The following is a 72089-nucleotide window of genomic DNA, read 5'->3' as shown; positions in this document are numbered from 1 at the left end:
CTGTGGCAGCATAACTCCACCCTCTGGCCCTCTCCTCAAAGAACCTCCTTTGTATCTCTCTGTGTTCAAATATGCCTCTTCTTCGATCAATAGACATATTGGCTTAAGACTCAACCTGATCCTATTTGGTTTTAGCTTAACTCATTACATATAAAGGCTCTATTTCCAAATAAATTCACAATCACAGGACTGAATATTAAGATTTGAACATATTTTTGGGGGGTATAATTCAAACTACAGCACTATTTTTCAAGCATGTTAGGTGACATTCTGCCTGAGCCTTTTAATGCTGATAAGTTCCTGAAGCCTGGAATACTTTATCACAGGATCCTCCCAATGAACTTACTTCCTTTCTTCTGTCTGATCTTAATTCTAATATAACCTTCTCAGTGAGCTTTCTCATTATTGATATCAAGGAGGAGCCATATTGCAAATACTATGAACAGTATTTTTGCTTTGGTTGGTTTGTTTTAGTTAGCTCCTGGCACTCAATAAATCTCAGTGTAATAGTAGCTGGATACAAATGAAGGAAGAGACAGATCAGGAATCAAATCCAAGTGTTAACATTTTAAAATATTAAAAAGTACATTGTGTAATAAAAGTTTACTAGGCAAACAAATAAACAAGAAATGATGGCCTGTCCACCTTTTTAGAGAATTACATTTTTTAATATAAAAATCCAGAAACCACTAGCAAAGAGGACCAGACTTTGGACTCACTGGACAAAAAAAAAAAAAAAGAACCTCAATATGCTCCAGGAAATAAAGTAAAATATAGAGAGAATTAATTTATCTGAGGATGTAAGTGAACTAATAGTATGGGAATCTCTGAGATCCCTAATAAGTATAAAATAGAGACACTAAAGTTGAAGACCTCAAAAAATGAAATGAAAAAAAATGTCCATAGAGGGTTTCTATGGCAGATAGGAGGTGATTAAAGAATGAACCACCAATCTCAAAAACAAGAAAATTGAAAAAAATCAGGCTGAGGTGCAATAAGAAATAAAAGTGCAAATCAAACCTAAGGGACCTGTGGAACACCGTCAAGCTTACCAAGTATGCATTATGGAAGGTCCAGCAAGAATAGAAAGAGAGAAAGGATGAAAAGGAATAATTCAAGTAATAAGAGTAGAAAACATACCAAATTTAAAAGACATGAACAAGCACATTCAAGAAGGCTAATAATGGTTAAACAGAAGAAACTCCAAGAGAACTATACCCAAACACATAGTAGTCAAAATATCCAATATCAAGTACAATGAGAAATTTCTGAAAGCTTCCAGAGAATAGCAACAGCAGATCCCAATAAGTTTAAGAGCTGATATTGCATCAGAAAGCATGGATTAGAATGTATTTTTTTGAAAATATGGCAGGGGAAAGTCACTGGTACAGGGTGTCAGTGGTGGGTGGATGTGTGGAAAATTGTACACCCGGGGCATGCTTCTGTGGAAAATTGATGGGTTTACCTTAGCATAAGGTTTTATTTCAGTGCATGGAGAATCACAATAAACAAGAAAATATTAAATTCCCATTCTCAGGAGTCATACAACATTCTCAAATAGAGGAGCTCTTGAGTATACAGGTAGCACCTAATCAAAGAAAACAGACTACTATGTAAAACCCTCAATATTAACATATGTGACTGTGAAACTTATTCTTTAAAAATTGAAACTAATGGTTGCCATAGGTTTTCAGGGGAGAGGGAGGGAGGAATGGACGGAACATAGAGCATTGGGGGCATTGTAATTGTTCTGCATGATCTGGCAATGATGGATAGAAGGCATTATATATTTTGCCAGAACCTATAAAAGTATATGGTGCAAAAGGCACACCATAATTTAAACCACTGGCCATGATTAGTAGCAATATTTGAATATTTGTTCATCAACTGGAACAAATGTACCATACTCGTGTAGGGTGTATTTTGTAGGGGAGGAAGTGGGTGGGAGTTGGTGAGGTATATGGGAATATTTTATATATTTTTATGTGACTTTTCTGTAATCTAAAATATTTTAGAAAATAAAGTGAAAAAATAAGATACTGGGGAACATACAGAAGAAATTTTGAAAAAACTCACAATGCAAATATATGTATTTATTTAATTTTTAAATTTTTGATTTTATTATTGTTAATTTTTCTTGACTTTGTTTATGGGAAGGTTTTGGATTGCAGAAGAGTTGCAACTGTGTTAAGGGAAGATCATTGGTGTGGGGTATTGGTTGTGGATGGATGTGTATAAAAGGGGTACCTGAGGCATGACTCAATAGAATATGAGTGTGTTCATAAGGTAATGGGGGAATTTTCTCAGTGGATAGCAAACAAATAATATTGAATTCCCATCCTAGGGAGTCCAGCTACATTCCCTAATAAAGTGGGAAAAATCTCCAGGGTATGTGGGCAATGCCTGGTGAAGGTGGACAGACCAATATGCCAGGTCGTTCATATTGATGCTTTTACTTAAGAACCTTGTTCTTCTGAAATTGAAATTTAGCCTAACAAAATATATTGTCTAGAGCAACCTTCTGAAAACCTCCCTGCTGCCCAAATATGGCATATCTCTCTAAGGCAAACTCAGAATATAAATTCACTTCCTTCCCCACAGTTTGGTTATGAGTCCCAGAGATGAAACTCCGTGGCACTGAGGGACTATTACCAAGCACCAACTAGTGATTCATTTGGAAAAAGTCCTAGACCAAAAGGGGGAGATATTAAATTCAAATGAAGTTTTATGCCTAAGAGATTTAAAAGTGATTTAGTTACTTGCAACAATCAGGGTTTAACACTAGTTTGCTCTCCTCTAATTAGCATTGTTCATGCTCTCAAGAAACTCCTGCACCTCTATTTGAGAACATAGTGGGCCTCCCCAGGATGGGAGTCCACCACCTTCCCATTCATTATGTGGGTCTCCACCTATTGATATAACACACTATGGCAAGATGAACATTCACACACGTCTTAGAAGCCTGCCTCACTTGTGGGTTCCCTACACATGACTCTTCTGTCCTTGTATTTGAACATATAATTTGTACTAGGGTTGGTAGGTGTATGTCCAAGAGACTTAAATCTTTAAGGTGACCTTATGCCAGCTGAGCTCTGAATATCAATGGAGTTGCAACATCTACTCTCCAGTTCATAGATCTCACCCAGGACAAATAACATGGAGATGATGATGGAAAACTACTATACCAAGGAACCAAGAGAATCTACAACTGCAAGCAAGAGAGTCCCATTCATTGGCCCTATGGGATCACAGCCCCCTCTCAATTAGAGGTGGAGTGGACATCATCATACCAGAATCCTCAGGATTAGAGAATGAACTAAAATAGACTTACTGGTAATCTATTATAGACTTATTGTGATTACAACAATGAAAGAAATTATATCATTGATGTGAAGACAATGGCCACTGGAGGTGTTGAGGGCAGGAAAAGGGATAAACAGGCGTGATATGGCAACATTTTCAGAACTTGGGAATTGTCTTAAATGTCATTGCAATGACTGATACAGGTCATTATAAATCTTGCCATAATTTACAGAAAACTGGTCAGAGAAAGTGCAATCTACAATGTTAACTTTAATCTGCACTTATTGGTAATGCTCCAAAATATGTTCATCAATTGTAATGAATATACCTCATTTTTGAAGGATGTTGTTAATATGGGAAAATATGAGAGGTGTGTGGAGTGGGACATATTGAAATTCCTTTTTTTTTAATGTGACATTTGTATAATCTAAGTATCTTTAAAAAATAAAATAAAAATAAAATTTTAAAAAGTGATTTAGCAGTTCACACCAGAGGTTACACTTCTACACATCTCAGAAGGATCTCACTGAGTGAGACAGTAAACAGTGTCTCAAGAGACTTCATGAGGGGGTCTAAAGACAACTAGATCCTGTTAGAAGGGCAGATAAACCCAGGAAATTGACACCTTATCTGCAGGTCTTACCTTGGAATATATGACAATCCATCCCCCAAACATATCAAAGTTAAACTCATTTGTAGTTTTCTGACATGTTGTTCTTCTGCCCCATTTATTTGAACCTGTAATTAGCATTATACCCACTAAATATATATTCTGGAGACTTAAAACCTTCTATCTGTTCCTTTGTTGTTTGAGCCTTGAATCTCAGAAGAGTTGTAGCCAACACATACTCTCCAATTAATCAGACTGACTCAGGACAATTAACAAAAGGATGAGGATGGATAATGAACATAAAAAAGAGAGAGAGAGAGAGTACCTCCAACTGCAAGCAAGACAGTTCTATCCACCTGCGCAATGGAATCTAAACCCCCTCTCAATTGGAAGCAGAGTAAGCATCACCAGCCCACAATTCTCAAGATTGAGGAATGGATAAACATAAGGGTGAATACAAGTATGGACTAAAGTAGACTTATTATTCTAATAATGAAAGAATGTGTATTCATTTCTTCAATATGTGTTCATCAATTTTAATAAGTGTATCACACTAATGAAAGATGATAATGGGGGAATGTGTGGGAGGGTGAAAGAGTGGGGTATATGAGGATCCCCTACATCTGTGATGTAACATTCATTTAATTGATAACTCCTATAAAAATAAAGAAAGAATTCTTTAAAAAGAAAGCATGGAGGCAAAAACATAGGGGTACAAATTACTTAAGGTGTTGAAAGAAAGCAATTGCCAATCAATAATTTTATATCCAGCAATACTTTATTTCAAAAGTTGTTGGCCTCCGCTGCGGCACTGCAGGCGGGTCACTGCAGGCGAGTCGCTGCCGGGGATCGGGCCTACGCCACGGCCTGACCGGGGCGGCAGCGGGCGGCTCAAGGCTTGGTGGGGACGCGCGGTTCAATGGAGGAAAAACCACGGAGACGAGGTCTATGCGCAGGTCTGATTTTATTTGGGAAGTACATGGGGTTTTATAGTGTCATGGAGGCGGGGAGGTTGTGGGAGGGGCATGTCCACGGGGCAGCTGAGGATTGGCTGCAGAGGCAAGGGCGGACCTGCGGTTTATGACGTAAGCCATTGATGGCAGAGGGGGTTGTTTCCGAGGTTGTGCCGGGGCGGATACGGGATGAGGGCGGTTGAAATGAGGCGGGGAGAACAGCGATCGGCTGGGAGGGGGAAGATAACAGTGGCTGGGAGGAGGGGCGGAGGGAGGCAGCAGCACAAACTGCTGCTGAGAAGGGCCATAATACAGGGAGGTTACAAGGAACAGGCGGGCAAAGTATAAGGAAGTGAAAGGCAGGGTGGGAGCAGGGGACAAAAAGTAAAGAAGATAATTAGATATTCCCAGGGTAATCAAAGACTGAAGGAGTTCAAAACAACTAGCCATGTCCTAAAAACAATTTAAAAGAGAATTTTTTTTCATACTGAGTGGAAAGGGTGCCAGATAGCTGACCAAAGCAGAATAAAGTAGCAATGTCCTCCAATAAAGGAATGATATGGGTAATTATAAATGCTAGGGCTATTACAGAGATTATTAATGTAACTTTGCTTTTGCTTCTTACAAGTGCTAAAATACAAAAACATAAAATTAATGATAAATCTATCGTTTTGGAGATAAAATGTATGAAGATATAATTAATAACTAGTATGAAATAAGTGGATAGGGGATGTAGAGTTAAAAGAACGGTGCATGGGAACTCTATTGAAATTAAGTTGATATTGTATCAGATATGATTAATCATTAATGTTGACCACAAATAAAATATATGAAATCTATATTCAGAATTAAATGAGAAAGAACTTAAATGGTAAAATACAAACAAAATAAATATGAATAAATATTAAATGTAGAACTGAGGATCAAAAAAGGTATAAAATGAGGAAAGAATAAAAAAATAGCAGAAGTCCTGCATTATCAGTAGTAATTTTAAATGTGAATGGATTAAAATCTAATCAAGAGGCAGAGACTGGCAAAATGGATGAAAGGCTAGACCCAACCACATGCTGTTTATAAGAAACTCACCTTATATTCAAAGACACAAGTAAATTGAAAGTGAAAGGATAAAAAAAAAATACACCAATAAAATAGGAACCAAAGAGATTTGGAGCAGTTAAACAAATATAAGATAAAATAGACTTTAAGTAAAAAAACAAGAATAAAGAAAACCTGTTATAAGGGACAAAGGTCCCTATATAATGATAAAGTGATCAATTCACTAAGAAGACATAACATTTATAGATGTGTCTTTACCTAATGGTAATTCCACAAAGCATATGGAACAACAATTAACAAATATGATGGCAGAAATAGGCAATTCTATATTAACAGTGGGAGACAACAATTAAGTATACTCAGTAATGGTTAGAAAATCTAGACAGATGATCAATGAGGAAAAAGAAGACTTGAATAATAATCTAAAACAACTAGACCTAAAATGCATGTATAAAACATTTCATTAAACTGCAGCAAAGTACAAGTTCTTCTCCAGTCTAATTTTTATTAGAGAAGTTGTAGGTTTACAGAAAAATCATGGAAAAAGCACAGCATTTTCATATGTTTTCCCCTATTTTCATCACCTTGAATTAGTGTGGTGACTTTTCATTCTGAATATATTTTCTACCAAGTCAAATACTCAATGAGATACCAAATAACAAATGTTGGATGGGGTGTTTAGAAATAGGAACACATTTCCATATGTTTGGTGTGAATGTAAATTGTTTCAGCCACTGTGAAAGACAGTTAAGTATTCCTCAGAAAGTACAGAATTACCAAATTTGCAGCAACCCCAATAGTTCACCTGAAGAGCTAAAAACAAGGATCTCAAAGAGATATTTGCACACCAATGTTCATAGTGGCATTCACAATTGCCAAATGATATACATAGTGAAAGTGTCTATCAACGAATGTATAAACAAAATGTAGTGTGGGCATAGATATGAAGAGTCTTCAGAGTATAGGTCTGATATGTACAAAACATGTTAATTGGAGTAAGCAAGCACTAAGGGACAAATATTTTCTGTTCTTACTGATATGAAATAATTAGATTAAGAAAATCCCTACAATCAGAAACTAGATTTTATGTTACTAGGGGCCTAAGTGGGGTTAGGGAATGGGGAATTAATGCTTAATAGGTTAAGAATATCTGTTTAGTGAGATGGAATTTTGATAATGTGTGGTGGCTATGGTAGCAAAATATTGTGAATATAATTAACAGCACTGAATTATATATTTGAATGATATATTATAAAAGGAGAAATTTTAGAGTGTATATATGTTACTGGAATTGAAAAAAATATTGGACTACTACACAGTTAACCCTAATATAACTGTGGATGATAGTTAGTACAAATATAATAATATTTTTTCATCAATTTCAACAAAATTACCACACTAATGCCAAGTGATAAAAATAGGAGGAATTATATGAGATCTTTGTGTGAATTGACCACCTGGCTTTCCCTAACCTTTGGGGACAGGTCCACCCCTTTTAGACTTGTGGAGTGCTGACCTGAACCACCCTAATCTTGGGGGGATGTTCTCTACCCTCTCTGTACCCTGGGGCAGCAAAACCCTTTCAGAACATTGGACAGGAACATTCACCCTCTTCAACTGCTGGGGCAAAGTTAACCTCTCTTTACAAATGGGTGGGGTTCCTCTCTTGGCCCAAACTGATGTCCTAATTCAAGATATCATCTTCCATTGTATTCCTCTTAAGGCTGTTTCTCCTTTAATCTCCCTTTCCTTGTCCTTTTTATTCCAGGTTGACAGTGGTTTTGTTCATACATCTCTCTAAAAAAGTCTGTTTATTTAGCATGCAGGAAGCAGGGGTCCTGGCCATCAGAGAGTAAGACTTTCCACAAGTCTTTCCTAGATAACTGCATCATCAATCTTGATTTACCAGTTCCATGTTTACTTAAGTCTTCCAATGGGGCATTTTCATCTGGGAGCTTGATTTCCAGAATCAGTTTCTGTTTTCTTTGTGCCTGACAGTTCAGTCCTCAACATATCTCTCTTGTCTAGTATTTTGCTATAAACTGCAAGCAAAAGCCAAGCTGCATTCTCAGGGTTTACTTTGGAAATTTCTTCAGCTAAATGCCTAGGCTCACCATTTTCAAATTCTGCCTTCCATAAAACACCAGGAGTTAATCTTCTAAGTTCTTTGCAACCTTAAAACACAGATCACCTTTCCTCCAGTTTCCAATAATAGTTTCATCATTTAATTCTAGGGCATCACAAAAAAGTCTCTTTAGCATCCATATTTCTATCAACAATCTCTTCAAAGTGTTCTAGGCCTTTTCCATCAAGCATCTCACAATTCCTTCAAAAAATACCCCTTACCCATTAAAAAAAAAATTCTAACATTTTGGTAATTGCAAGAGCACTTCCCCACTTCTGGGCACCAAATTCTGTATTAGTCAGCCAAAGGGGTGCTGATGTAAAGTACCAGAAATTGGTTGGTTTTTATAAAGACTATTTGGGGTAGGAGCTTACAGATACCAGGCCACGAAGCATAAGTTACTTCCCTCAAAAAATTCTATTTTCACATGTTGGAGCAAGATGGCTGCCAACATCTGTGAGGGTTCAAGAATCCTGGGTTCCTCTCTTCCCATGGCTTGCTTCTTTCCAGGCTTAGGACTCTTCTCCTCCCAGAGTTCCAGCTGAAGGCTTCAGCCTCAAAGTTCAACATCAAAACTCCAACATCAAAAACCCTCTAATTCTTTCCTTTACCTTGCTTTTTATCTGTTAGTTCCCACCCATCAATGGTTGGGGACTCAACACCTTACTGGCACAAAAGGTTTACATAATTACATAATCAAATAAACCTATGAATCCAATATAATCTAATATCCCCAGAGAAAAAGGTCAGTTTACAAACATAATCCAATATTTCCTTTTGAAATTCATAAATAATATCAAACTGCTACAAATGGAATATCAAATGAATTAGCCATCATGTGATTTTACTCAATGAAAATGTCTTCTAGGACTTTCCCAATGATACTTCTTGGGAATAAACAGTAAGACAAGAGGAACAACATGGGTTATTGGAAAGAATAATGTTGGGTTTCTTTTCATATTTAAAAATTAGTAAACTATATACATATCCTAGAAAAAACAAGTAGCATACACTTAAATTCCTACTATATTAATGAAAAGCTCTGATTTTTCTTTCAATTAGCAATATTCTATATTTTCTTCAAAAATACTTCCTAATTTGTATTCTTTCTCAGAGACAAAATTAGTCCTTCTCATTGAAAGTTGTATTTCTGCCTAGCAATGATCATTATAATTGCTCAGTTTCAACTTGTTATGGCCACTTTCATTTCATTGATTTTTCTGTAATATGTGCTTCAGTCTTACCCTTTAAAACTCTGGGTTTACAGTGTTTGTGTTTGTGTGTGCACATGCATTTATCAGCAAGAACATGTTTGAGCAGCCTGTGGGTTATAAAAATGAACCTTTTCCCCCATATTCTATTTCAAATCAAAGTCTTGAATTCCAGATCAATGTAACCATTATGTATCCTTGTGGAAACTTTCCAACCCTTTGGAAATAAGACCTCTATAGCTGTAGGATTCCCTGAAGTTATGTGCAGAGCTCAACTATAGCCACATTGCTAGGGAGGATCAATGTGCACAGAGAGGTGAGGGTGTGGTCAACTGTGTCTGCCTCTGCAAGGAAGCAGAAAGGAGCTGATGTCCTGATAAGAAGAAAGTCTAAGAAAACCCTCCTCAAAGAACTTCATGCCTGAAGGCCCCTGCTCTGAGAACAGTAACCTAGTTAACTGCTTTAAATAAAGCTAGTGGTGCCAGCTTCAGGCCTTGGCTTTGCTGTCAGCTAGCTCTGGTCCACCTGGTCCCCTCTAAACTTGTCTTTGTCTCTATGTTTCTTTCTTAAGCTCACATCACCTCTCCTCAGGTTCTCTGTTCATGCAGGTTGCCACAAGTGGCGTCCAAACAGGGACCTGAAAACAGAGGAATGTAATGAGAAGCCAAGGACTCTCCCTGTGAAGAGTGGTAAGTACAGGGAGGAAGCACTGGGAGTAAAAAATGGGGAATCATAGCTCATTGCAGCATAGTTTGTATGTCCAAATGTTGAAAGCTTTGTTAGCTGATAGAGGTTCAAAAGTGACTACCTCACAATTGGAAACATTTTTGAGATTTTGTGCAACAGACTTGCCCTTGGTTTCCCAAAAAAGGCACCATGAATGAAGAGACATGGCAGAAGGCTGGTCAGTGCCTTTGGGACCTTTACACTGCTGAAGGGCCACAGGGCATGCCAGTGTTCACCTTTACTTTGTGGGGTTTAATAAGTGATTCCCTGGATCCTCTGAAGGAGTTGGAACACAAACCTATGGTTGAAGCTTTAGCATCCACAGTTAATAAAGGATTAAAGGACTCCTCTCTGGCAGGACTATGAGGAAGAGGGGAGAGAGTACCATGCCCTTGGGCTCTGGATTAGGGGGACTAAAATGGCCAAATGTCTCGGTTATCTGTGCAGGATCAGAACTTGTTAGCTGCAGCTCTCCCTACTGCCCCTGCAGTAAATGCACAGAAGTGGAGGCTCATTTGGCATCCCCACTGCAGCAAGGGCTGTGTGTGGCATGTCTTGCTGGAGAAGATGGCACAGGGTTCCAATTGTTCCCTGTGATAGTGTCTAGACCCTAATAATCCTGGTCAAGTCTTGTGCTCTCATGGCACCATTTCTTTTAAATTGCTGAAAGAGTTGAAAATGGCTTGTAGTATTTATGGTCCTACTTCACCTTTCACCATGTCCCTTTTGGAATTCATGGATATTGATCCTCTTTGCCCAAAGGCCTGGACAGTTCTTGCTAAAACCTGTCTTTCTGGGAGGGTATTATTTAATATGGAAAAGTAATTGGTTTGAGGAGTCTAGAGCACAGGCTGATTGCAGTCAAGCACATGGTGTGCCTATCTCCATGGAAATGCTTACTGGCACAGGTCAACATGACCCTCTCCAACAGCAGTTGCTGTTTGGGCTTCAGGTCTACCAAAAAAATCAGTCTCTGTGCCTTATGCACCTGGAGACATTTGACCTCACAAGGTAGAGAAATCCTTAGAATTATCCAAAATCATGCAGGGACCAGAAGAACCTTATGCAACTTTGTGGCCCACCTTTTTTAGGTGGTAGGGTGAATGATTGCTCATCCTGAAGCTGGGGGCATCATGGTGAAACAGCTTGCATTTGAAAATGCTAATACAGCTTGCAAAAATGCTATCAGACCTTATCAGAGAACTGCCACAATCACAGACTACATCCGGCTTTGTGCAAATATTGGTCCTTCTGCAGTTTTAACAGCTGCTCTTTAAACCACCTACCAAAATTCTTGGCTGGTTTGTTTTCACTGCTAACTAACAGGACATTTTTATTGCAACTGCCCTTCTATTGTTTGTGTCCTTCTCCCCTTTGCCCCTGCATTCATGAGCACAAGTACCTAGCAATTGCCCTCACTACCAACAAGGCAAGCATTGGGCAAATGAATGCCAGTCTAAGACCACTGCTTTGTGACAACCTGTACAGTCACCAGGAAATGGCTTGTGGGGCCAGCCCCAGCCCTGCCAAATAGTAGGGGCTCTAACTACTCCACTTATTCTGATCCTGAAGTGGCCCAGCCTTCACTTGAAAATAGCCCTGTCTAGTTCACCACCTCCAGTTTCCAATAACAAAGTATCAACAACATAGAATTCAGCCCTGCCACCCAATGGGTATTAACCTCTGAAATGGGATTCCAAATTGTTCCCACTGGCATCTGCAGTCCTACACCCCCAACTACCTATGGGCTAATTTTTGGTCTCTTTCATTTGACTATAAAGGGAATAATTGTTCCTCTGTCATTAATCACCCCTATTTATATATAAGAAATTTGCTTAGTAGTAACTGTTATTCTATTGTTGTGTTAGAATCTCATAATTCTCTTGCTCACCTCCCTTTGCTTCCTGCTGCCTCAATTCATCATCCCTCTGATTGTTCACCAGCCACTTATTGGACTTGGTTAATTCAGGCAGAATGGTCATTGCTAATGCCGCACCTAAATGGCAAGGCTTTTGAGGGACTCATAGACATGCAGGTTGATGTATCTATCATTGCCCAGCAGCATTGGCCTGCAACTTGGCCAGTGGAAACAGCATCAGGTACCTTACAAGGGGTGAGCACCACACATTACCCTTTCTGTAGCACCTAACTCATTCAATGGAAGATGAAGAAGGACATAAAGACTGGTTTCAGGCTTTTGTCCTGCCAGTATTACCTATTAATTTATGGGGATGAGACATTCTTTCTAATCTTGGCCTTTTGCTTGTTAGTCCATCATCTGCTGTTACACAAATGATGTTAGAACTGGTCTATGACCCCAAAAAGGGCCTGGGAAAACAACAACAGTGTTTGTTGGAACCTGTGAAAACTCAGACTCATCCTTCTTGAGGGGGGTTAGGGTACCCAGCTTTTTAGCTGGGGGCACTGATACTTCAACCCAGCCAACTGCAGTACCCATAGTTTGGCTATCCAATGAACCTGTCTGGGTGTATCAGCGGCCCCTAACACAGCAGAAGTGAATTGCTACAGAAATGCTAGTGAATGAACAGAGAGCTGCTGGCCATCTCTGTGAAACTTTTTTTTTCCTGTCTTGATTTTTTTAAAATGTTACCTTAAAAAAAAAATGAGGTCCCCATATACTTCCCACCCCCTCACCCCACTCCTCCCACATCAACAACTTCTTTCATCATCATTGTCCATGGAATACTCCCATTTTTATTATTAAAAAGAAATCAGGAAATTGGTAGTTGTTACAAGATCTGTGTGCAGTAAATAAAACCATGCAAATTATGGGTCTCCTATCATGGCTGTATCACTGACAAACACAGCACAAGCAGGTCATGCCAAGTTACCAGGTACAATAGGGGAGGCCAGGGAAAAAACATCCAATGGGAGTAAGATGCTTGGACACAGGTTAACTGCAGGTAACATGGAAAAAATGGGAGTATCTACAGTTATATGAACCCATTAAACACAGCCAAAAGGGAAAAATAGGTGACATCCTTTTGCCAGAGGTGATTGGGCTACAGAGCGTGGGGATTAATGTCACCATCAATGCCTCTTTGTTCTTTCCCCCGGAAACTGTGAGTTGTCTATGTACTCAGCAGGAAAGTCAGACAGCCTATTGAGGCAGTCCTGTAGCCAATGTTGCTGGCCCTTGGGATCTCTATAAATACATTCAAACTGTAAACAAAAGGGGATTCACTAATGATACTCCAGTGGCCATGCATCATCAGCTCCCATTGCCACTCTGTGCTAAAGGCACTAATTTAGAGTTTAAGGGCTTTCCTCCTTGGGTCTCATGTGCTTATGTCCCAACCTGTGCTCATAACATCTCAGGAGGCTTAGGTACTTTGTATATCTGGGCCAACTGTGCAGACTGCCAGCATCTGAATTTTCATTATATGTCTGCAGTTGTTGCTAATATCATCACTTCTCCAAAGTTTATTTTGCAGAATAAGCTGTGGCAGTTGGTTGCTATGACCCATCATATCAATTTCACAGGTGCTGGAAATGTAGACTGTGGTCTCCAGTTTCAATATGGATTGAGGGCCTGTGTCCTCAGCCCATATGCAGTTTTAGCAGGTCATGTAAATATTTACTTTCAGGTTTCTTACTATGTGGTAGAATGTCCCCTCTGTAACCTTACCAAATGCATTACCACTGCTAACTAGGATGATGATCTACTCATTCTCTAACAACCTAGTTTTGTCATGCTTCCAGTGACCCTAGATGAGACCTGGTATGACGACCCTGGGGAATGAATGTTGCAGCTTATGCAGCACAAACTGGAGTCATGACATTGTAGAGACCTTGGCCTGATCATTGCCAGCACTGTTGCCCTCATTACCACTATGGCCTCCTCTGTAGCCACCAGTGTGGCCTTAGCAAATAGCATTCAGGTAGCTCATTTTGTAAATGATTTGGCTAAAAACACTTTGCTAGCATTAGAAAATCAGAAACATATTGACCAAAAATTGGAAGCAAAATTAAATGCATTAGAAGAAATGGTCTTTTCTTTAGGAGATCAGTTGGAGGCATTGCAGTACCATGTACAGCTACAATGCCATCCACAGTACATGTTTGTTTGCATGACCTCTGTTCAATTCAATGAAACTTCCTGGAATTGAATGGCAGTGAAACTGTACCTACAAGGAGTATGGAATAATGAAGAAATTAGTATGGATCTTAAACATTTGCACCATTAGATCTTAGCTCTCCAAACTGCTCATCTGGCAGTTAGGGATCCCAAACAATTGGTTGAGAACCTCCTACATACTTTAAGCAGTTCCAATCCTTGGAACCTGTTGCAGCATAGCTTTTGGTATTTAGCAGACCTTATTGTCTGTGTTCTTGAGTTGTGGCGCATATTTTCTCTATTTTGCAGCCAAACTCGCCAATTGCTCTGACATTTGCAAACTGAAAACACACACCTTAAACTCACACAAAAGGCTCAGTGTGGTCTCTGATCGCTCTTAAGGCACCCCATGCACAATAGTCTGCAGCTGGCTGGTAATCAGAGATGGGTAAGAGTTTCAGAGGAAACCAACCTAAGGCAGGCACAACTCATGTCCAGACAAAAAAAAAGGGGGACCTGTAGGGGTCCCTGAAGTAATGTGCAGGGCTCAAGCCACATTGCTAGAGAGGATCAATGTGCACAGAGAGGTAAGGGTGTGGTCAACTGTGTCTGTACCTGTGAGTAAGCAGAAAGAGCTGATGTCCTGAAAGAATGAACTCAAAAAACCCTCCTCAAAGAACTTCTGCCTGAAGGCCCCTTCTCTGAGAACAGGAACCTAGTTAACTGCTTTAAATAAAGTGGGTGGTGTCAGCTCCGGGCCTTGGCTTTGCCATCAGCTAGCCCTAGCTTTCTTTGCTGCCTCTCATCTTGTCTTTGTCTCTATGTGTCTTTTTTAAGCTCCCATTCCCTCCCCTCATTTTCTCAGTTCACACGTGCAGGTCATGGCACATGAAGATACAAAATATACAGAATATCAAATGCCAAAGACAAAAAGGAAATTCTGTAATTAGCAGGGATAAACCAAACATCACATACAAGGTCCAGTAAGTCCAATAAGACTTAGTGTGGATTTCTCATCAGAAATCATGGAGGTTAGAAGGCAATGGTATGATGTAATTAAGATACTGAAAGAGAAAAATTGCCAGCCAAGAATTCATTATCTGGCAAAACTGTCCTTCAAATATCATGGTGAGTTTAAATTTTTTACAGATAAACAGAAACTAAGAGATTTGTAAACAAGAACCTGGCCCTACAGGAAACATTAAAGGGAGTTCTACAGCCAGAAGTCATAAGATGAGAGTGAGGCTTAGAGGAGAGTGCAGAAATGAAGACTATACAAAAGGGTAACCAAAAGGGTAAAAAGACAGACAAAAGTAAAATATGATATATGAAAGTCAAAGGATAAAATTATTGAAATAATACCTTCACAGTAATAACATTGAATGTTAGTGGATTAAACTCACCAATCAAGAGACATAGGCTGGCAAAATGGGTAAGAAGTCATGAGATTCCATATCGTATCTGCAGGAGACTCATCTTAGACTAAGGATACAAATAGTCTGAAAGGTTGGAAAAAGATATTTCACACAAACAGTAACAAAAAGAGAACAGGGGTAGCTATAGTTGTGCCAGACAAAACAGATTTTAAATTGAAAAAATTGATAAGAGATGCAAAAGGTCATTATAAATTAATAAAAGGGGCAATCCAACAAGAAGAAGTAACAGCCATAAATATCTATGCACCTAATCAGGGTTCCCCAAAATACAGGAGACAAACTGGCAAAACTGAAAGGAGAAATAGACATTTCTATAATAATACCTAGAGACTTCAATAGGTTACTCAAATCAATAGAACAACTAGACAGAAGATCAGCAAAGAAACAGAGAACTTGAACAATGTGATAAATGAGCTGGACCAGACAGGTATACAGAACTTTCCACCCCAAATGAGCAGGTTAAAAATTCCTTGCAAGTACTCAGATCTTTCTTCAGAGTAGATCACATGTTTGGCACAAAATAGCTCTGAATAAATTTTATAAATTTGAAATTATACAGAGCACCTTCAATGATAATAGTGGAATGAAGGTAGAAATCAGTAATAAGTGGGAAAGGGGAAATTTTGCAGATATATGGAGGCTAATCAACACACTCTGAATAACCAGTGTGTCAAAGAAAAAATTGCAAGATAAATTAGTAGATATCTCAAGATGAATGAAAATAAGAACACAATTTATCAGAACTTATGGGATACAGCCAAGGTAGGGATGAGAGATAAATTTATAGCCCTAAAAGCCTACATTAAAAAAGAAAAATTTAAAATCAAAGACTAGGTGAACACATGGAGAAACTAGAAAATTACAGCAAATCAATCCCAAATCAAACAGAAAGAAAGAAAATACAGGTTAGAGCAAAAATAAATTAAATTGAAAAAAAAAGAATGGAAAAAATCAGCAAAACCAAATCTGGTTCTTTGAGAAGATCAATAAAATTGACAAACATTTATCTATACTAACAAAGAAATAAAGAGAGATGATGTAAATAAATAAAATCAGGAATGAAAAGGGGGGCCTTATGACTGAACCCATAGGAAAAAAAAAAAACCATAAATGGATATTGTGAGAAACTGTATGCCAACAAATTAGACAACCTAGATGAAATGGACAAATTCCTAGAAATGCACAGACAGCATACATTGACTTTACAAGAAACACAGGAACACAACAAACCAATCAAAAATAAAGAGATTGAGTAAAAAGTTATCAAAATTCTCCCATCAAAGAAAAGCCCAAGACCTGATGCTTTACAGATGAATTGAACCATCTATTTTGAGAAGAATTAATTCCAATTCTGCTTAAATTTCACCAAATGTTGAAAAAGAGGGAAATTTACCCAATACATTTTGTGAAGCCAAAATCAGTGTAATACCAAAGTCAGATAAATGTATTACAAGAAAAGAAAATTACAGACTAATCTCTCTAATGAGCATAGAGGCAAAAATTCTCAACAAAATACTTGTAAATAGAATCTAAAAGCATATTAAAAGAATTATACACCACAATCAAGGCATTTTCTTCCCGGTATGCAAGTGTGCTTTAACCCAAGAAAATCAAATACATCACATTAACAAATTGAAGGAGAAACAATGATCACCTCAATTGACACAGAAAAGTCATGTGACAAAATACAGCTTCCTTTCTTAATAAAAACAATTCAAAAGATAGTTATAGAAGGAAAGTTCCTAGCATAAAAAAGGCATATATGAATATACCACAGCCAACATCATACTCAAAGGGGAGAAATTGAAAGCTTTCTCTCTCAGGAACAAGACAAGGATAACTACTCTCACCACTGTTATTCAACGTTGTGATAGAAGTTCTAGCTAGAGCAATTAGGCCAGGAAAAAAGGTCATCAAAATTAGAAAAGAGGGAGTAAAATTCTCACTATTCCCAAATGACAAGATTTTATATTTAGAGAATTCTGAAATATCTACAACAAAGCTATTAGCGCTAATAAATGAATTCAGCAAAGTGGCAGAATACAAGATCAAGATGCAAAAAAAAAAAAAAAAAAAGGTGGTGTTTCTAAATACTATAATGAGCAAGTTGAGGAGGAAATTTAAAAAAAATTGTATTTACAATAACAAAAAGAGATTAAAATATCTAGAAGTTAATTTAGCCAAGAATGTAAAGGATCTTTATTCAGTAATTTGCAAAACACTGCTAAAAGAAATCATAGAAGACCCAAACAAAAACAAATGGAAGGACATTTTATATCCATTCAAGACTAAATATTGTGAAGATGTCAATTCTACCCAAACTAATTTATAGATTCAATGAATTACCAATAAAAATTCCAACAGCTCACTTTACAGATATAGAAAAGTCACTTACAAATTTATTTGCTGGGAAAGGAATTCTGAATAGATTTTAAAAATCCTTAAAAGAAGAGAAAAGTCAGAAGACTCAAGCCTTCTGACCTTGAAGTGCATTATATAACCACAGTGGTCAATACAGCAGGGTCTTGGCATAAAGATAGATATATTGATCAATGGAATGAAATTGAGGGTTCAGAAATAGAACCTTCTTTAAGGTCAAATGATTTTGAAGTTTAATCTTTGCAGAATTGGTAAAAAATTTGTAAATGTTTGGAAATGGATGAAAATGGTGAAAGCACATCATAGGATTTATAGTAAGTAGTGCTAGCATATGGGGAATATATTGGTTTGTTTTTAGTTGAATTTTTTCCTTTTTTTGAGTAATGAAAATGGTCTAATAGTAATTTAAGTGATAAATGCACAGCTCTATGATTATACCAAATACAATTGATGTATACTTTAATAAATTATATGGTTTATGAACAAAAAATTAATATGGTGAGTTGGTGGAAAAATATACCAAATATAAACTATGTACCATAGTTAGTGTAATAGTAATATGCTGATGATGCTCTTTCATAATTTGCTACAAATATTTCACAACAATACAAGGTATTGGTGGTGGGGTGATTTATGGGCACCCTGTATGCATGCTTGCTTTGTAAGTTCACAACTTACACTATATATTTATTGTTTATGTGTGTTCATGTATAACTAATATACTTCAATTAATTTTTAATGAGAAAAAAATCCTGTTAGAGAGAAATATATAATTTAACATGAAGGTTTGAATGGGAAGGTATGGGTTTAAAAAGAAAGGAGTCATTTTAAAGTAATATTAAAGGTTTTATTTTAAACTGTGATTGAATCATAATGTACTTGCTGTTCTCAAAAACCTACTGAGGGGAGAAATGCAAAAAAATCAGAAACTTGTAATACAGGACTGGAGGTGGGGTGCAGCATTACAGATGAACTCAGAGTGTAACAAAGCTTATAGAGGGGAATTCAAGGACTCAACAATCCATAGTTGATAGAACAAGAACAAGATCACTGAAGTTTAGGGTTTATTCTTTCTGTCCTGAGCAACTGACCAAAATACTTTGATCTTTGCAAAAGAAAAATTGTAATAATTTTATAATAATTCAATAATCATTTTTATAAGTCATCTAATGTATGGCTATGACTATTAAGTAGGATAAACTTTATTAAAAAATCAGCTATAAAAATAGTAAATTCTTAGAACAGTGATCTGTTTTAATTGGGTCTGTTCCATTTCAGATCCTAGCACATAGCCCAGTTTAGAGATAATATAATGGTTGTGCAAATTGACCAAGCTCCACAGCTCTTATCTGGTGAAATGGGCACTCAAACTCAGATTGTTCTGACTCTGAAATTCAAGCTCTAATTTAATCTCTTCTATGGAATCCCATTGATAGGGTTATGAACAGAACCAAATTATTTATTGAGTACCACTCATTAAATGATTCATATTTAGTATGACTCTCCTAAACATTTCTTGATAATTATGTCCCACTCAATTATAGTTTTTCAAGAATTTTTCTTAGTACTGCCTTTACTTCCTTGTTTCTTAGGGTGTAAGTGACTGGGCTAAGCATGGAGATCACCGTGGCATAGAAGAGGGAAGCAAACTTTCCCTAGTCCTTGACTCTATCCTTGACTGGCTGCAGATACATGAAGATAAAGGTTCCAAAGAAGATGATGACCACCATTAGGTGAGAAAAGCAGGTTCCAAATGCTTTATGTCTTCCAATGGCTGACCTGATCTTCAAAATTGCTTGAGCATTGTACCCACAGGAGGTTAAAATGAGTGACAAAGGCACCACCAGAAATAATACACTAGCCACAAAGAGTTCAGCCTAGTTGAATGTGGTGTCCACACATACCAACATGGTGAGCACAGGGACTAAACAGAAGAAATGATCCACATGTTGATGACCAGAAAAGGGTAGCTGAAGGGTTAGTGTGGCCTGAATCAATGTGGAAGCCACCCCACTGGACCATGCCATAGAGGTCAAGACCTGGCAGAGCTGACAATGCATGCCAAAGGCATAATGTAGAGAATGGCAAACAATAACACAGCAATCATAGGACATCACAACCAGGAGGATAAACTCAGTGGAGCCCAGTGCAGTGACCAGCTGTGATGGACTTATCTGAACTGTACAGGTTGACTAGAAGCTGGAGAGTGATGCTGCTGGTGAAGCAGAGCTCCAGAATTCTCAGGGTTTTCTATATACAGGAGTATATCATCTGCAAATAGTGAAATTTTGACATCTTCCTTTCCAATCTAGATGCCTTTTATGTCTGTTGCCTCAGTGCTCGAGCAAGTACCTCTAACATAATGTTAAATAGAAGGGGTGTAGTTGGCATCCTTGTCTTGTTCCTGATCTTAGAGGGAAAGATTTTAGGATTTCTGCATTGTAAATGATGTCAGCTGTGTGTTTTTCATATATATCCTTTTTCATGTTCAGAAAGTTTCCTACTATTCCAATATTTTGCAGAGTTTTTATCAAGAAAGTGTGCTGCATTTTGTCATGATGTCAGATATGTCATGAACATATCTGCATCTATAGATATGATCATGTGATTTTTTTCCTTCAATCTGTTTATGTGGTGTATTACATTAATCAATTTTCTTATGTTGAACCATCCTTGCACATGAGGAATGAATCCCACTTGGTCAGGGTATATAATTTGTTTAATGTGTTGTTGAATACGAATGGCAAGTATTTTGTTGAGGATTTTCACAACTGGGTTCATTAGAGAGATTGGTCTGCACTTTTCTTTTCTTGTGGTTTCTTTGTTTGGCTTTGGTATTAGGGTAATGTTAGCATCATAGTTTAGTTAGGTGATGTTCCTTCTGTTTCAATTTTTTGGAAGAGTTTAAGCAAGATTGGTGTTTATTCTTTCTAGAAAGTTTGGTAGAATTCACCTTTGAAGCCTTCTGGCCTGGGGCTCTTTTTAGTTCAGAGGTTTTTTAATGATTGATTCCTTCTCTTTACTTGTAATTGGTTTGTTGAGATTGTCAATTTCTTATTTCATCAATGTAGTTTGCTTATGTGTTTCTAGGAATTTGTCTATTTCCTCTAAATTGTCCTTCTTGTTGGAATATAGTTTTCCAAATTATATTCTCTTATGATAGTCTTTATTTCTGTCGGGTCAGTCATGATATTCACTTTCTCATTTTTATTTTGTGTATTTGCATCTTCTCTCTTTTTTTCTTTGTTACTCTAGCTAAGGGTTTATTGTTCTTTCTTCTTGAAGGCTTATCCCTTTCACTAATACATAGTGTCCATCTTTGTCTCTCACAATTGTTTTGCATTTAAAGTCTATTTTGTCTGAAATTAATAGAGCAACTCCTGCTCTTTTTTGGTTATTATTTGCCTATAAGATTGTATTCCAGCCATTCACTTGACTTCCTTGAATCCCTGAGTCTAAGATGAGTTTCTTGCAGACAGCATATAAATGGATCATACTTCCTTATCCAATTTTCCAGTCTGAGTCTCTTGACAGGTGAGTTTACTCCATCAACATTCAGTGTTATTACTTTCAAGTAATTACTTATATTACCCATATTTTCTTTGAATTTGTGTTTGTCATATTTTGTTTGATTTTTTTCCTTTTTAGTTATTCCTACATGCTCTTCCAACTCTGTCTCTCCTGCTTTTTTTTTTTTTTTTCATCCTATATAACTCCCTTTAGTGTTTCTTGAAGGGCAGGATTCTTGTTGGCATACTCTATTAGTTTCTGTTTATTTGTGAATATTTTCAAATCTCCACCATTTTTGAATGTTAGTTTAGCTGGATAGAGTATTCTTGGTTGGAATTTTTTCTCTTTTAGTACCTTTACTATGTCATACCACTGTCTTCTTGCCTCCATGGTTTCAGATGAGAAATCAGCACTTAATCTTATGGAGCCTTCTTTGTATGTGATGGATCTCTTTTTTCTTGCTGCTTTTAGTATTTTCTCTTTGTCTTGAGCATTGGATAATTTGACAAGTATATACCTTGGGGTAGGCCTGTTGGAATTTATGTATTGTGCTTTCTGGATGTGGACATCCATCTCCCTCAATAGGTTTGGTAAGTTTTCAGCCATTATTTTCTCCAACATCACTTCTGTTTCCTTTCCCTTCTCTTCTCCTTCTGGGATGCCTATAATGTGTATGTTTGCGTGTTTTGCCTTGTTATTCAGATCCCTAAGTCCCTGCTGGATTTTTTCTATCTTTTTATCTATCAATTCTACTATCTGCATGATTTCAGATGTACTGTATTCCACATCACTAATTCTTTCCTCTGCCTCTTCAAATTTGCTGTTATTTGCTGAGAGTGTATTTTTGATTTCTTGGATTGTGCTGTTCATCTCCATTATATCCGTTATCTTTTTGTACATGACTGCAATTTCCTCTGTATTCTCTCCAAGTGTTTTCTTAATATTCTTAATCTCTTCCTTCACTTCATTAAATTGGTCCTTAACATTTTTTTGTTGTTTTTTAAAAATTTCTCTCCCCTCTCCCCCAGTTGTTTGCTCTCTGTGTCCATTCACTGTGTGTTCTTCTGTGTCCACTTGTATTCTTGTCTGTGGCACCCAGAATCTGTGTCTCTTTTTGTTGTGTCTTCTTGCTGCATCAGCTCTCTGTGTGTGCAGTGCCATTTCTGGGCATGTGGCACTTATTTTGCCCTGGGCAGCTCTCCTTAATGGGTGCACTCCTTGCATGTGGGTCTCCCCTACATGGGGGACACCTCTGCATGGCATGGCGCTCCTTGCATGCATCAGCTTTTTATGTGGGTCAGTTCATCACATGGGTCAGGAGGTCCTGGGTTTGAACCTTGGAGCTCCCATGTGGTAGGGGGACATCCTGTCCTTTGGGCCAAATCCACTTCCCCCTAACATATGTTTCGAAAGCTTTAATTACTTGTTCTGACGCTCTGCTCTTCTTTCTGGTTTTTAGTTTGTTCATTGGATTGGGCCATGTTTTTCTTACTATTGGTTTGATTTGTAGTTATTTCTTGCTGTCTGGTCATCATTTTATCTTGGTGGGTTTATTCTGTTGATTAGCTTATTTGTCTAGTCTTGGGGTTTAATTAGTTGTTTCTGTGTACATGTTAAGTCTTCTCTTTGTCACTTTGTTCTTATTCTATTTCCTTGTTATTGGCTAAGTTCACTTGAAGGAAAATATTAGGGCCAGAGAAAGTGAAAGGAGTGAGAAAATAAAAAGGATAATAGTAGTAATGATAGTAAATGTTAACAGAAGAACCATGTGAGATCTAGGAAAATGGATATTAGACTTATGTAAACTGTGTAAAGTTATAACCATAAGAAAAATGGAGTATCTATAATGAGAGAGTAAACTGAATATAGGGAGGAATATAGTATGAATTAAAAGAACAATGTGATCAGAATAGCAGGAAAGAGAAAAGAAAGGACAATAACAGACAGAGTTAATAAAAGTCAGAAAACAGTACAAAGGTCATAGAAATAAAAAGTAAGAAAATTTGGGGACTAAACAAAGAGCGATGGAAGGCAAGAGAAACATTAAATGATGGAGGATAGAAAGATGTAGAGGAAAGGGAATAGGGTTATTAGCCAAAATCATTACACACAGAAAAGAAGAAATCAAAGATGAGGAAACACAGCAAATGTGAAGCACTCCTTGCAACACCTAATATAAAAATATATAAAAAAAGAAGAGAAAGAAAGGGAAAAAATGTATAAAGGGGGGGTGTGGAAAGCAAGCAAGAAAAGGGAAAGAAGAAGAAAGAAGAAGAAGAAGAGGAAGAAGAGGAAGAAGAAAGAAGGAGGAGGAGGAGGAGGACGAGGAGACACTTAGGGGGAAGCAAACTTGGCCCAATGGACAGGGCGTCTGCCTACCACATGGGAGGTCCGTAGTTCAAACCCCAGACGTCCTTGACCCATGTGAAGCTGGTCCATGCACAGTGCTGATGCATGCAAGGAGTGCCGTGCCATGCAGGGGTGTCCCTCATGTAGGGGAGCCCCATGTGCAAGGAGTGCACCCTGTAAGGAGAGCCGGCCAGTGCAAAAGAAAGTGCAGCCTCCCCAAGAATGGTGCCACAACATGGAGAGCTGGCACAAGATGATGTGACAAAAAGAAACACAGATTCCCAGTGCTGCTGATAAGGATAGATGCAGTCGCAGAAGAGCACACAGAGAATGGACACAGAGAGCAGACAACTGGTGGGGAGAGAAACAAATAAAAAAATAAATCTTAAAAAAAAATAACACTTAGGAATCTGACCTTCCCCCTTTCTCTCTTTCTCACTTCCCTCTCTCCGAGGGAATCAGGAATGCTGTGTGACAGGCCCAGTAGGAGATTCAAATGGGTCCTTGGTGAGCCAAATCAACAGAGAGACAATGACTCTTAATTTCTAAAAAGAGAGTGCCCATACCTCACCAGGAACCCCAAATATGCTATTGGAAGTTTTCAAAACACGTCCTACAGTCCCTCTCCCTCAGGTGTACTAGAGGAGGGGTAGTTGATTTTCTGACTCCACCTTCTCCCAGACCAAGTTTCCTATCCCAATGCGTTTAGGTAAATTGGGCTTTCTCAGCAGATTGGCCTCTCCTTTCTTCCCCAGCTCTTCCCATGCCACCTGATAAGTATCTCCAAGCTCAAAAAAAAAAAAGGGGAGGGGGCTTGAAAATTGAACCCACACTCATTTGGTCCCTCTGCACCTCCCACCAAAACCATCCAACTCACGGAGTCAGTCCAAATCCAGAGAGCCAGAGTAATTCCTTACCTTAGGGAGCACTGCATTTGGGGAGAGAAATCCAGGATATTGTGGACTCAGGGTGTGTGGCTGTGGAACTTGGGCTACAGGGGCTTAGGGGTCACGGACCTGGGGACCACACTTCTGGGGAACACAGGGCTTGGGAATGCCCCTGCACTACTGACAATTCAGGGAAAGCTGCAGCCGCCAGGCCAAGGGGGAAGGGCCCTGCCTCCTAACAACTTCCAAGCTTAGTGCTAGAAACCCAAAATTATACCTTTAACAAGCACAACTTCTGTCGCAGTCTCTCCAAATAGTGGTCCAAACAGCACCTGCCTTGCAAGCTCCCTAAACAGCCCACTCCAGCAGGATTCCAACCCTACCAGCTGGTCTTTTGTGGGGGTGATTATGAAGTGCACTCACTCAGATGCCATCTTGCCCCACCTCCTCTATTTAAACCTGACATATCATAGGTCCCAATAAGTATTTGTGGAATAAAGATATGGAGAGTTTTAATGACAGAATTTCAAGACCTGAGTATGCTTGTCACAAGGGAAGGCAAATGTTCAACAAATGTTAGACATAGGAATATTAACTAAAAGTTTATTTAATGAAGTTAGATGTCCTTAGTTCCTCTCCATCATACTATACCCAGAATACTAATTGCCCAATAACCACCCTTCAGTGGATACTGGAGGATTCTCTTCTGGAGAAACAATATCTACAGGGAAATAGCTCCCCATAATGAGTGTTCTATGACAAAATTTTGAATGAACGTTCGAATTTTCTCAACAATTGTCAAATATGAATGGATGTATTGGTCAGCCAAAGGGGCACTGATGCATAGTACCAGAAATCTATTGGCTTTTATAAAAGATATTTATTTTGGGTAGAGGTTCATAGTCATAAGGCCCTAAGGTACCCAAATCAAGGTACCATAAGAGGTGCTTCCTCACCCAAAGTCATTAGACACATGTTGAAACAAGATGGCAGGTGATGTTTGTGAGGGTTGAGCCTTCCTTTTTCCTCTTAAGACTCTGTGGTCCCAGATTCTTGTGATCTCAGCTATAATGCTTGTTTTTCAGGAATTCTCAGCTGCCCTGTTATCTTCAACTGCAAATTATCAAGCTCATCTCTCATCCTAGGGCCTTTGCCATGACTATGAAGCTGTCCCTCTGCATACTTGTTCTTCTTCTCTGTGTATCTACTTCTCCATTCTTGACTGAGGATCCATTTTTATAATCCACCAAGGGGCTGGGGACTAAACCCTGCACATCCAAATGACATGGTCAAATCAAAGCCTTAATCTTGATTTCATAAAGTAAAAGTGAATTATCTGAATTTAATACAATAAAAGGGGTATCACACCAAAAGGAACAGACCAGTTTACAAACATTATCAATATCTCTTTTTGGAATTCATAAATAATATCAAACTGCTATGGTGGACCAGCAGATATTTGAGGAAATTCTGTAAAATAGAAGATAGAGTGCCAAATCAAATACACAGGAATTAAAAAGAAACTCACAGGAAACAGAGACAATTCATAAGCAGTAGAAGACAGTCCCCCTAAAATAAAAATTTAATATCATTACAGGGAGAGCAAATGATATTGCATTCATAAAACAAGATCAAGATGCTATAAAAAAGAAACAATCTCAGAAGGAAAAAGTTACTAAAATTTAAATAATGAAAGCTGAAAAATATTTAATATGTGTCTAAAGATTAGCAGAAGGATGACTCAAAGTAAAATAAAATTCATAAAAGGGAAAAAGATGTGAAAACTAGAAAATAAGTGTAAATGGTTAAAGCTCTATTAATATGAGTTCCAAAATGCCACATATTTACAGTTTAAATTATGGCACAAGCCACTTCCAATTCCCATTTCTCTTTAGTTATGATGAATTAGGCTTCAACAGCAAATTAACCCAAATTTATAATGAGTTCAATGCAATAAAATGTTATGTCTTATTGAAATAACAGTCTAGTTGTTTCCAGATCAGTAGAAGTAGGGACAGACTTCCATTCATGCATTAATTCAGCCCTCAGGTTGACGAAAGTTCTGCTTATGCAATAATCATAAGTCATCCAGAAATAGATCAGAATATTAAGGGAAACACTGGAAATTTTCTATGGGACAGACTTGGAAGTGTCACTCATCATTCCACTTACATTCAATTGGCTATCACTTAATCATGGACCTACCTATTAAGGAGGCTGGAAAACAAATGTTCAGAAAAAAGGAAAAAGATTTTTATGGCAGCTGCTTGCACGTAGAATAGGCCAAGCCCTATTCTGCGGCGGCTTGCTCGGTCGGTAGAGGTGGGGTCTGGCTGTGGACGAGGGGTCGGTCCAGCTCTGGACGAGGGGTCGGTCCCACCTGGGACAAGGGGTCGGTCCCACCTGGGACGAGGGGTCGGTCCAGCAGCAGACGAGGGATCGGTCTCACAAGGGGTTGCGCGGTTCGGCTGACGGGGTCGCCCGGCAAAGCCGGCGACGAAGGGGTCGCCCGGAGAAGCAGGCGACGAAGGGGTTGCCCGGAGAAGCAGGCGACGAAGGGGTCGCCCGGAGAAGCAGGCAACGAACTGGGGACAAGGGAGGCCAGGCCCTTGTCGGGGGCTCTCAGGACTGGAGGGCGCACGGCAGATGAACTACCGTGGAGACAAGGTAAACACGCAAGTCCACTTTACTGAGGGAGAGGCAACAGTTTTATAGGGGCTGGGGAAGGCTGATTGGTCGAAGCCACGCCCTGTTCTGATTGGTTGCCGGCAAAAGGTCAGTGGGCGGTACTGGACGGGGGAGGGGTGGTGGTTAGGGATTGGCTGTCGCTGTTGCTGGGGGAAGGGGCAGGGTTTAGGGATTGGTGGCTGCTGTTGCTGGGGTGGAGGGCAGACTTGAGTTTCCCGCCCACGCCTGGCTGTTGCTGCTGTCGGGGGAAGGGAAAAGGGCGGGCTGGATTTTTCTGCCCACACCTGGCTGTTGCTGCTGTCGGGGGAGGGGAAAAGGGCGGGCTGGATTTTTCCGCCCACACCTGGCTGTTGCTGCTGTCGGGGGAGGGGAAAAGGGCAGACTGGAATTTTCTGCCCTGCGCCTGCGCAGGGAGAAAGAAGGCATCGTGTGGCGCCATCCGGGAGGAGGGGCGGCCGCGGAAGCATGGCTGCCGAGAAGGGGAGACCCGAGGGCACTCTGCGCCCATGCCAAGCTTCCTTCAGGGGTGGCGGTGAGTTCGACCAGCCACCCTATTATGGGGGCAGCGGCTTGGCCTACCGCGGCCGCTCCCCCGCCAGGCCAGCAAACCACGCTTCAGCCCGAGGGGTGACCGCACTATTCTATTCTTCAGATGTCCTAATAAGCCTCTGCTCTTGCTTTGCTCTCTCCTACATCTCAGTCACCTTAAGTAATTCAGCTTCATAGATTCTGGTAGAAGGGAGGGAGTTGAAGACTCCATGATATTCTCTACTATAGTCATTACCAGAGCATCCTAAAAAATGATGTCAATTAGATCCCTTCTGACCCACTTGGGGGAAATGGCCAAAATGCTAAAAGGAATAAATGTAAGCAAAACCAAGAATTAGGGGTCATACTCTCTACTTGTAAAACCATAATTTGAACATCTGATAAATTATATTAGTTCAAGTTCTTCAGTATATCTTGGACCTTCCCATTTTTCCCATCCCATCATTATCAACATAGTTTAAATAACCATAATTTATTTTATGGAACAATGGCCTGATAACTGGTCTACCTATTTCCATTTTTACATCCAGTCCAATCCATACTCAGAAAACAGAATAAACAATTTAAAAAGGTGTCTCAATTAACCAATAAGTAAAGAAACTTAAATAAATATATAGCAATTAGTTAACTTTATGTCATAACAAAGTTTTGTCACAGTTTACATTTTAACAGTAAACCATAGGTAAACCATGGACTATAGTTCATAGTTTAATTATAAAAATGTGATTTTTAGCAATTGTAACAAATGTACAATGAAAATGCAAGATGTTAATAACAGGGTAGTCCATGGAAACACTGCATTTTATATATGATTTTTCTGTAAATCCACAACTTCTCTAATACAAGTGTATATAGCCAAATAAGTATTTTTAAATTTATATATATTTCCATATAAATTTATATATTTTGAATTTGTATATACCTTTGCATATATTTATATATATATCTATATATCTTCCTCTCTCTCTCTCCCTACCTCTACCTCTATTTCTCTGCCCTCTTTATTCTTGAGTACTACTCCAAGTAGAAATGCAAATTTGGATGAAACCTTTCTGCAATGGCTAATTACATGCGTCACCTTGGCTAGTTTATGAGATATGGGTTTTTGGCCAAGCATGTACTCACCTGATTGTTACTGGGATGATATTTCATAAATGGATTAGCATTATATCATTTGATTGCATCTATGGCTGATTTCATCTACAAACAAGAGAGGAGATTGCCCTTAGCAATAAGAGGGGTTTATCTTATCCAATCAGTTTTCTAATTATTAAGGCAGACTGAGGATTTCAGCAGTCAAAACGTACATTTACCTCTGCATCAATCAGCCTGTTTTCTCCTGCAGAATAGGACATCACCTTCATTGGAATTTCTAGCTTGTGACCTGCCCTATAGAATTTGGACTTGTTAATACCACATAAGCCAGTTCCTTTAATATTTATATATGTATACATATCATATTGGTTTTGTTTCTCTAGAGAACCCTAATACTATCTTTAAAACTTCAGAGTAGGGAAATAAATCTCAGACCAAAAAAAAAAGGATGAATCATAATGACAGGAGTAAATTTACTAAAGTAAAACTTTGTCTCCAAAAGACACCAAAATTAAAATGCAAAGGTATGACCTGTTAATTAAATTTTCAGCTCATATTTTAAATACTTAAAACCCATTTTTATGCAGAATATATGACAATTACACTGAAATCATTGAGAAAATAAAAACAACCAGTAGAAATACATGCAATGACATTGGCATTTGACAGAACAGGAAAACTGAACTCACTGCTCAACCTTACCTTATCAGTGAAAGAGAAATTAAAGCAATGAGACGCTATTTCACAAATATCTAATTGGTGAAAATTTAAAAGGGGATGAATGGGAACTATCTTCCACCACTGATGGCAGTATAAATTGATCTCCTTTGAAAAGCAAATAAGTTGGACACATTTCTTACAACCCAGTAATCCCCTTCAAGGAATTGTACTTTGGATCCTGGAGTCCTGAATGTAACAAGGCACAATGATGGCTAGTCTCCATTGAAGGCTATGCCTTCCCCTCCAAGCTCACTTTTCCCTGAGCTCCACTGTGGGTGATCAGGCATATGGCTTGTCTCTCACCTCTCCTCTGGGCCTCATCTCTTTCTGCCTTTCAGGGCCTCTTTCCATGCAACTGTGCTCCACTGACTCCAGCCTCTTGGGATCTCTCTGTTTCTGCTGTTTTTCCCTGCGTGTCTCCTCTGTCAGTCCTCCATTTATAAAAGACTCCAGCTGGAGGGTCAGGACCTAACCCTGGGACAAAGCTCACTGGAGCAATTTGACCCACACCCACAGGAATGGATGAGCTCCAAGAAAGTGATCCTTTCTGGAATCCACAAATAACCCCAAACTGTCACACCCACCTCAATGGAAAAAAAGTTATATATTCATACATTTTAGTTAAAATCTATGAATTAGCGATCAATCATGATCATTTTCTTCTCATCCTCTCTCAACCTTTCCTTCATTTTTCTCTCATTTTAGCTCTTTGTGCTGAGTTCAGATCTAGCTTCCATTTTATGAATTCTCTCTTCATTGGGGTCTAATCTACTATTTAATCATAAAATTTTAAACTTCTATGACTATTTCCATTAGATTTTGATTTGGGCTAATTTGATAGTGTCATATGTTTCCCTGCATTTACCATTCCTTACTGTATATACCTATTCTCCTTAATGAAGAGTTTTTTCAATGGCCTCTCTTGGCTAGCTCTATTCTGAGAGATCTTTTGGGATCTAAACTGTTATTTGTTATGTCCTCTAATTCTTACTTGAGTTTTTTGCCCATTCATTTCTTAATTTCATATTGTGAGGTCAGTTTAACCATAGCTTGATATGTAGAAAACTTTTAAAAATATAACTGAATTACCATTTTCCCTAAAATTCACCTTTTAAGTTAATTTCTCATTTTGAGGTCTTAAGATATTTTAGATAGGATAAAATCAAATACTAAACCACAGAAATCATAACCCATGGATATATTCCTTGGGTAAAACTTTCAAGTACACCACACTCAGAGATCAGTATAAGGTGGAAATTGTGGGAGCTAAAGGAAAGAAAAAGAAAAGCAAAATCCTGAATTACAGGTATGAACTATCATTGCCATGGTTCTTTCAGGACTTAGGATAAAATATTTGTTTCTTTTTTTTTCCTGTTGATTTAAAATCTTTATTTTTAAATTCATGCTTATTTTAGGGAGAGACAGATAAGCAATTTAAAAAATTCTAAATCATCAACATTGTCACCAGATTTTCCCATATGTGTTTGTCCAAGCACTCATTTTACATTAAAAAATATTTAGGAAATTTTTGCAATAAAATGTCATGGTCCATTGGGTGGTAGCATTCAATGCAATTACACATGTACATATAAATAGTGTATAAAATAACATCCAAGTATGCATAATGTCTTATTATCTGTTTTCTCCATTCAACAATATACTGTGTACATTTGTCCATTGCAACACATATCTATCTATCATCTATTTAATTTCTTACCGATCATCTATCTATAACTATCTAACTATCCATCTATGTTTGTGTTCTATTATAAAACATGATATATAACAATTTGTCAGACAAATATTCTACTCTGGGACAGTATCATTGTTTCTATTTTTCTCAATTATATATAGTACTTCAATAAACGCACATGAACAATTTTACATGGTGGCATGACAGTTTTCAAAAGTGTCTCTATTGTTTTCTTCAGTAATTTACCAAGAAAACATGTAAAACGAGTTCACTCTCCCATACATTGCCAATACAGGAATCATAATTTCATTTTTGCCTATATTTCAGATGACAGAGTCAATTATTGTTTAACATATATGTTTGATTGTCCATCAGTAATTCACACTGACCACTGCAAATTCTCTATGGTATTATGGAAGCCTACTCTCCATCAGTAAGAACACGGTCATTTTCCTTTCCACACAGCCAAAGCGGAAAGCCTGTAGGAAAGAATTGAAATGTCATCTCCCATTTTAAAATTAGGTTGGCTTTTAGAAAGAAAATACATCCATCGACTTTAAAGGACAAGTCCATCCCACCTCATTAATCCATGTAAATCCTCCCAATAAAATTCATTTGTGGGAATAGGTTAAAATTTAAAAAGGAAAGGAAAGAAAAGAAAAGAGAAAAGAAAGAAAAAGAAGAGAATGGTTTATATTTTCATCATGTTATAAAAGAAATAGTAAAGAATTATTTATTAATTCACAGAAGTGAATGTGTTAGTTTGATATGCTAAAAATCTTTTAGGCAAAGGGAAGATTATATTAAGAGAGCCTATGTTGTCTGGCTCAGAATGCAGAGATCAAAGTCAACAAGTTAAAGTAGAAAAGAAGCAGACTTCCAAGATAATTTAAGAAAGAATAATATAGTGAGCACGCCCATCAAAATATGGAGCATTTATCTTGCAAAAACCAAAAGCCTTTGTCGTAGAAATGTTCAGATTTGAATGATGATTCTTAGATAAATATTTCATATAGAGTCATAAACTGAAGTTATTAGTCCAAATGGCCTCTAAAGTAACTATGCATTTTGAGATCTATAATTCTAGATGAACTAAAAGTAAGATCAATTTTCCTCCCAAAATTGTGTGTGGGCTTTTAAGTATCTTACCTTTGAAGATTACAAAATACTTTTTTATCTAACTTCACCTTCAAAACAGTTTCACAACTATGAGGGTAGGTATCTTTATTGTCCTTTTTGGCAATTATAATAACCAAGACAGAAATTAAATGACTTCCTCAAGGTCATGGAGTAGGCCATTGGCAGTCAAGCTAGGTATTGTTAGCTAATCTGCTCAATTGTCTTTCCCATACAGATTTATAAAAATGTCATACAAACACATATGTGTGTGTATCTTCTAACATGTGAGTTAGGCTACAAAGAGATGGTACCATAGTTTCAGAATTAAAAGCATCTCATGGCTAGCTTCTATTAAGCCCTTCTGCATTTGCCAGTATCTATCATCTCTTCACATTTTTCTTTTTCATAAATCTTTCCCCATCATCTTCCTCATTGCCCCTTTCATATCTTTATTCCATAATGTGTAAATGAAAGGATTTACATTGGAGTGACAATTCCAAAAATATAAAGCCATGAATTTGGCAGTAGATAGGTGGCAGTGGCAGTGTCATAGAGGAGGAACATCACTGTCAAATGGGAAGAGCAAGTGCCCAAGACTTCCAGTGTCCTTCAGATGACCGAATCTTCCACACAGACTTCACAATGCAGCTGTGAAAAATAAGAATGAGAAAGAGGGGCACCAGGAGTGAAAATGCACTGACTAGAAAGAGCTCCATCTGATTGAAGGTGGCATCCACACAGGCAAGTCTGAGGAGAACTAGCACTTGACAGAAGACAAGGTCTATGACAGTTCTTCTGCAAAGGGGAACCTGCATGATGAGCACTGTCTGCACTAATAAGCTAACCAGCCAGGTCATGTCTGTTACCAACAGACATGAGGGTGCATGAACATGGTGTGTTGTAAAGGCTGACATACTGCTGCATAGCGGTCAACAGCCATTACTGCAAGAAGGATGCTCTCTGTGGAAACCATTGCCCAGGTCACATAGAGTTGAACAACGCAACCACCGTAAGTTATCGTTTTTTCTGGGTCCTTTGAGTTGTACAGCAGCTGGTGTAGCAGAGATCCAAAGAAGATAAGTGGCAGAGGAGGAGGTACATTGTGGTGTGGAGACCGGGATCCAGACAAGCCCAAAGAATAATAGCCATATTGCAAGCAGGGTCAGCAAGTAGAAAATCACAATGCAGGGAAACGGACTTTGGCCCAGCGGTTAGGGCATCCGTCTACCACATGGGAGGTCCACGGTTCAAGCCCGGGGCCTCCTTGACCCGTGTGGAGCTGGCCTGTGCGCAGTGCTGATGCGCACAAGGAGTGCTGTGCTACACAGGGGTGTCCCCCGCGTAGGGGAGCCCCACGTGCAAGGAGTGCACCCATAAGGAGAGCCTCCCAGCGCGAAGGAGGGAGCAGCCTGCCCAGGAATGGCACCGCCCACACTTCCCGTGCCGCTGACGACAACAGAAGCGGACAAAGAAACAAGACGCAGTAAATAGACACAGAAAACAGACAACCGGGGGAGGGGAGGGGAATTAAATAAATAAAAATAAATCTTAAAAAAAAAAAAAAGAAAATCACAATGCAAACAAAGAGGGCCATCTCCAGCAGAGGCTGACTGGCGAAATCAACAGGAAAAAACACTGAAGGAACTGATTTGGGGGCTGACCTTTACGTTTCATTGCATAGCTGCTAAGAGAGAAGATACATTTTCATAAATAGATACCCAAGGTTGAATAGAAATCTACAATTTTAATACCTTTCTGGGTGCCACACTAAAAGAGACAATGAGAGCATAGTCCTGATTTCTAGTCTTTTAATTCTTGAATATAAATAATAATTCCAAATTCCAACACTTACTCCAATTTTATATCACTGTTACTGATATTTGGTGCCTTCCCTAGGATTTTTCTCTTTTGCATATTTTCTCAATATATAGTATCTGGACCCTTTACTTATCTATTTCTTTACCTCTACCTCTAAGTATTCTTATATCTCCTCAATTCTAGAACCTAACAGTGTTATTAAACTTCATTTTTTCCTTTTTGTTCTCTTCACCTTCTACTATCCTGTTCTAAATGTGGATGCAAAGTTCTATGATTTCAATATCTACAAGTAATCAGAAGGTTAGATTTTCTGATTGCACTCTTGTACAAGATAGCAGCTGAATCTGCCCTTATTCCCACATTTCTAGATATCATTATCATATATGTTTTCTGTCCTTTTGGTTTATTGAAACAGAACTTACAAAGTTTACAATCGTCTTTTAACAGTAAATCCAATGGATTTGTTTCAATTCCACTCCTCCTCATTATCTTAATAATGAAATATATTAATCATTGTGCTTTTATTCTTTAAATTCTGACCTTTATGAAATTCTTGACAGTTTAATTCTTCCTTCATTATGCCAGATTTCTTTTTTCTATACTGAATTTTACTCTATCTCCTCCTCTCCATTATTGTCAATTCACAATTCTCAATATCTGTTTTCATGGGGCAGTTTTGGTACATTGGAATTGTCCTGCATTACATGGCAATGAAGGATACAGGCCATTTACATTTTGTCATAACTTATAAAATTGTGCAGGGCACAGTGTAAACTATAATGCAAACTATAGTTCATGGTTTGTAGCGATGCTTCAATATGTGTTCTTCAATTGTAAGAAATGTACCATACTAATGACAGATGTTAATCGTGGAAAGTGTGGGAAGGGATGGTTTGGGGCATATATGAATCACCTATATTTTCCATGTAACATTTATGTAATCCAAAGCTTCTTTAAAAATAAAAACATCTGTTTTCTTCTCCTTACGTCAGCTCTTCTCAAAATTTTCACCCAATCACATGACTTCATTGCTGCTGACCACATGAGTTTATCTTCAGTTCCTTTCAACAGTTTTGATTATGAAACTGTACACTAGTATGTCTGTGTTTACGTATGCATATTATAACATCACCTTTCATTCAACATATCTAGCTGTGAGTCCAAGTTCCCACCACAAAAGTTTTTGGATGACTTCCTGGAAAATAGTGCATACCAGTTTCCGGGCTTCTCAATTGAATATGCAGCTTCACATTTGACCCCAACTTCTGCCTCCTCTGTCTCTAATAATCTTGTCCTACTGCCCTCCTTTTGTATCAGATTCTAAAAATTCACAGAAATATGACTCTTTATTATATTTCTTCTGAGATAAATATATGCAGTAGCTACTCAGCTTATAAAATATCTATATTAGTACTGTTTTAATATATATATTGCTCTGCAACCTACTGAGATTTTTATGCTTAGCGTTTATTCTGTATTTATGACACACTGACTTTTATATCTATTGTTTCCCTATATTACATTTAGCTTTACCATACATGGTATAAGAATCTTGCAGGAAAGAGTAATAAATAATGTTTAAAAGGCCTTATAGCTATGACTTAGGTAGAAAACAGGTATTTTTCACCTTTCTGCTTTCCTTTCTCTACAAGCTCTTTCTTGCCAGTCTCACTTGCATAAGGGCTTCAGTCATCAACTCTAATCAGACAATTCGCAAGTACATGCAAGCACATACACACTTCATGCTAGTCCTCCAATCTCACATTTTCCCTAACACTTAATCCTGAAATTAAAAGAGAAATAAAGATTGTCATTTTCTGAGTCAATATTGTGTCCTCTCAAAATTAACACAGTTCTTCATGAGTAAAATAGATATGAAAGAAATTCACCTATAGAGAATTTCCTTCTGAACCATGTTACGGTATCAGATGTTGCATCATGTTTGCAGAAGCTTCAACCTGCAAGTTTCTTCTTGGCAAGAGAAACCCTTAAACAAAACCATAATATAGAATAAGGTAGAAAATGAAAGTTGGGCCGATCACTCCAAAAATTTATTTATGTCTATACATTCACAATGAGGACCATCCATTTTTACTTTCTTAATGACATCTTAAACAATTGCTTTATAGTTCCTAAAAAAATTAATCTAGTTATAAATGATTCATAAAGCTATTTTCTTTAAAAGAATAACCTACATTCGTATGCTGAAAAGGGGCAGAGTTGTTTACAATATTAGCATTGTATTCAGATAATATATTTTCTAATTAGCATTACCTTCATGAATTTTAGTGACTAATTAATAATATGGGATCTCTATAGAAGTAATTTATTTAATCAATTCAAATAACTGAAATATATATGTGTGTGGCATAATACTTAAAAATAATATTCACCTCTCTTTAATCTGATTAACAGCAGTGCATTTAATTACTTATTTATTCCTGATAAAGAAGCCATAAACAAGTGATTGACTTTGTCCCCATAAACATTTTTCCTGAAGATTTAAGGGCACTTGCAGGTGAAGAGTAAAATGTAGGCTTTCTTGGCAGAATGGCTATCACCTTTTACCTGAAGTTGAAAAGCAGGCACCAGGAATGAAGAAATGTGTAAGCTCCTAAATGGAGTGGAATCTTCTTTTTCTCTAAAGTAATGAGAAAGTGAGGAATTCACAATGAAGCATATGTGGTGTATTTACTGGCTGAAGTCACTAGGGCAGAGAATCCCAAGGAAGTAATTAATATCTGTGTTCTGTAGAACATTGTTACCTAGGAATCACTTTGGAAAAAGGAAGCACATAGGAAAGATGTTTTTGTCTCTTTGTTCTAATATTTTTTAAAAAAGACTAGTTGCAGTTTCCAGATGCAGATTAGATCACCAGGTGGGAACTGGCATTGCCTGAACTTGGAAATTACAACTTTCTTCACAATGCGCTTCAGGGTTTACTTTCTCTAGAGATTCATGAAACTGCTCTAATCGCCGCAATCATCCTAAATAAAGATACAAGAAATGTAAAAAGACCTACTAGAAGACCTTGTGAAGGTATATAAACTCACCGAATGGGGCTTAACAAAAAAAGATTCAAAAGGACCAAATATACAATTGAAATAATGTTCAAATTAAACTTAGTCAAGACACTGAAACTAAGATATGAAAATAACCACAAATGACACTAGAATATAATTTTGGATAAAAAACAAATTGGAAGATGACAGAAAGTGTCACACAAGAGTCCACTCCCTGAGAAAGGAATATAAACTCAGAAGAAGCAAACAGAGGAAAGTCTAACAATGCCCATGACTTACAGACACATACACAGATATTAACAAATACACAAGGTTTAGCTCACATGTCACTTTCCTACAAAGTCTTCCTGAGTTTCCCAATCACAGACAGTCTCTGCTTACAAAGAAACATACCACACTGTGTGTTCCAGTCTTGTATTACTTTTTCTGCTGAAGTCTGGCAGTTATCATTTGACTACAGTTATTTAATCTACACAGTCATAAACTTCAGAGCTGAGACTGAACATGTATACCCTACTTTCTAAATATAGAGTTCTTTTAGAACTATTTTACCTGTACTTTTAAATTTTATTGCATTGTTATCAGACAATTGCACAGTAACTCATCACATTTTTAAAACCAAGAATATGCTTAATATTAGTACTCATTTTATTATTACATACAATTATACACCAACCAAAAAAATGAAAAATTGTCTAGAAACATTAAAGTTTCCAAATTTGACTGAATAATAGAAAGCCTGAGTGGAACAATTAAAATTACACCTATACAGAGAAACAGATGTGGCTCAAGCAGTTGGGCCCCTGTCTACCATATAGGAGGTCCAGAGTTCGATGCCCAGGGCCTCCTGATGAAGGCAAGCTGGTCCATATGACGAGCTGACCTATGCAGAGTGCTGGCCCATGAGGGAGTACCACCCCAAGTGGGAATGCCACCCCACATGCAGGAATGCTGCCCCATGCAGGAGTGCTGGCTGGCACAGCAAGATCACACAAGAAATCCAGAGGAGAGACATAGCAGAACAAGGAGCTGAGATGGTGCAAGAGAATGATAGCCTCTCTCCCACTCTGGAAGGTCCCAGAATCATTTCCTAGAGCCACCTAATGAGAATACAAGAGACACAGAAGAATACACAGAAAATGGACATAGAGCAGATAATGGGTAGGGAGGTTGGGGGGGAGAGAAATACTTAAATAAATTTTAAAAAATTAAACCTATGCAAAATACATATTGAATCCAAAAGCACATTAAAAGAATTATACAACACAATCAAGTGGGTTTTATCCCAGTGATACAAGGTGGTTCAAAACAAGAGAACCAATTAGTGTAATAAATCACATTGATAAATTGAAGAAGAAAAGTTATATGCTCCTCTGTATTGAGGGGAAAAGGTATTTGACAAAAAACAGTGCCCTTTCTTGATAAAAACATTCCAAAAGATAGGAAAAGAAGGAAGCTTTCTCAATATGTTAAAGTGCATATATGAAAAACCCATAGCTAGCATTGTACTCCACAGTGAAAGACAGAAACCTTTCCTGCTGGATCAGGACCAAGACAAGGATGTCCACTGTCAACATTATTATTCAGTATTGTGCTAGAAGATCTAGCTAGAGCAATTATGCTAAATGAAGAAATAAAAGACACATAAATAGGAAAGGAAGATGTAAAACTTTTACTATTCGCTGATGACATGATCCTATATCTAGCACATCCTGAAAAATGCACAGGAAAGCTACTAGAAATAATAGACAAGTTCAGCAAAGTGGCAGGATGCAAGATTAATATGAAAATTTCAATAGCATTTCTATACACTACTGATGTGCAATCTGGGGGAAATTTAGAAATAAACTCCATTTTTAATAGCAACTAAAACAATCAAATATTTAGGAATAAACTTAATGAAGGAAATAAAGGACAGTGATAAAAGAAACCAAAGAAGATTTAAATAAATGGAACGACATTCCATGTTCATAGATTAGAAGACTAAATATCATTAAGATGTAAATTCTATCCAAACTGATTTACAGATTCAACACAATCTCAATAAAAATTCCAAAAGCCTTTTTTTGCAGAAATCAAAAAGCCTAATATCACATTTATTTGGAAGGGCAAGGTGCTCTGAATAGGCAAAAATGTCTTAAAAAATAAGAACAAATTGGGAGGGCTCTCTCTTCCTGATTTTAAATCATATTATATAGCTACAGTGGTAAAAATAGCATGGTACTGGCATAAGGACAGACAGATTGATCACTGAACCAAATCAAGAACTCAGAAACTGACCCTCACATCTATAGTCAAGTGATTTTTGACAAGGCTCTTGAGCCTACCCAGCTGGGCTGGAACAGTCTATTGAACAACTGATGCTGGGAAAACTGGAAAATCATATCAGAAATAATGAAAGAAGACCCCCATTTCACACTTTATACAAAAATTAATTCAGAATGGACAAACAACCTAAATATAAAACAACCATAAAACTCCTAGAAGAAAAGGAAATATCTTCAAGTTTTCTGTTAGGCAGTAGTTTCTTAAACCTACATCCAAAGCATGTGCAAGAAAAGAAAAAATAAATGGGACCTCCTAAAAATTCAACACTTTTTGCACTTCAAAGGACTTTGTCAGAAAGGTGAAAATGCAGCTGACTTAATGGGAGAAAATATTTGGCACTCACATATCTGATAAATGCTTAATATCCATGACCTATAAAAAGACCATACAACTCAACCAAAACAGACAAACTATTTGATTTAAAAATGAGTAAAAGACTTGAAAAGACAACTGTCCAAAGAAGAAATACAAATGGTGAAGAGACATATGAGAAAATATTGAACATAGCTAGTGATTAGGGAAATGTAAATCAAAACTGCAATGAGATATCATTTAAACTATTAGATTGGCCACTATTAAAAAGTCAGAAATCTGTAATGTTGGAGAGGATGTGGAGAGATAGGAACACTTGTTCGCTGTTGGTGAGAATGTAAAATGGTACAACCACTGTGAAGGGTTGTTTGGCAATTCCTAAGGAAGTTGAATATAGATTTGCCATGGGACCTAGCTATATCATTTCTAGGTATATACCCAGAAGAACTGCGACACAAATAGGTATCTGTATACTGATGTTCATAACAGCGTTATTCATGATAACTATAAGTTGGAAACATACAGGTGTCCGTCAACTGATGAATGGATAAACAAATTGTGGCATATACATACAATGGAATATTATGCAGTGGTAAGAAGAAATGAAGTCATTAAACATATGACAACATGGATGAAACTGGAGGGCAATTAGTTCAGAGAAGCAAGCCAGAAACAAAAGGACAAATACTGTATGATTGTCCTACTATGAACTTAATATATTATGTGATGTATAAATATATTATGTTAAATATGAATATGGGTAAAATTACATATATAAGGCCATTTCTCTTTGAAGCTAAACAAATTTAAGTGAATACTATGAATACTAAAAATGTTAATATCGTATAAAAATAGCATACTAAGTAAAGGAGACCAGACACAGACTCTTATTTACTGTATGATTCTATTTATATAAAGTATAAATATAATCAATTTATAAAGATGAAATTAGATCAGAGGTTATGAGAAAGGAATGCTAAGGGGTGTTGAGTCTTTCTTTTTTGGGGAAATGAAATTGTTCTAAATATTTTGTAATGATGAATGTACAACATTGTGATTATACTAAAGCCAATGATTATACACTTTGGATAAATCACATGGTATGTGAATATATCTCAATAAAACTCCTTAATAAACAAATAAATAATTGTGCAGGAATAGCCAGAAATAGCAGCTGTGTATAGCAGGGAAATAGAGAGAAATTGAGAGGTGAGGAATTTTCTGGTTTGTTTGCTGTCTGTTTTTTGTTTATTATTATTGAAATAATGAAAATGCTCTAATTGAAATGATGAATGCACAGCTATGTGATTATACCAATTACCATTGATTGTGTACACTTTGGGTGAATTGTATGCTCTTTTTTTATTTTGATAAAACAGACTTTATTCTTTGTATACTGATTAGACAGAAAACTCATTATAACCTTCTACTAAAACAGATTAATGATTTAAAAAACTTTGTCTCTTTAACAGAGAGTCAAATTTTAGTTTTGCATCAGTATTCTAATTGACACTAAAGCTTTTTATTTATTTATTTACCACCCCACCTTTCTGTATTTTTTCTGTCTGTTTTCTAAGTGTTTCTCTTTGCCTGCTTATCTTCTCTTTAGGCAGCAACAGGAAGTGATCCTGGGACCTTCTGGAGTGGGAGAGAGGCACAAAATCTCCTGCACTATCTCAGCTCCCTGGTGCATCATCTCTTGTCTTTCCTCTTTGTCTCTTTATGTTACATCATCTTACTGCAAAAGCTTTCCTCATGGGCCAGAACTCCATGTGGGCCAGCACTTCTGCATGGGCCAGCTTGCCTGTGTGGGCCAGCACTCCTGCATGTGTCAGCATCTGTGTGGGCCAGCACTCTGTGTGTGCCAGCTGTTCGCTTGGGCCAGCTTACAGCGTTGATCTGTTTGCCTTTCACCAGGAGGCCCTTGGAATAGAACCCTGGACCTCCTAATTGGTAGATGGGAGCCCAATTGCTTGAGCCATATCTGCTTCCTGATACTATGGATTTTAAAACTTTATAGATAGACCCATTAAATCTTCTTTTTTTATGTTTCTATTACATATTTTTCCTCTCTTTATTTTTTCAAATGTTGCATTCAAAAAATATAAGAGTTCCCACATATCTCCTATCCCCCTAACCCCACTCCTCCCAAATCAACAACCTCTTTCATCATCATGGCACTTTCATTGCATTTGTGGAATGCATTTTGGAGCACTGCTGCACCACATGAATAATGGTTTATATTGTAGTTTACACTCTCCCCAGTCCACCCAGTGGCCATGGCAGGACATACACTGCCCAGCATCTGTCCCTGTGTATCACCTAGAACAATTTCAAGTCCTGAAAATACCCCCACATCATATCTATTCTTCCCTTTCCCTACCCTCAGCAGCTACCATGGCCACTTTCCATATCAATGTTTTGTTAATAGGTATTAATAAAATTTATTTATTTAAAAAGAAGTCTTAAAGTCTATCACCAAATTAATGATATGATAAGGGGAAGGGGAAGAATTTTAAAGTATTCTTTGCTTCACTGCTCAAGAGATAGTTCAATTTCTGAAGGATATGATTATGAAATAACAATTTTACTTAAAGATTAAAAATGAATAAAATATGGATTAGAGTGGACTTACTGATATTCTACTTCAGAACTATAGTGACTCTAGCGATGGAGGAAATTGTGTCATTGATGTGGAGACAGTGGCCATGGTAATTGCTGAGGACAGGAAGAGGGAAGAAGTGATGTGATGTGGGGACATTTTCTGGACTTGGAGTTGTCCTGAATGATATTGCAGGGTCAGATGGTAGACATTACATATCCTGCCATAACTCACTGAATGTACTGGGGGAGAGTTGAAACTACAATGCAAACTCTAATCCATGCAGTGCAGCAGTGCTCCAAAATGTATTCACCAAATGCAATGAATGTGCCACAATGATGAAAGAGGTTGTTGATGTGGGATGAGAGTGTGTGTTGGGGTATGGTATATATGGGAACCGCTTATGTTTTTTAATGTGACATTTATTGTAAGCTATGTATCTTTTAAAAAGAGACAATTAAATAAATAAAAAAATTAATAGAAATAACATCCAGATGAAATTACTTCTCAATTACATGATAAATTAAAGGGTAAGGAGTGCACTTCATAGAGGAAAAGGCAAAAAAGAAAGAACTATAGCATATTACATATTGAAATAATTGAAATGAGGTGAAAGGAGACAAATTATATCAGTCCAGGCATTTAATAGGTGCTCACAAAGATAAGTTCAATAAGTCATTCACTCTCTTAAAGCAAAACAGAGCAAGATGAATGCTCCAATTAATCCAAGTGGTAGTTCACAGGCTGAGTGAAAAAAAGACAAAAACAAACCTAAACTCAAATCTATATCACATGTATAAAATACATGAATATGAAATAAACCTAAAATATAGGGAATAAAAAGTATAAATAAAAGAATAGAAAAATAATTGAATTTTCAGCAAAATACAGTAAAATTCTGATTTCATGATAAAAACCACAAAATTGGCAAAAGAGGGCAAGCTTTTTTGTTTAACTATTAAATCTACATTGTACAGGAATTTTTTGTCTCCAGCAAGCATCAAATTATGGCAATAAAAAGCTGCTGAGACTGACCACACAAAAATTAAAACATGATTTATAAAAGAAAGAAAAATTCTACTTTAAAAAATTTTAAACATGAATTTTGAAATGTGGAAAATATGTGCCACATAAGGAAAATATTTAATAACTTAATAATTTCTTAAATTTATTATATTCAAGGAAACAATGAACACTCCTATGGAGTATGCTGTATGTGGTATAAAGCAGAAAATTATAAAGGAAGAATTACAAAGGATCAAGCATGTAATCTTGGCCATTGTTTCAGTTTTACACATCAAATAAAATTTCCCTGGAATAAAATAGTTTAAGGTCAAAAATGTCTTTACTGTTAGAGTAATCTAACCTGTTGAAGTTTAATTTAAGACAATCAGAAATAGATGAAGGAAGGAAGGGAGGGAGAGGCAAGGGGAAAGAGAGAGAGAGGGAAGAGAATTTCAGACGTTGCTGGGGGGAAGGTAAGATAATATAAACACTATGACGAGGGATCTGTCAGTTTCTTAATAAAACTAAACATAGAACTACTCTCTGACCCAACCATCTCCTCCTAGAAATTTACTAGAAAGGAATGGAATCAAACACATGCAAAAAAATGACCTTAGAAGATAGCCAAAATTCCTCTCAATAGGAAAATGGATTAACAAACTCTTGTATATTTATCTAATTGGGTAATTTAAAAGAATGAAGTCTCATAAGGTAACAAAATGGGTTTGCCCCCTAAAATTTTAGGCTGATTGAAAGAAGGTTTACACAAGAGTTTGTTTCTTTTTACATAAAGATCTGGAATAAGCATAATTAAACTTTGGTGCAAAAATCAGGAAAATGGTTACCTCTTAGAGAAAAAGTGAAGATAGGGATGAATTGGGAAGGGAAATGATGAAACATTATGGCATGAATTAGCATTGTACAATTATATACACTTATCAAAACTCGGTGGGTATGCTCTTAAGATTTTTTCACTGCATTGCATTTAAATTTCACACCAAAATAAAAAGTATGAGGGTATATTGGATTCTAATAATGATAAATTTGGTGAAGTTGACATGAATTGATAACTTTGATTTAATTTGAAATCCTTCAAAGAAGTTAGATATTTTTTATGGGAGAATAAATGGATAGATAACTGATTAACAAAGTATAAAATTGGTAGAATATGTCACCATAAAACTTTTTCATGCTTGCTGTGTTAGAAATTTTTCATAATAAAATATTAGGGAAAAGTTACAGATTCATTTCTTTCCATTTATGAAATTTATGTAAATCATCCAAATAAACATTAGCAAATACCACAGTTATATGTTAAAAAAATATTGTCTATCTCCATTGATTTCATTTCCAGTAAGTATGGTTCATTATTAGAAAAGCTAGGAATGAAATTCTAATAATTACACTGATTACATTAATAAATTCAGCACATGTGATTACCTGAATATTCCCTTGAAGGGAAGGTTAACAGCTGATTAGGGGTCCTTACTCCTTTTTAAGATTCTTGAGGAATTCATTTCTTGCTTTGAATCCTTCTTGTATTATAAATTCAATAAATTTATTATAGTATATAGGATCAAAGATAAATGAGAATCTGGGCACGTAACTATGGGCCTGTTCCTCAATGTTTCAATAAAATGAGAAAAATATAACATCTGGCTCTTTTAAATAATATTTTACTTTATTTGGGTAATTCTAACAACAAAGTGAAACAAAAAGAGGCATAAATGCTACAAAGAATAGGCAAATTTCATTATGGGTAGATAAAACTTTTATTTAGGCAACTTAGAAAAATCAATTGAAAACCTATTAGACATATCTGGATAATTCAGTAATGTTACTAATTATAAAATAAATATTAAAAATATAGTAAAATAATAACAACTATAAAATTAGAGATTTTAAATTCAGAAGTCATAAATGCAACAACCTAAAAATGCACAAAAATAATTTTTAATGATATTCATAATACATATACATAAATACTAATGTAGAAATATAAAATTAGAAATTTAACTATAAAATTAGAAATTTTAAATTCAGAAGGGCCATAAATGCAACATTTATTTATGCATAAGTGCAAGAACCTGAAAATGCACAGAAATAATTTTTAATGATGTTCATAATACACATGCATGATACTACACTAATGAAGAACATGAAGTACTTAAATTTCATGTATTTTTAATATTATATAATATATTCTGGAATGAGAACTCTCAGTATTATAAAGACATTGACCCCTCCTATATTAATTGATTGGTTCTCAGGAAATAATTGCAAAATTTCCTTGTAACATGAGTTATACCAAAGAAAGATCTGTAATCTTATATCAATCCGAATTTGATTGGACAAATAAATTGTGTCTTATTTTTACACAGTGCAATACTAGGCAACTATTGAAAATAAGAAATTAATTTTCATTATACTAGTTGCCACTAGATTTGTATTTTAGTAGGAAATGCCAATTAAAAAATATGTTGTAGTTTATTATACCTCTCCATGTGCATTGCTCCTTCTACATCACTCCATGCAGTAGGATTATACAAATCCACCCTATTTAATTCTGGTGTGGCCATTTTACTTTGGTTGCCGGAATGTCATTTTAAATGATATGCATTGTTTCTAGCAGTACTTTAAGATCAGCCTTGGCCTCCTTTTCCTCTCCCATGTTGGCCAAGACAGGGTGTTCCTGACAAAGTCTGTTTCATCAGCTTTGGTCCAGGGGGAAGATGATATAATTTAGGGTAAAGGGAACCACAATAATCTATAGATTCAACACAATACAATATAATCCCCAGAAATCTTCTGGTAGAAATATGAAATTGAAAATGACCTAGAAAAGTTAAAACAACTTTGAAAAATTAGAGCTGGGAAGACAAAAAGTACCTAATCTCAAAACATGTAACATATAATATTCAAGACAATGTGGAGTTAGCCTAAACGTAGATAAAATCCAGAATCCAGAAATAGACTCATGCAGTTCTATTGCCAATTGATTCAACAAAGATACTGAGGCAAGTTAAAGAATAAAATAAAATCTTTACAACGAATGTTATTGGAACAACAGAATACCAGTATGGAAAAATGTGAATCTCCACTTCTACTTCACACCATATACAAATAATAACTTGAAATGAATCATAGACCTAAAAGCTGAACTCAAGCTCTAAAAGTTTTAGAAGAAAACTTAGGAGATAACCTTCACAAAAATTTCTTAAACACCATATAAAGAAAAAACGGATAAGTTGGACTTCATCAGTATTTAAAATACCCTGGCTTTTCAAAGACACTTTTAAGAAAATGAAAAGGCAAGCCACAGAATGGGTTATACTACATTGTATACATATATATAAAACAAAGGCATTCAGTGCATACTAGGAACTCTTATAATTCAGTAACAAGATAACAATCTAATTTAAAAATCACTAAATGATTTGGACAATTCACAAAAAGTATGAATAAACAGTAAACACAGTGCAATAAGCACATAAAGCATGCCCTAATCATCAGAGAACTACAAATAAATTTGTCATGCTATCTTATGATTGCACATCCATTGGAATTGCTTTAATTAAAAAAAACTAAATTGTTATAACCCGAGTTTAGTGATCATGTTGGTGGTAATAATATTGAACAACTGAATCTCATAAATTGCTGGTATGTATTTAAATGGTACAACCACTTTGGAGAACAATTTGTTTCTTTCTTATTAGGTACATATGCACTTATCATATAACCCGGAATATTAAAAAAATTCATATCAGCTTTATTCATAATGCCATAAGCTATAAATACCCCATGTGCCTATGCCCATCAACACATGATTTGATTGACAAATTATGGTACTTACATACAATATTATACTACTCAACCATAGAAAGGTGCAAATAACTGATCTAACCTATAGTTATATAAAACTGATCAGTGGTTGCTAGGACTGGTGGAATTAACTGAAAACAGCATAATGCAACTATCTGAGATGACAGAAATTTTCTACTTGTTGATGGAGGTAATGATTATGTATGTGAATTCATCTGATAAAACTTATCTATGCACATTTAAAGCGATTGCATTTTGTTGTATGTAATAATAACAGTAAATTTCATTAAAATATGAATACAAAAATTGCAAATATTTATATGCATAATAAAATAAATTAGCCTTTAGTAAGCAGTTTAAGGGTTAAAAAGCACTTTTACAATAGTGATTTTTATTGCTCTTCACAACCACATGAGATAGTTATATTTTTAATTCTTCTTAGTTGAGAAAGTAAGTCTCAAAAAGATTAAGTGACTTGTCCATGGTCTATTGTTAACTAATATTTAATAATTAGGCCTTTGTATTTCAATGTTCTTTCTATTAGACAATAGTATTCATTAGTCTATTGTCCCTTCTGCTATAATTCCAGATTGCTAAGCAAAGTAAAATTACTCAGTCTAATTTTAAATATGATTTAAGTATATATTAAAATAACTATAAAGGAATATGTAGAGTAAATAATTTTGGCATTTCCTAAAATTGGCTGATTTCTACAAGACTGACATATTTGTGACAGGGTGGAAGTTCTAGAACCACAAGATTTCTATTAATTTATTCTTCTGCAGATTGAAATCACCACAAAGGATTTCTAAAATTACTCAAGGGTAGAAAGTCAAGACTTGTTTAAAACAAATAATTTAGGTCAAGGTCATCTCCTGATTTATAATTGTCAATGTCCAAAATATCAGTATATTGAAACTATATAGAAAAATATGTCATGTATAGCTGAGCTCAGGAGTCGTACACCCAGAGCCTCCCCCTGCTCCCAGCACCCGGCCCAGGAGAGGGAGGACAGACCCAGCTCCTGGAGATCCCTCCCCGGGGCATGTGGAAGATGAACAAGAGAGAAGAGCTCCCGCAGGACTCCCCTGAGGGGTAGGACAGCCTGTGGGAAGGGAAGCTGCCGCAGGGCAGTGTTTGGAAACCTTCCCTTGACGCTGTGGAAGCTGCTCTACTTCAACATGATGTGTATCGCCTGAGGATCTGTACATAGTTCATGAGATTGCTTCTTCCCCAACTGGATCCAAAGAGCTCTTCATGGGGACTAAAATTGTTTCATCTGAATAGATACTTCTTATAGGTGTTAAATGCAGGTTCCCAGCTCATGTAAATGGAATTGATTACCTTAAACATCTAAATATGGTTACTGGGGGAACTCTGAGTAAGCACACTTTGTTAGGATTGGTGCTTACCCTGCTTTTTGTTTTTTAAATCTCAAAATGTGACTACTCTGAACAGTAGCTCTCTTAGATGTCATGATGAGAACGTGCATGTGACCACTGAGTTACCTGAGAAAGCTGAACATAAATAGTGGTTGTCAGCGGAAAGCAATACTGTTGTTTCAGAAGGGACTCTGCTGAAAAATTTAAGTTGATCCTTTGTATGTTCTGCTCCCTTGTCTTCTAATGATGACTACATCTGTTGCTTTCCTCTATGTTGTTATTTAGTAACATTTACAGCTTGCAGGAAAGGTGAAGAATAGAGTGAACAGGAACAACCCCTGCACCCAGCTCCACCTGACATAACACGGCCATTGTAAGGCCCTTTTTCTGATCTTTCTGTTTACAGTCATCTATATCCTATTTCTAACGGTGATTTTTATATTTCTTTATTAAGGTATCTACAGTTAAATGTGTAGAAAAAATTTGCTGTAGAAAAATATAAAGTTTTTGTTAATTGTGACAGGTTAGTTGTACTCTAAATTTACTAAATTCCTTCAAAAGGACTGATCTTTCTTCCAAAGCTAACTTCTCTTAGAATTAAATTTTAAAATTTATGACAACTCTGCAATAAAACTTCTGCTACAAAATTTTACTTTAAGATTCAGAGAAGTAGGAATTAATACATGAGTAGGATTTAATTTCCTATCATATTAGCGATCTCAATTCTGTTTTATTTTCAGTCTTTCAGTCCCCACTTCCCCTCAAAAAATAAATCAATTAGCAGATTTATTTTTAAACATGCAGCTTGACAGTACACTTTCACTTTTTCTAGAAAGAAAGTTTGAAACATTATCTGCTGTGTTCAAGTTCCCTGAAAATCAGGGCAAACAAACAGGAAGCCTCTCTCTTTTTTTTTGTCTTTATTTTTTTTAATGTTACATAGAAAAATATGAGGTCCCCATATACCCCCCACCACCCGCACCCCACTCCTCCCCCCATAACAACAATCTCCTCCATCATCATGAGACATTCATTGCATTTGGTGAACACCTCTCTGAGCACCGCTGCACCTCATGGTCAATGGTCCACACCATAGCCCACACTCTCCCACAGTCCACCCAGTGGGCCATGGGAGGACCTACAATGTCCGGTAATTGTCCCTGCAGCACCGCCCAGGACAACTCCAAGTCCCGAAAACACCCCCACATTCCATCTCTTCCTCCCACTCCCTACCCCCAGCAGACACCATGGCCACTTTCTCCACACCAATGCCACATTTTCTTCGATTACTAATCACAATAGTTCATGAATAGAATATCAGTAAGTATTTTTGTATCAGTTCTGCTGTCTGAAAACATTAAAAGCATAGTGTTGGGGACAATGTTTTTGAAAGCTAAGCATTAGCATAGAGGAGATGAGGAAATCAGGGATTATTAAGTGAAGTGATTTCACCTAAGAGTGTTGAAGATGTTAAAACATTTAGGAACCATCAGTGTAAGTTCATCACCAGTTGAATTAACATCCTAAGCAAGTCTCTTTTTTTTTTTTTCCCAGTTTGACTTCACCTTTAATAACATCTTCAAAAATCCTGCTTATGAATACATTCATTTCCATAGGCCCAGGCATTATAATTGAACATGTCTTTATGGGGGACATGATTCAATTCATTAACATAAACAAAGATTCTGTTGCAAAGTACTTTAGGAATGCTTCATGTTAATAGACAATATCTCACTAAAATTATGCTTATATGCTCATGTATTCACTTAGTTAAACTTTATACAGTTGACATTTAGTCATGAACTTAAAATTTCATATAGCAGTATTTGTACAAAATAATGCTGAATTTCTTTTAAAAAAACAACCTCTCTCTGAGTTCATATCTTGATCAGGTACCAGGATTAAACTACTTAATCTTCTCTACAAACCTATGAAATTGGTAGTTACTGATACCCCTATTTACAGGTACAAAAACAATTGACTATGACTTGCTCCAGAATGCACATCATTTAATTATTAAGATCAGTTTAATTATTATTAATTTATTAATAATTAATTATTTAATTTTTATTTGTTAATTATTAAGATCAGGGGAGTAGGGATATATGGGAACCTCTTATATTTTCTTTCCAAATTCTACTCAATTTATTCATTTTTTAAAAAGATATTATATTAAAAAAAATATGAGGTCCCCATTCACCCCCACCACCCCCACCCCACCACTCCCCCCACAGTAACATTCTCCCCCATCATCATGTCACATCCATTGCATCTGGTGAGTACATCTCCAGGCATCGCTGCACCCCATGTCCCGTGTTCCACACCATAGCCCACACTTTCCCACGTTCCATCCAGTGGGCCATGGGAGGACATACAATATCCGTAAGCAAGTCTCTTAATGAAAGTTAGAGCAAGGGCTGGAAAAGAGTGGGAGCATTAGAGTCAGAAAGGAAATGTTTGAGACAATGCCTGATGACAGAAATTACCCTGACTCCCAACCTTCAGCAAGTCCCTCTTGTCAGATGAGGCACTCCCTCCTGGCCTGGACGATGAGGCTCTTCTCTCCTTCCTGGAAATCCCTGAAGAAGTAATCTTGCAAAGGAAAGCCAACTATTATGCCTTACCAGGACTGCGTCATTATATTCCCATTGAAAATGAGAATCAGATCCAAATATGCTCATTAAGAGGGTTGATTGTAACAGAAAGGGAATATTTACCCTGCAAAACTTACGAACTACACAAATCAAGCAAACAGAAAAGTAAATTCACATTGTGTGTTTATTGAATGGATTCTGGATCCTAGACTGTGAGGGAAATGCTTAGACGGGACTGAATGTCTTGATATTGGTGCATTTACCAGAATCTGAGCTCCACGTGTGAGCTCACACAGCTGAAAATATTTCTGACCACGGGGATAGTTGCTTGGAAAATGCATGGCCATATCAAATATTACATATTATATTAATTTCCTTTTGCCACTCTAGCAAATCACCACATACTTGGTGACTTCAAACAATAAAAATTTATTATCTTATTCTGGATACCAGATACAGAGGTCCATTGAGTTCAAGTATCAGAGTCAAGAAATCTCTTTGGACATACATCTTCTTGTGGTGGAAGAACAAATTTAGATGTTTTCTGTATCAACCATCAAAATAAATTTTTATGAAGTGATATCTATCTTAATGAAATTGGTATTTTATTACTAAGGTTTATTTTTTCAGGAAATCTGTCTTATTAAATTTATTTGGCAAGTATTTGTTATATATTTCATGTCCTTTTATACTATTAAATATTCTATATCTCCTTATATTAGATGTATCTATTTGAATGGCAAACAATTACAATTGTTTAATTAGGTTTATCAATATTTTCTGGTGTATTTTATTCAATTTACACTTATAAATAATGAGATGATTTGTTTATATCTAGAATGATATCATTTGTAGAGTAATAGTTCATATTAAGTATAGCAACCATAATGAATAGCTAACTATAAGTTTTATGGGTCAATTTTACAATAAAGCTCCTACATCTATCAGTTTTAGTCTACTAAAACTTGTATAATATATTAAAATATATTATCTACCTAAAGTGATTTTTGGTAACTGTATCTACAAATATTTGTTTTTCAAATTTCTATCTTTTTTTTATTATACATCAGCAGTATAGTTTTGAAGTTTTTATTATATTTTACCTCTATGAAACATGCAGATGATATCTTATTTGTTGTTTATTTTAGGTTGTTGGAAACTATTTAGAGTAAATAATAAAAAATAGTAAAGAATATGTTTAAGCAAAATATGTGGCTAGAAAAAGCATATTGTAAATTTCTTAAAACAAACTTAATGTTTTTAAAACTAAATATATTTCAGGGTATTATGAGAAGATGGGAAGGATTTTTGAAACATAACTAAGAGTAAGCATTTAATATCAAATTACATTCAAAGATGAATTTATCAAATATCCATTCCCAATTACATACTAATAACTTTTCATTCCCATGTTTTTTTTCCCCTTATTTTTAAAAGAGCTTTAGATTATTTAAATGTTACATCAAAAATATAGGGGATTCCCATATACCCCACTCCCTCCCCCTCCCACAATTTCCTCCATTAACAAATTCTTTCATTAGTGTAGTACATGTTACAATTGATGAAAACATATTGAAACATTGCTACTAATGATGGCCTATAGTTTACACTATGTTTATACTTTGTACCTCACAGTTTTATGATACAGTGCAAAGTGGAATTATATGTTTTGACAAAATATATAATGGCTTGTATACATCATTGCAATTCCCAATGTTGCCCAAATGCCCATGCTGCACGTTTTCTTCTCTCTCCCTCCCCTCACAACCTCTGATGACCATTGTCTTTATAACAATGTTACAAGTTCTTCCATTACTAGAATAATAATGTCTACTTTGGTCCATACTTGCATTCCCTTATTATGTTGTGAACTTTGAGATGGTGATGCCCACTCTGATTCCAGCTGAGAGAGGACTTAGATCCCATGGGACAGACAGATGAAACTATCTTGCTTGCAGATGTATATGCACTCTGTTTTTTGAGATGAGCTTTGTCCATCATTGTCCTTTTGTTATTTGTGCTGGATGAGTCTAATGAACTTGAGAGTAGCTGTTGGCTGCAATTCTGCTGATATTCAGGGCACAACCAGCATATGAAGAACTGGAAGGTATAAGTCTCTGGAATATATATTTTAATAGGTATAATGCTGACCATAGGTTCAAATAAAAGGGGCAGAAGAACTATGCCTAGGAAAATTATAAAAGAATCTAATTCTGATACATTGTGGACATAGGTTATCATATATTCCAAGGTATGACCCACCAAAGGGGAGCTGACTTCCTGGGAATATCTGCCCTGCCTAAAGTGTCTAGATGTCTTTAGAGCCCTCAGGAGGCCCCTGCTTGAGGCACTGTTTACTGTGGTAATCACTGAGATCCTCCTGAAATATGCATACACATAACCACTGGAATGACCTTCTGACTAACTTCGAAATCTTTTAGCCATAAAAATATAGGGGATTCCCATATTCTGCTCTCCCCCTCCCCACATCTTCCTCAGCTAATAACATCCTACATGAGTTTGATTCATTTGTCATAACTGATAAACAAATATTAAAACATTGCTACTAACAATGGTCAATGGTTTGCATTATGGTTTACATTCTGCACTGTGTCCTTTTATAGGTTCTGAAAAAAGGTATGATGCTTGTCTGAGGAAAATGGCAACAAAATATGTGGCTTGCATAGTCACAGGCAGCAACCCCCCTAGGACCATGGCTGAGAATTCCCACTGCTGGTTCCTGTTTTGAGGACTTCTAAGGTGCTCCTTCTGGTCTTCCTTGAACAGGGAATTTAAAGCACTGAATTCATCCTTTTATTCCTCCACATTCTCTAGCACATTAGGAGCACCAAACCAATCTCACTGTACATGTTAATTTCACATAAATGCAATACCTGGTCAATAGAAACTTTCCTCTTGTAAGTCTTTGATTAGGGGTATCAAATAGTGATATTTTGCATATGTCTATTGACACATCACATTGTGGACTGCTCGAGTCTTCTTTACCAGCAGAAATAGCATTGTTTTAATTTGAATAGGTTAAAAGTCAATTCCAAAAGCCCCAGAACCAACATAAGAAAATCATCCTAAAGTTTAAATTCCTCTTCTGATATCAAAATCAGTATTAGTCGGAGTTCTCCCAAGAAATAGAAGCAACAGCTCATATGTATGCATGTGTCTATATGTTCATATATGTATGTGGTTTTTTTGTGTATACATATATGATTTATTATATCTATGATTTGTTATGAGGAATTGGTTCATGAGGTTGTGAGGATGACAAGTATGAATCTGAAGGACAGGCAGGAGGATGGATATCCCTGTAATAGTGATATTGATGTCTTGAGATTATGAGTTAAAGTGCCAGTGTCCTAGAGCCAAAAAGGGGAAATAATAATTTGTTGTTGTCTATACCTCAAGCTTTATAAACTTGAAAACTGAGTTCATTAGGCCATGGTACTGACCTGTGAAGCCTCAGTGGTTCACAATTTTAAGCCCATGAGAATAATCTGGGATCTCCTATTCCTGCTGAAACTCTGTATGCATCTGTGTGAACTATTCTTATGCCTAAACTGGTTTTTAATGTCACTGAAGGAAATTCAGATAATTTTGAAAGAGAAAATGTATGGTATAGGATAGCGCCTCAGAAACCCTCCCTACCTAGTACTTTGTTATCCACTAATGGGAATATTGCTTATTAACAAAGACTTTTTCTTTAAGAGTGATATCCAACTGCTGTCATTCACCCTATATCATGTGGCCCCTATCTGTACAAAACAAGAAAAAACCTGTAAAATGAAATGGTTACTCCCCAAATTATGTAAATTTCACTGTCAAGCATTAATATTTAGTGCTGTGTGTATGTTATCCCTGTTATTATGTTGTCTTACATTGTACTGTAGAATCTGGATGCCCTAAAACTCAGGTGGTATTTTAGAAGATTTACATGTGGAATGGAAGATGGGAGGGGCATTGGGGTGGAGTGTGAAGACCTGAAATGCCTGCCTCCCCCTCCCAGTAGTTATTTGTGTAGATTGCTGGAAAGGGCGAGGTGGAATTGGCCAGCAACCCATCCTGGAAGGTTCTCCTACAGCACACAGGGTCCTCGGCATAGTAGTCATCAACCTGCATACGTGTCGCCCCTCATGGGTGCACACATGCAGACCCTCACTGTTGTATATGTGTAACCTCTCACTGTTGTGTGTGTGCTGCCCCTCACTGCTGGTCATTAACTAGGCTACGTCCACCCTAAAGCTGCACTATGCACTAGTTAACCACCCTTTTTGTGCTTTCTAGCCCTATATAAGTTTTGTCTTCTCACTGTATAGTACGGTAGCTACCTGACCAGCTGTCATCAGGACTTGAAAGTAAAGAAATGGCATGGATGCTGCTGGACTTCTGTGGGGTTTCTTTGGAATATCAAAGTGTCCAGTTGACCTTCCCAGGCTTAACCTTCTTCCATTACAGTGAGAATGTTTTCTATTATTATTATTTTTTCACTAGTGACTCAAACTTGGATTACACAGTAATGGAGCAGTCTGCGAAATACTTAAGTAGTTACAAAGACAAACAGGATTATTAATGATGACCCATTCTTTAAAGTCAGCCACTCTCAGACCTCTTCAGAAACAGTTAATTGTACTCTCTTGACTGGTTACCTAAAGTAGAATCTTTAGACAGGAAGGATCAGGATAAACTTCATGCATTGGAAAAAGCTGGAATTTCAGGTCTCACCCAGACCTACTAAATCAGAAGCAGCATTTGTAGAAGATCCTCAGGAGATTCATTAACACATTAAAACCTGAGAATATTGGTTCCATGTTATATGATCCAAAATTATTAGGAAAATCTGGAATTAGCATAATATTCACATATGAAAATACCTATAAAGTATAATGCATGTTTTCTTTGAATTATTATACTGGGAATATGCCTGACATGGTCCCAAAGGGACAATTTGCAGAAAGAAAGCTTAGAGTATTTTTCAGCAGTTACAGGCAAAGTATATTACTCTAATATGTGATGAAATATTCTCACAGTGGGATTCTCACAGATCCCAGAGAGATCTGAACATCTATGCAAAAGTCTCCCACACCTCAGCTTAAATTCTGGGCCTTTTCAACATATAATCAATCTTCTCCATTCTGAAGAGAATTCACCCTTTTATTCTTTTCTTGAATACCTGCAATGTCAGTTCCTACAGGTTGATAATAAAGATACTCCTGAAATCTGATGCCTTATGATTGCTGAATGCAAATCAAACTCTTGTGTTAAGGTATAACTTTTTTTTGTCTCTTTTTATTTACTGTGTACTTTCCCAAATGTGAAGTGTTATGAAATAAATGCTATAAAATAAAAATTATTATAGTTACAAGATGCCATTATATTATGAATCAAATGAAAGAGGTAAAATGGTAGTTTGGTGTCAAAACTCAAGAAATTTGATATTTTAAGCGTGTTTTAAAAGTAATAAACTGGTGATGCCAATATTCATTCTTTCAACAATTATATATAGATTATCTATTCACAGACACTTTGATAACTATATGTAAAGAATATAGTATAAAATACGGTGTTAAACGCTAACAGTTTACAGTATAATGGAAAGTCTAAATCATTCAGAATAGGCATTTTTCCCAATAAAACTAAGAAACTTCAGGGATACATGTTACACAAAATACTAGTAAGCTACTATTCTAATCAACAAAACCAACAATTTATTCTTTTACCTGAGTGATTTTTGAGATAAATCAACAAACAAAATTCTTGAGTTTTAAAGTCAGGATAAACGGTTCTGAATTCCAGGAACAATATATATGTATTTCCTGACACCCATGAGGTGAGTTACATACCAACAGACAGTGGCATTAAGAAACAGAATTAGGGATGTTTGGATGCTAAGAAAGCTTTCAAGAATGTACTCAGCTTTGACTGTTGTAAAGAATAAAGAAAAGAAAAGACTGTTGTAAAATAAAGAAAAGAATAAGAGAAAAACATAGGGAGGAAGAAAGGAAGGGAAGGAGGAGGGAAGTAAGGAAGGAAGGAAAGAAGGAAGGAAGGAAGAAAGGAAGGAAGGAAGGGAAGACAAGAGGGAGGGAGGGAGGAAGGAAGGGACAAGCAGGAGGCAGACTATTCTAGCAAATCTAGGAAATGTTCACAGTTTTGGGAACTGATAAGGAAAAATAGGGTTTCATTAAAATTTATTTTGATGCTAGGAGATATCATTTTTAAACTTAATTTTCACAACCTGAAAATCAAAGTATTAATACCTGATCCATAGGATGAATTGAAGATTAAAAATAATTTATTTCAGGTGACCAGTAGAGCAAGTGGAAGAATGTACTGATTTTGCACCAGTTATAGGTATTATAACTTTTTATTGGGCCCCACTCTCACCCAAAGGGCCTTGCACATTTTGTGGAGAACTGGAAGGTGATCCTGGAAATCCAGGAGGGGAATAATGTATAACAAAAATAATGAAATTCCAGTGAAGGGTAGAGTCATGCATTAATCATTGTGTTATTAAAGCTCTCCAATTTGAGGAGACTCTGCATGTTTTCCCCTGTGGCAAATGCTCCTGTTGGAGAGGCCTGAGTACTGACATCACACTAAGACACGGAAAATTATATGAGAAAAAAAGGAATGTGTGCAGATCAATCAGTTTGAAGTTTTGAAATTAATAGAAATCCAAAGGGACAATATAAGTGTTGTGGAGATGGCTGGGGCAAGATAAAAATGGTTGTAATTTTACATAATATTTTTTCAAGAGGAACAGGGAGGTGTCAGATATAACTAGATAGCAGAGCGTTCCAATTTCCCTAATTCCTCAGTCTGAACAAATGGCCATGTCTCTGATATTATAAGCAGGGAGAAACTGAGATGTAAAGTTGGGAGTGTGTGTTCAATAATATGGCTACACAAATTCACTACTGCTACTATTTCCCTTAAGCTATAAGAATAATATTTCTTTTTTTTTTTTAAAGATTTATTTATTTATTTAATTTCCCCCCCTCCCCTGGTTGTCTGTTCTTGGTGTCTATTTGCTGCGTCTTGTTTCTTTGTCCGCTTCTGTTGTCGTCAGCGGCACGGGAAGTGTGGGCGGCGCCATTCCTGGGCAGGCTGCTCTTTCTTTTCACGCTGGGCGGCTCTCCTTTCTGGGCGCACTCCTTGCGCGTGGGGCTCCCCCACACGGGGGACACCCCTGCGTGGCGCGGCACTCCTTGCGCGCATCAGCGCTGCGCATGGCCAGCTCCACACGGGTCAAGGAGGCCCGGGGTTTGAACCGCGGACCTCCCATATGGTAGACGGATGCCCTAACCACTGGGCCAAAGTCCTTAATAATGGCTTTGATTAAAAATGAACACTTATAGAGGTCCAGAAAAATGTTAGGCTACAGGGTATATTGACTTTTGCTTGGGTGTGTAACTCAATTTATACCATTACTTTCTTCCATAGGAAAAATAAACACCAAAATGTGTAGGTTCCTAATGCTGAGGCAGGAGGATTGGAACAATTCACTGTCCTTAAAAAAAGTATCCTCTCTGTTCTTAGGTAGTTCTTGTAAGCTTCTAATGTCTCAAATGTTGGTGTTTGCATTTGTGAGCTTATAAGAAAAAGAAGGGAAATGATATTATTCCATTCTCTTTAATGGATTTGTTGGTCAGAGGTTCAAATCCACAATGAAGAAGAAAATTGAAGGTATTTATAAATACTCATAAACCCACATGCACACTCACAGAAACTTAGCTGACTAAATTACTGAAAAGCTTTAACTGGCTAAATTGCATTAAAGCATTGAAGCATAAATTTCTAGACTTGTTTGGCTGTGGAAAGAGAAAGAATAAAAAAATAAATAATATCGGATTTGAAGAATGGAAACAAAGATTTTTTTCAAAACTTTTATTATCTTTTTTTAAAGATACATAAATCACACAAAAGATTACAATAAAAGATATAAGAGATTCCCATATGCCATGCACTCGTTAACAAAAATGAAACAAAAGTATTTGTCATGAAAGAGAGCAAAAATATATTATAATACTTCCAGTGATATAAATATGAATTCAGTCTAATAGTTGGGTTGGAATATAGATGCAGAGCAGTAGTAGAAGGCAAAAAGATTTCCTGAGTGCTCAGTTTCCACAGAGAAGTGTGCTCAGGCTCGCCATATTTGGACAGGCACACCACAGGAAAAAGTCCAGAAGGGTCTCACTCCTGTAGTACAGTTTATCAGCAGCAGTGCAGGAGGTAGTAGTGTCAGTCTGGTCTGTTGCTGAGTTAACTCAGACCTGCAAGGCCAGCAAATGGCTAAGGATGTAAAGGATGCAATGCTTCTCCAGAGATTTCCAATTATCTGTTTGCTACAGTGATGTAAGTAACAGAAAAAATGTAAATTAAAAATAATACTCAATAGGGCTGCAAAGTGATATTGAATGTAGATAAAGAGAATAATAGAACAAGAGTATAAAATGATTTTTTGTGCAGAAAGCAGTTTTCACAAGAAATATAAAAAATGTTAAAATTTTAAAGATATATATTTTTGAAATTACTGAGCTTCACAACAAATAAAAAGGCAAATTTTCAGATGGAAAAATAAAGACCTGTAAGAAAATAATTTTATGAAAACAATAGAAGTCATTATTTTTAATGAACATGGTTATTAAAAATTACATATTATGTACAAAGGCACAGAAGTCTCAAAAATTTCCAATTATACAATATAAGTTTCCTGCAAGTTTTTACAAATCTCATTTCAAGAACAAGTTGGATAATGGGATCTGTTAGGAGTTATAGGTTTTATCTATATTTAGAATTTAGAGTAAATTTTTTAAAGATTGTGTAATTGCAGTTATTATGAAATTTAATTTTGTAACTTACAGACTTGAATATATTATATAAATAAAGCTTGAAAGTAAATTCTCTTGGGATATGATTTCAGATACTACAGAAAGAATAACTGAAACATATGTTACAAATTATGAAAAAGCATCATCAAAAATTACTATTAACTATAGTCCATTTATTTGGTGTATTTTTCCCTAATCTACCCTATTATTAACACCTTGTATGAGTATTATTTGTTTGTTATAACTCATGAGAGAAAGTTCTCATATTCGTTACATGGAGTAATGTATAGGAGTCCTGTATGATGTTATGAACGTTAGTTTTATAAATTCATGACTTTTATTATACACTTATTGTTTATGTATGTTCATGTATGAAAGTTATACTTTGAAATATTTTTAAATGAAAAAAAGAAAAGCTGAGTAAACCCAATATAAAAAGGAAGAAAATATAAATAAACACAGAATTCAATGAAATAAAGCCAATAAGGAGAGAAAAATAAAAATTGAAAAATTAAATATTTGAAGAATTAATATTCATTTGTAACTTTGTCCATTGTAAACTGATACTTCTTTCAGAAAGGAGAACAGCTCAGTGACAGAGGCAGAGAATTGTTTCCAAATGTGGAAATTAGAGAAGGATGTACAGTTTTTTTGGACTTTTTATATCCAGTTCTTATAAATTCAGTTTTCTATTTCAAAGGATTATATCATTTACAGATAATATAAATATTAATATTGTTTGAAATTTTTAGTTTTTCCTTTGTTCTATCTACTGGGTGGTCATTTTATTTTCTCTTTTTTCTTAACTTTATTTTTAAAGAAGTTTTATATTGCAGAAAAGTTATATAAAAAATATAGTGGATTCTCATATACCCCACCTCCTACTCTTCTCACACTTTCTCCTATTACAAACATTTACATAAGTGTGGTGCATTTGTTACAATTGATGAATAAATATTGAAGCTTTGCTACTAACCATGGTCTTTAGTTTACATTATTATTTATACTTTGCATGGTACAATTGTACAGGTTTTTGACAAAATGGATAACGGCCTAGATCCAACATTGCAAATCATGTGGAATAATTCCAATGTCCTATACGTATCCTAGGTTCCACCTGTTCTTCCCTTACCCTCCCATCAGGACCTCTGGTAACTACTATCTCTACATCAGTGTTACAAGTTCTTCTATTCCTACCATGATAATAAGTCTATTTCGGGCCATGGTTGCATTCCCATCTCATGTTCATTTCACAATCTTGAGGATTTGGGCATGGTGCTACCCACTCTGCTTCAGATTAAGAAGGTCTTAGATCTTATGGGGCAGATGGAGGGAGCTATTTTGCTTGCAGATGTAAATACTCTGCTTATTGGGATGGGGATTGTCCATCCATCATCTTTTAGTTAGTTGTCCTGGCTGAGTCCAGTGAACTGGAGAGTAGGTGTTGGGTGCAACTCTGCTGAGATCCAGGATTCAACTGACATATGATCAGAACAAAGGTTTACGTCTCTGGGATATATACTTAATTGGCATAGTGCTAGTTACAGATTCAAATAAAAGGAGAATCAGAACGACATGTAGGGAAATTATAAATGAGCCTACTCTTACAGTTTGTAGTTATCATATATTCCGTAGTAAGGACCACCCACAGGGTGGTGATTTCATGCAGTGTGTGCCTTCCCCGTAGTGCCCAGGTGTACCTAGAGCACTTGGAGCACCCCTGTTTGAGGCTTCGTTTACTGTGGCGGTTAGTGAGATCTGCTGAGACATGCATAAGCATAACCTCTGGAATGACCTCCTGACTCACTTTAAAATCTCTTAGCTGTAAATACTCTTCTGCATTTTAATTTTCCCCCCTTTTTGTCATGGTCTTTTTCCAAATGCATCACTTCTTGGTGCTTGGTAACAATCCCTCATTCCCACAAAGCCTTGTCCCTCAGAGTCATGTCCCACGCCGGGGGTCTCTTTTCTTGACTTAGTTTTGATCATCGAACATATTTTAGTATTCGATTTTAACTTTACTTTTTGCTTATTAATTATATGTAATGTTAGAGTCTCTTCTGTTACTGTTCTAATGTTTTCTTGTTGAATTTTATCCTGTATGTAGAAATAATATTAGCAATTCCTCTAAAATATGTGGGAGACATAGCTCAGCAAAAGCTCAACAAGACCTCTAGCAGATTTCTCAAGGATTTTTGCTAATCTGTGTAGCTCCTCTCCTAACTGTAAGTTCTCCCACAACTCCCAATTGCCTCAATCTCTCTAAATGCCAGTCTTTTCAATTCAGTGTTTAGTTCTGTTTCCATTCCAAATTTCTGTTCCTACAGTCAAGAAATTGGCCACAAACCAAACCAAGAATGACCATCAGATATAACCAGAATTTTCTGTTTTTTCTTCAGTCAGGTAACTCGTTTTTTATGCGATCTTTTGCCTAATATCTGACAATGTTTCATATTTGTGTCCATTTTTTTTAAAGATTTATTTTTAAATTTTATTTCTCTCCCCTTCCTCGCCCCCCAGTTGTCTGTTCTCTGTGTCCATTCACTGTGCGTTCCTCTGTGATCCCTTCCATCCTTATCAGTGTCACCGGGAATCTGTGTTTCTTTTTGTTGCATTATCTTGCTGTGTCAGCTCTCCTTGTGTGCAGCACCATTCTTGGGCAGGCTGCACTTTCTTTCACGCTGGGCAGCTCTCCTTACAGGGCGCACTCCTTGCACATGGGGCTCCCCTATGCAGGGCACACCGCTGCGTGGCACGGCACTCCTTGCGTGCATTAGCACTGCACGTGGGCCAGCTCCACATGGGTCACATGGGCCCAGGCTTTGAACCGGGGACTTCCCATGTGGTAGGTGGATGCCCTAACCATTAGGCCAAGTCCACTTCCCTTTGTGTCCATTTTTTAGCCATTTTTGGGTGGAAAGTTAAGCCATTTCTTATTTAACCATCATTGGCAAAAGTGAAATTTAAGCTACTGCGTATTACTAAAAGGAAGTTTTAATTAAACTTGAAGTGTCATCTTTTATTTGGGGGGAGGGGTGATGTTATCTTCAAGAGAAAATCAAAGTGGCATTACAAATAAACTCAAGGATTGGAGAGAAAGTAGAACTTGATCATCTCACATAGTGCAAGGAAGAAAACAGGAGAGATGTGCTGGGCCTGACAATAGACAGGGGCTTTATTCTTCCCAGCGGATATCTAACCATGAGTAATTTTAGGTTGTTGCCTTTAAAAATGGAAATGTCATCAGTTTTAATTTTCATCTCAGAAGTATTACTTTGATCTATCACATAACAGAGGGAATTTAGTGTATTGCTAAAGAATGAGGCCTGTCCTTGTTTGTAGTCTACCTTTGCCACTTTTTAAGTTACAAGTCTGAGCAAATTACTTAAATTCTCCTTGACTCTACGTATTTACACATATATTTTTTATGGGTAGTAGTCATTACACTATAGTTGTTCATGAGTAAAAGATGCATTTGTCCATCCACAGTTATTTATTTTTTTAATTTTCATACATGACCATTTAAAAAAAAAATTTCTCTCCCCTTTTCTCCACCCCCACCCCCACCCCCACTTGTCTGCTCTCTGTGTCCATTTGCTGCATGTTTTTCTGTGTCTGCCTGTATTTGTCAGTGGCACCTGGATTCTGTGTCTTTTTGTTGAGCCATCTTGCTGCATCAGCTCTCCATGTGTGCAGCGCCACTCCTGGACTGGCTGCACTTTTTTCGTGCTGGGCAGCTCTCCTTATGGGGTGCAATCCTTGCACTTTGGGCTCCCCTAAGCGGGGGACACCCCTGTGTGGCATGGCACTCCTCGCATGCATCAGCACTGCGCGTGGGCCAGCTCATCACATGGGTCAGCAGGCTGTTTGAGCCTTGGACCTCCCGTGTGCTAGGTGGACGCCCTATCCATTGGGCCAAATCTGCTTCCCACAGTTGTTTTTAAACACTGTCTCTGACGCAGATTACAATCATAAATGTTAACTCTTTATTAATGCAAGTTCAAGTAGAGTTATCAGTTCTTTTGATTTCAACTGATTTTTACTGTATGTGAAATATGGGCTAGGTTATTTTCTCCATTCAAATATAACCAATTCTATTTAAAAGTATATATAGAATACAGAAAAGAGGGAAATGTATTTAAGTATTTCTGAAGAAAATAACTAAAGCCTGAAAAATTAACAGGATTCTTTGTATGTTATTGTAACTGAGTTAAATATATCTTTTTTTGTCATTTCTTTCTTTGTCGATTAGATGACCAATCAGAGCACGGTGGCACGATTTATCCTACAGGGCTTCTCAGACACCCCAATTGTAAATGCTTTCAGCACTAGTGTTTTTCTGATAATTTACATCTTTGGACTCATGGGGAATATCTCTATCATCACAGTGATTATCGAAGATCACCAACTCCATACCCCCATGTATTTCTTCCTGAAGAACTTGTCCTTCCTAGATGTGTGCTATACCTCAGTCACCATGCCCAAAGCCATTGTCAATGCCATCTTGGGTTCCAAGGATATTTCCTTCACAGAATGTGTGGCCCAGCTCTACCTGTTCTTCACCATGGCTGCCACTGAGTGTTTCCTGCTCACTGCCATGGCCTATGACCGCTGTATGGCCATCTACAGACCCCTTTTCTATGGTGTCATAATGAGCAGAAGCCTCTGCTGGGAGCTTGTTTCCACTGCCTGGATTTTGGGGGCCCTCTACTCCATTTTCCATGCCATCAACACATTCTCCCTCCCTTTCTGTGGACCTAATGTCATTGATCACTTTTTTTGTGACATTCCTCCTGTCATGAGGCTATCTTGTGCTGACTACCAAGTGAATGAAGAATTGATCTTTATATACAGCAGTTGCATCATCCTGGGAGCCTTTGGGCTCACTCTAGTCTCTTACATCTGCATTATCTCTACCATCATCAAGATCAATCATGTTCAAGGCCGCTGGAAAGCCTTCTCAACCTGTTCCTCCCACCTGACCAATGTTCTCTTGTTTTATGGAACTGGGAGTTCTATGTACCTGAGACCTATATCCAACTATTCTCCAATCCAGGGGAGGTTGACTGCTATATTTTATTCCATCATCACACCTACTTTGAACCCTGTTATCTACTGTATGAGGAATAAAGAAATGATGGCAGCCCTGAAGAAAATGTGCCATCGTATACAGAGAAAAAATTGAAAAGCATTTAATATAAAGTACACTCCAGCAGTGCCCTAAGAAATCATTATTTGATTTATATATATATACATTCATATATGTGTGTATATATATATATGTATATACATATACACACACATTTGTTAGATTTGGAGTACATGTATACTGATAAAGAAATCTGGATTTTTTAGATATTTCAGCATTTGCTGTCTAATAAAACAGCTAGATAAAGTATACTTTAATTTTCAATGCTTTATCTAATAAAATATATTCATTGTGGTTTTTAAAATTATAAACCAATTATTTTTTAATATGATACATTGAAGTAACTTGGTATAAGAAAAGAATCTGAATTTTAAATGACAGTGTTTTTCATAGAACACACCAAAAACACAACTATTCATCTCTCTTCCCTTAAAATTGTGAAATCAATTAGCTAAGGTAGCCAAAATGATTATTTTTTTGAATTAACTTAGTATTGATTGTGACATTGACCTGTTATGTAGTCAAGATGTTTTCCTGTTTCATATTAATTAGTTTATGCCAAATTAAGTAGCATGTAAATCTTAAGAAAAAATCAAAAGCAGAGAAACTTTTCTATCATTAAATTTTTGTAACAATATTCATTTTATCAGAAATAATAAAATTATATACATTAGTGATAAAATTGAATAATGAAAAAATCCTATTTAAATTTAAATTGACAATATATACTTATACTTACTTAAATCTATCAAAAATCCTGTCTACTTTCTGGTAAGTTACCTTTAAATATGTTTGAGTTAAAAACTAAAAACAATTTTGTTTTATGAAATTTTTATCATACATCTTTCTATTTACATATTTGCTTAATTGTTTTTATTTCCCCTGAGCAATTTCTAAACAACCTAAGTAAATAACTAAATAAAATGTTTCCTGCTTTATTTAGAAGAAAAAGCAAGCAACAATTTCAAAACTGTAGGACTTATATAAAATATCAAATTATCATAGTTTTGAAAAATGAATAATTTATAGATGGAGAGACCAACGATCAAATTTGATAGACAATATTTCTTTTATATTATTAATATATAATTTTGTATATTTGAAAGGTATATTTTAGGAGCTTTTCTTTTTAAAAAAATAATATTTTATTGAGATATATTATTCATACATGAACATAAATAAACAAGTGTGTAAAAGTTGTGAAATTACAAAACAAACATCCATATCATCACAAGACTCCCTCGTGGGGGTTATTTGGGACAATGTGCACTTAGGGAGGGCTTCTATGGAAAATGTAAGTGTTCATTCTGTCATAGTGTGCTATATCAGTGGGTGGAGACCCACACAATAAACAAGAAAATATCACACTCCCATCCTGGGGAGTCCTGCTATGTTCTCAATTAGAGGGACAGAATTGCTTGAGAATATAGGCAGTACCTGATAAAAGAAAACCGACCAATATGTCAAACCCACAATATTATTCAAATTAACCATAAATCTTTTTCTTCACAAATTGAAACTTAGTGGTTATCATAGATTCTCAGCGGAAGAGGAAGGAAGAATAGAACAGATGGAATGTAGGGTATTTTTAGGGCATTAGTATTGTTCAGCATGATCTTGCAATAATGAAAACAGGCCACTTCAAATTTTGTCAAAACCTATAAAAGTGTACAATCCAAAATGTAAACAATAACGTAAACCATAGAGCACAGTTAGTAGCAATCTTCAATATTTGCACAACAATTGTAATAAATGTACCATTGACATGTAAACAGTTATTAATAGGGGAGAGGGAAAAAGGGGAAGGATGTTGTGTTTATGTGAATCCCCTATATTCTCTACGTGGCTTTTCTATATCCTAAAGCTTCTTCGAAGATAAAGGAGCTTTTCTTCTGACCTTGAACCACAAAAATTATAGTGCACCATATATCAGAGTTCCTTTACTCATTTTGAACTGTTTATTTTTAAATTATTTAAGTTATTGATTCTATAAATAAACAAAACATCTCAGTATTTAAATATGGGCAGACCTCAAAGATATTGCAGGCTTGGTACCAGATCACCTAAATAAAGTGAATACTGCAATAAAATGATTTGCACAAAAATTTTTGTTTTGCTGCATAACCAAAACTGCCTAAAAAGTTATTTTAACACTATATTATAGTTTATCGTCTTGTTTTGCTCCTGTTGTTAAATTGTTTTCTCTCTAACTCTGCCTCCTCTTCCTCCATTTTATATGGACCCTTGTTATTGCATTGGATTCACCAGTTAACTTATTGTTTGTTCAGTCCATATTCCCATAAAAGTTGATATCCACAGTTTCTGAGCATTAATTCATGGACATACTGGGGATCATTATTGAGACTTCATGCTATTTTATAATGCAATAGCATTATGTCTAAGGAAATAATGTGCACAGATAAATTAAAATGTGACGCAGGGATACATAGTGTGCATGAGCTTTTGGAAAAATGATCCTGGTAGACTTACTCAACGCAGGGTTGCTACAAACCTTCAATCAGTAAAAAAATGCAACATCTGCAAACTGTAATAAAGAAAAGCATAATCAAACAATTTATGCCTATAAATAATAAATCGAATGAAAGCCTCTCTTAAAAAGGTTTGGTACACTTAACTTAAAAATTCTGATGGTATGCTATGATAGTAGATATATCTGGAATATAAGGATTGATAATTTTAAATGACAGAATAATGGAAATATATGTATTTGGCAAATACTAACTAAAATAAACCTGATGAAATAGTAATATTTCCAGGCAAAATTGGCATGTCACAGAATGTCACTTACCTTAAGATAGATATTATTTAATTATGAGTATTTTATTTTGCAGGATGACATGAAAATTCTAATTTGTGATAGAGCCACACGCATAAACTGAAGAAATAGTTATATTTGGGGGCACATTTTAACTATTTCTGCTACTGATAAATGGATGTATTGGTTTCCTATTGTTGTTATAACAGATTACCACAAACCTAGATATTTAAAAGAGCATAAATTTATTATTTTATATTTCTGGAGGTTAGGGTTCTAAACTGGGTTTCACAGGGCCAAAATCAAGGTGCCAGTAGATCTGAGATCTCTCTGGAGTCTATATGGCAAAATTCTATTTCCTGACCCGAACTAGGATTTTAGAGCTATGTTCCTTGCAGTCCTTGACCCATGCCCCACTTTTTTTCCATTTTCGAAAACTTCAATGTGCATAGCCTCCCGAAATCTTGTTTTGCTACTGTTGTCATATTGTTTTCTATCTGACTCTGTCTCTTCTTCCTCCCTCTTACATGGACATTTGTTATTGCATTGGACTCACATTGTTAATTCATTATTTGTATAGTCCTTATTCCCCAAAAAGTTGATATCCACAGTTTCTGAGCATTAATTCATGGATATACTGGGGACCATTATTAAGACTTCCAGAGAAAATTAAAAGAAATAATAACAGTGAAGAGCTGAGAAAAAAATAAATAGTACCTATAATGGTCAGATGTTAAAAATTGCCTCTTACTCTTGCATAATGTGGATTATTTTACAGTGCAAATGAAACATTTATGAATATCAGTAACTTGGTAATTCAGAGTGAAAACCTCAAGGACCTTTAAAGGAAACGATTTACAGAGTCCAAATGAAAGGTATACCTATAGAATAAAAAAAAAAAGAATAATCTCAAATCACTCATGATTGGAAACTAGAAACACATTGCTATGTTACAAAAAGCTCAAAGAAAAATCATGACTGAAATTTTTAAAAAAATGTACTGAATTATAAGGAAAATACTTCATATAAAAATCTATGAAAGTCTTCCTAAGTGTAGTTTTGTGTAATTTTATAACCTTATATTTTGGTATTAAGGCAAAGGTAAAATAATAAAGCAGCATTCATTGAAAGAAAAGAAATAATAAAAAAAGGGAGGGTAAAATTAAAGAAACAAAAATTTGGTTAGAAATAATAAAAGCCAAATTTGAATTGGTGCAGATATGAAAATGATACTTAAATTTCTGCTTCTGTGTGGAGGTTGAAAGTCACAAGGGGACATTAATTCCATTCTAACAATGAGAAAAATCTGAATAAACTATATAACAGAACTTTTAATGTCCTACCAGAGAGTTCAAATTCCAGAGGAAGAGAATTCCCTCCAAGGAGAGAATAGATATAAACTGTATTCACCTTTGGTAGGGCATGGGACACTGAATATTGAGCAAACGTGGTGAATATTGATTTAAAGATCATAGGTATGGGAAGGATTGAAGAAGGAATAAAGGTGACTAGAGTGAAATGAGAATTTAGAGAATAGTGTGAATTATTAACTAATGAAATGTGAATAAAAGTCAATTCTATTATGATTATAAAGTAAACATTGTGGATTAGATTTTTTAAGTATTTCATTTATTTTTTTATGAAACACTCAATTATTACAATTGCTTTTTTTTTTGTCCTGTTTTATTAGAGAAGTTGTAAGTTTTACAAAACAATCATGGATATTATACAGGATTCCCATACATCACTTCACCACCAACATCTTTCATTGCCATGGAACATTTGTTACAAATGTCGAAAGAACATCCTCAATGTGTTATGACTAATTACAGTCTATATCTTACAGTTGATGTATTTTCCACACAAACCACGTTATAATTAACACCGTGTATTTTAATTGTCTATTTCTGAGTCTATGAGAGAATGTTCTTGTATTTGTTCTGTTAATTACATTAAAAAATTGGCAAGTCATTTCCATAGATACTTTCCAAAGAGGAAATGCAAATGGCTAAAAATCACAGAAAAAGATGCTCTATGTGACATGCTATTCGAGAAAGGCAAATGAAAGCTACAGTGCGATATCCTCGTATATCTGTCACACTGGCAGCTATTTAAAGAGCAGGGAGAGGGTCCTCAGGCCACCAGTGTCGGCCTTCAGGCCCCCTACCCCAGGTGTCATCTGTCTCAGCTCCCAGTGCTGCAAGCCTGGGTCCAGCGATGCGACTTTTGACCTCCGGGCCCTTCCTCTCCGCCCCGCGCCTCCAAGGGCTGCGAACCCGGGAGCAGACAGGGGAAGCAGCACCTGGGGCAGGAGCAGAGAACGGCCTCCTCCTGTGAGGAGAGCGAACGAAGCGCAGCCTCCCTGGACCCAGTGGCCCGAGGTGGGCATGAGCTACGATTTTAATTTATCTTGAAACTGACAAGTGCAAGAAGCCTCCAGTTCCTCAGATAGCAAGCTCTGAGAAGTTTAGCAAAGATGTTCTTGCTGGCATTTTAGAAAGCTTTGCCAAGAAATTTTCTTATGGTAAGCCATAAGATCAGTGGCAGTTACCAGATGCCAGTGAGATTTTCACCTGTGACCACGCAGAATTTAATGCATTTCTTGACTTGAAGCACTCATTAAATGAACTTAAAAACCCTACTGAGTGATGAAAAACTAAATGAGTGACATGAGCACACTGCCTTCACTAATGAAGCTGGAAAAATAATTTTTTGCATGAGAAAGTCTGCAAATGCTGAACTTTGTACTCAAGCCTGGTGTAAGTTTCATGAGTTTTATGTAGCTTTCCACTTACTCCACAGGAAGCTTTTCAGAATGGAAAACTGAATTCTCTACACCTTTGTGACGCTCCTGGAGCATTTATAGATAGTCTCAATCACTTAAAATCTCGTCAGTGCCCCTGTGATGGGAGTTGGGTAGCCAATACTCTGAATGTGTACCATGAAGCGAATGATAATCTAATGATGATTATGGATCACCGGTTTATTGCAAATACCTTGTATTGGTGGCACTTTGGCCCAGATAACACCCGTGATACCATGACCCTGAAATATCTGACTGCACTTCAGATTTTCATAAGCAGCACGGCTACCATTCACTTGATCAATTCAAATGGGAGTTTTGATTGTCAAGGAAACCATGTGAACAGAAAGCTTTATCTCTTCTTTGCATTACTGTGAAGTTGACACTGCTCGACAACTCTTGCAGTTGGTGGTTCTTTTGTTCTGAAGATTTACTTTGTTTGAACATTATTCCATAAATCTGATGTACTTGCTGAACTAGTCCTTTGAACAAGTCCATGTTTTCAAGACTGCCAGAGCAAGGCAGGAAACTCAAAAGTCTATGTGGTATGTCTCCACTGTAAGCACCACGAGGCCATCCATTCTCTGTTAGCTAAGTTGCTGCTGAATGTTGGGACTAAAATGACCAGCAAAGCTCTCTTCACCCGTCACGTGATTCCTGAATCTTTTCTTAAAAGAGGTGAAGAATGCTGTGTGTTCTTTCCTAAATATCAGCTGCAGACTATTTGATACATGACATTCACTGTACTTAAGCTATTGACCCATTTGCTTTAAAAAAAAAAGATTTATTTATTAAGTTCAAAACCCCTCATTGTTTTGAACTTGCTGTCTGCGCTCTGTGAGTTCTGTATCTGCTTGTCTTCACTTTAGTTGGTACCAGGAACTACTCTTGGGACTTTCCAGAGTGGGAGAGAGGTGCTCAATCTCTTGCACCATCTCAGCTCCCTGGTCTGCTGCATCTCTTATTGTCTCTTCTCTGTCTCTTTTTGTTACATCATCTTGCTGTGCCAGCTCTCTGTGTGGAGCAGCACTCTGTGCAGGTCAGCACTCTTGCACAGGCCAGCACCCGACATGGGCCAGGTCTCTGCTCAGGCAAGCTTGCCACATGGGCCATCTTGCCTTTTACCAGGAGGCCCTTGGAAT

General features: G+C 36.6%; 1 protein-coding gene and 1 pseudogene across 1 annotated transcript; both read left to right on the top strand.

Moving 5' to 3' along the window:
* The first annotated feature begins 64471 nt into the window (after positions 1 to 64471).
* Positions 64472 to 65404, top strand: LOC101427103 (olfactory receptor 5AP2-like). The gene has a single exon (XM_004456191.2). The coding sequence runs from the start codon at positions 64472 to 64474 to the stop codon at positions 65402 to 65404; it is 933 nt and encodes a 310-aa protein (XP_004456248.2).
* Positions 65405 to 70171: 4767 nt separating this feature from the next.
* LOC101426672 (cap-specific mRNA (nucleoside-2'-O-)-methyltransferase 2-like) lies at positions 70172 to 71675 on the top strand (annotated as a pseudogene).
* The last annotated feature ends 414 nt before the right edge of the window (positions 71676 to 72089 follow it).

The sequence above is a fragment of the Dasypus novemcinctus genome, chromosome 27, assembly GCF_030445035.2.
Source record: "Dasypus novemcinctus isolate mDasNov1 chromosome 27, mDasNov1.1.hap2, whole genome shotgun sequence".
NCBI lineage: Eukaryota > Metazoa > Chordata > Mammalia > Cingulata > Dasypodidae > Dasypus > Dasypus novemcinctus.
The sequence above is the reverse complement of the archived record's forward strand: the minus strand, read 5'-3'. Positions and strand labels throughout refer to the sequence as shown.

Coding starts and splice junctions, on each gene's coding strand:
- LOC101427103 (XM_004456191.2), top strand. CDS start 64,472: ATGACCAATCAGAGCACGGTGGCACGATTTATCCTACAGGGCTTCTCA.